The sequence below is a fragment of the Xyrauchen texanus genome, chromosome 1 (assembly GCF_025860055.1).
Source record: "Xyrauchen texanus isolate HMW12.3.18 chromosome 1, RBS_HiC_50CHRs, whole genome shotgun sequence".
NCBI lineage: Eukaryota > Metazoa > Chordata > Actinopteri > Cypriniformes > Catostomidae > Xyrauchen > Xyrauchen texanus.
Genome location: NC_068276.1, coordinates 45,258,043 through 45,315,291, shown reverse-complemented (window position 1 = coordinate 45,315,291; position 57,249 = coordinate 45,258,043). Strand labels below are relative to the sequence as shown.

The following is a 57,249-nucleotide window of genomic DNA, read 5'->3' as shown; positions in this document are numbered from 1 at the left end:
TGAATATTTATATATGAATATTTATGTATCACAAAACGGAAACACCGGTAAAAGGTAAGCACCTTGAGTGTGCTTTTGATTACTCTGTCTGTTGTGTCACTTAGCTATGATAAGCCATATTGCTTAAGCTGTTAGTTTAACTGTATTTCCTAGCTGTAATGTAGTAGCAGTAATTCGAGCATTCATGGAGTGAGAGACAATGCTGATGACTTCAAAGAAACTGCTCGCTAACTGATGTGGGCTGGCTCAATGCACATCAAACGGAACTGGCTCATTACACATAAGGTCTTTTGTCGCCACCTGCTGGCTCAAATCTTTAAAGGGGTATGACATGAGGAATCACATTTTCTTTGATTTTTTGACATATAAGAGGTCATTGTACTATAAAAATATTCTATTAAATGTTTCAGAACTGAAAACTTCCAACTTAATAGAAAAATAGCATTTATTTAAACCAGTCAACTTGTGACGTCACAAGGGCCAAATTCATCTGCTTATGTCTGCCTCCAGCAATAAAGCAATGCAAAGACAAGTCTTTTGTCATTGCACCTTTGGCCCACTAGAGCTAAAAGTCAGTCACCCAGGTGGACACGAGAGAAGGCCTGTCATGGGATATTCATCCAAAGGAGACAGGACACCTTCATGTACCTATCTGGATTTAAGTGTTTTTCTAAATAAACCTGCACTAGATGAACAGCTTTGACCATTATTCAATATCTCACACCTCTTTTAAAAGATGCAATATCAAGTTTGAATTCTATATAGGAGACCTCCATTCTGTTTCATTCAGTTGTGCTGTGTCTTGCTGTTGTGCTGTTTTAAAGAGGTCCTGTACTGTTTTTGCACCATCTGTGCTATTTTTAATTGTTAGTATTTTGTAAACATGCACTATATGGACATCTTTGATTGTTTTGATGCATTCAAGGCGATGTGTGGTGCGTTTTAAGAGTGTTACATGTGTAACTTTTCTCATCATTTACTCACCCTCACGCCATCCCAGATGTGTATGACTTACTTCTGCTGAACACAATCAAAGATTTTTAGAAATATTTCTCAGCTGTTTAGGTCCACATAAGGGCAAAATAAAAGTACTCCAGATGACTCGATTTTGCCAAAAAATAAAAAACAAAAAACTTCTGCCAAAATTTCTATACACACAGAGTCCTTAAAAAGAATTTCACCCCTGTGCTGTTGGCTGCGATGTTGCTGTTCTACAAACATTTATACCAGTCTCCTGTCCTGCCCAACTATCAATGCTAGCGATTAATAAAATGCTGTTAAATCATTTATTTACCTAGTTTGGCATAACTGTTTCATTATGTTCTTTCCATGATGTTGATGCATTCTGAGGAGTTTAATCTGTGTTTTTATGCAACATTTATTTTGCTATTAGTATATTCCAAACGGACTCCCAAAGCCGACTACTCTTTTTTATAATGTCTGGATTAATGCCTGGATATTTGTGGACAGAATTTGGCCCTTGGTGAAATCTAATTAGGGAACCATGTTATAAGTGAACCTCAGGGAAGATATTAAAATTATATATAAATATATAATATAAGAGTATGTCATGACTCCTTTAATGTCACTGGGAAAAATTAAAAGACACACATCTAGCTGCACTTATCTGTGCTGCTCTCTTACACTTTAATTTAGACTGCCACAAAAACAAGCGGAATGATACAAAAAGTATCCAAGTGCTGATGTTCTGATACATCGGAACTCATGGAACATCTCTTGTCCAATCTGATTCAAGGACCGGGACTAGCTTTTGTTTAAATATATACATACATTATATCCATAAACTAAAAAATTAGGAAAAACTAAGGACTGTCACACAAAAAAATGCACTTGTGCATCATGTAAGTACTTTCTTATGCCACGGATCAGGATCTATCATGCTAGTACAAAAGATGAACTAGCAACGGAACAACTGGAATTTACAACAGTTAATTCCAGTTGTTCTGTGGCATAATAAAGTAGTTACATGCACAAGTATATATATATATATATATATATATATATATATATATATATATATATATATATATATATATATATGATAGATAGTGCTGTGGAAATGTATTTGCCCCTTCCTGATTTCTTCTGTTTTTGGGTATCTCATACTAAATTGTTTCAAAAATTCTTAACAAAACCTAACATGAAACAAAGGCAATCCGAGTAAACAAAAAATATTTTATTTTATTTTAAGCAAAAAAGTTAAATCCTATACCAACTGGGCCTGTGTGAAAAAATATTTGCCCACATAGGTACTAAATCCCCAAATCTTTGAAACTGCATTCATAATGGGGTTCATCTGGACTAGACACACCCAGGCCTGATTACTGCCAGCCCTGTTCAGTCAAATCAGCAGCAGCATGAATTTGACTTAAAGGTCTCACCCAGTAGCACACTATGCCAAGGTCGAAAGAAATATCAGAAATTATGAGGATAAAGGTGATTGATACACATCAGTCTGGGAAGGGTTACAAAGCTATTTAAAATGCTCTGGGACTCCAAAGAACCACAATGAGAGCCATTATCTCCAAATGGAGAAAACTTGGCACAGTAGTGAACCTTCCCAGAAGTGTCCGACCTTACAAAATTCCCCCAAGAGCTCAGCACCGATTCATCAGGAAGTCACAAAAAAGCCATGGTCAACATCCAAGTAACTGCAGGCCTCTCTCACAACAATAAAGGTCACTGTCCATGACTCCACTATCAGAAAGTCACTGCCAAAAAATGCCATCTATGGAAGAGTGGCAAGTCGAAAACCACTGCTAACCCAGAAGAACATTAAGGCTTGTCTGAATTTTTCCAAAACACACCTTGATGATCCTCAAACTTTTTGGGAGAATGTTCTGTGGACTGATGAGTCGAAAGTGGAACTGTTTGGAAGACAGGGTTCCCGTGACTTCTGGCGTAAATCAAACACAGAATTCCACAAAAAGAACATCATACCTAAGGTCAAGCATAATGGTGTTTGTGGGATGCTGTGGGGATGCTTTGCTGCTTCAGGATCAGGGTGACTTGCAATAATTAAGGGAAACATGAATTCTGCTCTCTACCAGAAAATCATAAAGGAAAAATGTCTGGTCATCAGTCCGTGAGTTGAAGCTCAAGCGTAACTGGATTATGCAGCAAGTAGGGTTGTGCCGATGGACGATATCTGAAAATTGAAGAAAATTCACATTGGATCATAATTTCTTATGATATATAGTACATGATGTACATTGTCTATCTGTCTCTAAAGCAAATCTTAAAACTTAACAAATGCATGTAAACTCAACAATCAGAGCTAGTAATAATGAATCCAAAAATTATGATGACATTCATTATGGTTTAGCAAGAAAAAACATAATCACATTTAAAAAACATTTAATCTAAAAAATTTGCTTCATGTGGTAACATCTAAATTATTTGATGTTTTACAAGTCAAATATATTATTTAACATCAGCGAATCAACCTGAATGCATTAGGTTACAACAAACCACATTTATGGGTTAGATCAAGTAGAAACAACTGATTAAGGAATCAATTGCAGGTTACCACTTTTTAAATGTATGACATTATTTTAAATATTTGTGTTACTCTGTAATGCTAAGTTGTAACTGCACCATCATTGTGAGATTGTGTGTCATTGTAAAGCTTGTGTACAGCGTATCATAGTCCAATGTTTTATCAGAATTTGATCAAATTTGCATAAACTGATCTCCAACCATTGGAATAAGATACAAATTTGTGATTTCTGAATGAGTGGATGGCTTCTGCATTTGAAGTCGCAAAAAATGTGCCAATTATCAATTAATGAGGTATTTATTATTCACATTATTATGACACTGGATCAATTAGTTGCAGCGCAAATCACAACCTCTTGAATAATTTATATCTGTAAATTTTTTAAATGATTAGCATGGGAACCAGCACCACCATGAAAAGGAATATTTTTTGCTACTTCTGAAAGGGGGTAAAAAGACAGGCTTTATCCTGTTTCCACTATAAGAGCTGAGCCATGAATTTGATGTCTAGATAACTTGCCACCAAGGTGATCTTGTGATAAGGGCAAGATGTGACATTTAGCACATGACAGAGTTTGCTTGTTGCCCTTCTAGAGACCTCATCTAAATGTCTCTCTGAAAGCAAGTAGACACATTTAGACTGATAGCATGCCTTTATTCTTTGCCCACCCCAGCCAGATAAGTTTTTAACATGTATAGCTTATCAGAGAGAAGATTTAAGTCTGCAACATATCTGGTGACCAATGTGTACATAAATGCATATAACATAAAATTATTTTAGCATTTAAATGCTATATCAGTAACAGCAGTGATATCCTTCTCCCTTGGCGGTATTCAAGCCTGCATCCATTTTTAGATTATAATAAAAACCAGAGTGGCCCTCTAATGATAATGAGTGAATAGACACAGTGTGCTCTGTGATGCCCTTTTGCATTCTACACCAGGAAGCCAAAGTGTGCGACTCCTGATGAATAGCAAATGAGCTTTGGAATCTTTGAGCATGCAGGCTGCTTGAATTAATACATAAAATGATCTCTAGTGGTACATGCAAATTATTTTTGGCAGATAATACCTGTAGCATCATAAACTCAAAAAACATATACTGTTTTTCCTATTGTTCTGAAGAGAGCATCAATAAAACCCTAAATGGAGGAAATGGCAGATCAATGGGGAAAGGAAACCCCAGAGTAAACACAACAAAGGCTGTACTGTTTGTTGGAACTATTATATGCGCTGTTGAACAGATTCTAGTGAGGAGACATTTGTGAAGTTCAACCTTAAAGATTAATTGTGAGATATGCCAAAGAGGATTAAATGAACCTGTCAACAGGCTGCAGAAAGCTAAAATAGGTTGTGTAATTTCAGTGGACAATTGCTGAATTCTATCTGCCTGCACCTACTTCCCACTGAAAAAGCTATGTCATGTCATAGATAATGAATTCATGGCTTTCAGCCTGGGATCGCAATCATTTCTTAGAAGGCTTAACAGTTGAGAGGCATGAAATGATATAGGGTTTGCATATTGAAGGATTGACATTAACTAAAATAACATGATTAGAGAGTCTGGGGGAGACAAAGACTAACTAAAGACAATTCTCTTTGCTTAGAGGCAAAAGAGAATCTTAATGTGGCTTGAAATTTAAATTCTACTTTCACCTGTAAGCTTGTGAAATTAGACCAAAAGATTGCTCTACGCTGGAAAGAATGGAATTGGGGAAAGCTATGCACTGATTAAAATAAAATAACATGCCTATATCATTTAAGAAATAAGGTACAAGAGCACAAGTTATATTGTGAAAATAATCATGGCTAAAGGCAAGCACAATATGTACTAGAAACTAGTTTTAATTTTTTTCCAGACTATTTTAAATTCATTATGCACCATGAATCTGTAGGAAGATTTAATTCCTTACATAGCAGAACATTGTGTGTTGCCTAAATTTTGGGAACTTTTAGCACTGTAGAGTTCTAGAAAGTAAAGTCTTGTTATCACACTCTCAATACGTTTTTTTATTTGCCTAATAACCAGGCTGGCCATTGGGAGAACCGAGACTTTTCCCGATGGGCCAGCTGTGAAACAGGGCAGAATGGGCCACGAAAATCTGAAATGGGCTACCGCGTTATGCAGAACGCATTATGGGCTAGTTTCTATGTAAAATCCCTGGCCGATTTCTCTTCCCAGTCCACCCCAACAGTTTATGTACATACATCACAAGAGATCTATGTCATTTTTGTCATTTTTACTGAAAGTCATGAAAATTCCCACCACGGTGTAATTTTTACCACATCCCACATTCTGTATAGTGTTTAAACATAACCAACGCATAATTGAAACGAATTATAACTAAATACGGTTCACGAGACTCTAAACTGTAATTTAAGGGTTAAACTTCTTGCACACAGCATCACGTGACTAAACAGCATAACGTTGATTTTCAAGTTATTGATTGAAATCTCTTTGGTTTTAAAGAGTATAAAATCTAGTTTCGTTCTATATGCGGCTTTAAAAATGTGTTAATTTTTCATACGCCAGCATGCTGATAAACATGATGTCAACATATGTGAAAATTAAGATTGCTTTCCCTCAAAAGTTGAAAAAAATTATAGAAAAACTTTCTATAATGTCTTAAAAACATGAGTAACCAACATTCCTGGACACATAAACTATTTGATGAAAACTTTCTATTGCTTGGTATTTGTTTATTATGTTTATTTACTAGTTACAAATTAAAAATAGAAATAGGAAATGCACACATCAGTCACGCAGGGGTCTCAGGAGGTTTATGGTTAATGCTAAAATGCTAAAATATATACATAAAAAGCATTTCAGATATACCAAAAATAAATGATGAAGGCCTGTTAAAAAGATTTGACTCCAAACCCCCCTCCCTGCATGAATTTGAAAATGCAGTTTTCGCATTGTAGTGTGGACCGAGTGTCGATTTTTATGGGTGTCACGTCTATTCTCCGTGACATCCACGCACAACTCACCATGTGCCCCACCGAGAGCGTGAATCACATATTATGGCGAACGTGAGGAGGTGTCCTCATGTAACTCTACCCTTTCTAGCAACCGATCCAATTGTGCCGGTTTTAGCTTGTATGGCGCCCTGGGCGAACGTTGTAGTATATAGATCAAAATAAAAAAGAGAATCGAATTGTTAGACTAATACCCTATTGCTAACAAAAAACACACAAATAAAACTAAAATGCACAAATACCATATCACACAAAGACACAAATAGAATAACACAGTTATAAAGAAGAGAACCCGATTATTACACTATTGCATTTCAAACAAGAAACACACAAACTAAATTCCACATCTGCCATCTAAATCCTGACCTTTCTTGCCTTCCTTTACGCAAAGGCATCAATTACATCATCATAAGAAATCTGCCCAGCAATTGCATGGTTAATACTAATGACAGGAACCAAATGAACCATACAACCTCCTTGGCTAATTCTAGGCATAAGACACCCCAAAAGACACAATATATCACAAAAGATACAAAATATCAGCATAATATAGACATCTTTCAAGTCAGCATTGGAAATTCCCCTTACTGAGCTCAGGACCTAGTCAGTATAATCACAGAAAATCTTTATGATGCCACCTCAATAAAAGTTAACCAAATCAATGTGCTAGTTAGGTTGTAATACTTTTGCTGCAGGCTACACACATTATCATGATGAAACTGTGTGAAATTATATCCAATGGTAAGCTAGTTGAACAGAAAACATTGTCACCCTATGTGTAATAGCATAGCAAGCAACATAGGCTTAAACATAGGTTTTATACTAGCCTATTTCATTACATGCATAAATAAATATTATACTCATAAAGAGATGACATACCTTTATCTTTTGTGCGTTTTTCCTCTACTTCTTTCCTCTTTTTCCTAAACTGGGCACATGATGGCTTAGACCTTTTCTTATCCATTAGTGTTGATTTGGCTCTCGAGCATCAATAATAACCACTGTCAACCAATCAAGACTAAACCAATTCACCTTGGGGGTGTGCAGACTGTCTGGTTTTATATTATTCTTAACAATTTCACACAAACCAGACAAAAAAGCATCAATATGTCTGTGAAACTATATATTCACAGTATTATGAATTAATTGTTTTATTTTGTAACGTTTTGTTGTGTCTGATTTGCATTAGTACTGTACAAAGTTAGAGGTGCGCTATTTGATAGATTCCCCCACTCCCCGCTCCCCCTACCTCAGGCTTCCAGTGGTTAGACCTGAGGTCAAACTAACCCCACCCCCCTCCCCATCTCGTACTTCTGAGTGGTAGAACTTCCCAGGTAGTAGCCTGCCCAGCTCACACAAAAAAAAACTAGAATCAGGGCCCCCACTCCGACAAGGTTAATTGACCCACAGTCCCACACGGTGACATGATATCATTGACGTGACGTGCAAATGAGCGATAGAAAACGAATTGCACAAATGTCACCAATTCCGCAAGATGCCACCCTGGGTGCTTGCACATGTCGCTTATACCTAAATCCGCTAGTGGTTGCTTAGGAGACCTGGCTGGAGTCAATCGGCACACCCTGGATCAAACTCGCGACTACAGGGGTGGTAGTCAGCGTCAATACTCGCTGAACTACCCAGGCCCTAAAAATTCAAAATGAGTTCCTCATATAACAAAAAGAAAACATTTCTGTTTGCTTTTATTAAAAATAAACCCTTGGGACATGAAATGGCCAGAACTTGAAGAAACACCCTGCTATGCAACAAAAATAACAAACAGCTTTTGGTGCTGTGCAGTGATATGGTGAAGAGGCTGTTACAATATTATGTATGTTTGCATGGCTAAAATATTATATTGACCAGCATCCTGAACTGAAATCTATTTGATGTATGTGCATTCTAAAACACTGTTATGAATTGTACAATATATAGTGCAAATTCAACCCCCCCTTTTAAAATGGTTTTAGATAATGCATATAAAATAATAGTTTTCAGTCCTGGATTTCAAATATTGACAAACCACGAATTTACCTAGTGACTTCAGTGTAAGGACTGTGATCCATTTCTCATCGTCGTCCACAGAGCAGCATGAGGGATGAACATGTCTCTCTCAGACTCTCTGGCAATGCAAGGTAAAATCACTGTTTTTTTCAGCCTCTTCAGAATAGCCTGTAACTTTTCACATGCCTGCTAACAACACTCATGTAATTATCCCATAACTAAGCACTGCTCGAAATGTCCTCTTCTTGAAACATCTGTATCACAGCAGCACAGGATAAGGAGGCTGGCTCATGTCTCTTTCCTGCTCAGCTGTCCCCGTGGTGACATCTGCTGTGGTGAAAAATGGAGAGTGCTGGTACGTGCTCTGCTGAAGCATTCTCATTACTGACACCATACTGCCGCTATGCCTGGAGGCTGCGATGGCTATGGAGGCCCCTGCTCTCCCTTTCTCGTCCTTCACTTCTCTCCCTCCTCTCCCCCTCAGTAAGCACTCAGAGGGAGTCGCACCATCTATGATGCACTGCTCAGCTCCGTTGCTTAAGGACAAAGCCAGGAAACAATGGTAAGGCCTGACAGTCATGTCAAGGACCTTGCAATCGCTGTTGGTTTGTGAACATAAACAAGGGACCCTGAAAACTTAGCAGTGGTAATTACGTCTGTCATCTTTCTATGCACTGTTTAAAACCTCAACCAGGGTAAGCTACTGCCCCAGGCTGACCTCTGAAAAACATAGTTTGGTATGAGCTGAGAGTAATACACCTAGACAGCTGTTTCCCCCATGCCAGAGTTTATGGTTTTCCCACAGAGTGATTCTTGGTGACAGGGCACATGCATTACGTGGAGCGAATTTGCAAAGTGAATTTGCAAAGTCTATGAGACTGTCTATTTATTTCTGTCACAGATGCAGAACCCAGATAAACAAGCATTTTTATCAAATAGAAGGGTGAATAATAGATAATCCATTTAATATTTTAAACCTTAAACTGGGCTAGAAACTATTTTGCTACTGTACAGTATTGGCAGTGCCCCTGGAGTGATGCCACAATTCTTTCACTCATAACTCAGTCATAAGCTTTTGAGCTATTTGGATTTTCATGCAATCCAGAAGAAAATATTACATCAACGGAATTCTTTATTAAATGTGTGGTTTATTTTGTTTCGCACTGTATAATACAATGTTTGTGAGTATACTCTGTTGGCATAGTAAATCAAATGGGTGCAACATAACTCTCAAATTCACAAAATATTTTTTTGTTTGGTGATCAAAAGCCTATTCCGTGTTTAGCAAAGCTTTCCATTAGGCATTGGATAAAAAACACATTTCATAAAATGCATTCATTGCTACAGTAATGCCCTTACCTAACTGACCTCACTTTACTGTTTAGTCATGTAACAACTATCAAGTGCACTAATTGTTGTGCACAAGGGTACTGCACTTAAGCCATTATCATGCTTGCCATAAACTTTATTATCTGACACTGTTTGACAACTCTTTTAACCCTCTGATTAGAGGGAAGTCTCATTTCTCCCTCTTTCCCCTGCTTCTGAAAGCACAGAGGGAGAGTTTTTACTGGCCCACCAATAGCTACTTGTATTCTTACCACCCACCAAACACTAGATGTTTTACCTTGTCAAATCTGAGCTTGCCCTCTTGCCAAGTCATCTCTAATGGAAGTTATCACCTTTGAAATGGAACATTTTGCCTTAGCAGCCACTTTTTCAATGGAACTTGTGCTAGATTAATTGCATGGACAGTCTCTAGAGAGTAGTTTAGATATAAGTGCTTTTCTCAAGGACATATTGACGGTGGAGATTGATTGTGATGGCAGTAACCCTCCAGTTGCTGGCTTACTCCCATTACCCAGCAGGGGGGATCTGTTTACAACAAGCAGCCCAGATCTGTAATTTCTAGGCTATGGCTATCCCTATCATTCCCTTTATTAATGATACCTCAGGGTGCTGCGTTCTATACATCCATTTCCCTGAGAATGTGTGTATATGAGTGATGAGACTCACATAGTCCTGTCAAGCCCCAAGTGAAAACATGAGAAGAAACTGCAGACCAATCAAAATCTATTACATGACTTATGAAAAACATCTAGGACACTGCTACACATTTGGACTTCAGCCCTTCAAGTAAAATACATTCTCCCATGTCTAAGTATTTAAAACATTCATTAAAATGTTTTTGGTGAGAGCTGCACTTCTATGATAAAGCAATAAGCCATGTGAGAGGCCATGTGTTACAATGATTTATCACATGTAAGTGACCTCACTTACCTACGATAAAATCACTGTAACAGACGGACTCAAATAGCTTATTCCTTTATATACAGCGGTAAAGGCAATTTGATGAACAACACCAGTGTTCGATGAACATAAAAGGAGTCTTTGGGCTTGCCAAGCATTCAACAACTTGGAGCATTAAGATTTAATGTGTTATCACAGGTGTGCATTTAAAGTTATTTTACAATGGGTTACAATGTTGCTCATCCAATCAGAATATATAGTCGGTGCCATCTGTGTTGTTACATAATCACACTGGCATTTGAAACACTCAAGAACTGAGTCACGTGAGTCACAGCAGGAAGAGCAGCGCTGTGTACAAGTGAGTAGGAGGAATGCTGTACATTAGCTTGCTTGGTTGGTTTTGGTTTAGATTTGTATTGATCTGTTTCTTTACTCACAATGGTGTGTTTGTGTGCTTAGCCTGGATGTCTCAACCAAGTGGAGAATGTGAGTATGTTGGTATCATATCAATGAAATACGTCACATGAGAGACCGTGTGATCTCCACCCTCTCATGAAGCTTATCGGAAGAGTTTGATTGTAGTTCAAAAGTAGTTAAATATTTATCTTATAAATCGCTTTAGAAGACATTTATTTAACTGCTGGAGTCGTATTGATGACATTTATGCTGACTGTCAGTGATTTTTGGAGCTTCAAATGAGAAATCTCCATTCACTTGCATTCTATGGAGCTACTGATCTAAGATATTTTTCTATTTTTCTTTTAATGTGTTCTGGTGAAGAATGAAACTCATACACACCTAGGATATCATGAGAGTGAGTAGATAATGAGAGAACTTTCATTTTTGGGTGAACTAACCCTTTAAAGTTATCTTATTTCAGAATTTTCCCAGAGTTACAATAAAACTTTAATATTCGTTTTTTATTTAGTGTTGTGTTCTATACAAAACAATGCAACAGACAGAATTAAAACATCAATTATTTGACATGGGATGATTCTGCCTAACCAATGCAACTTTGATGTCCTCTTTGCAGGTTTTGACAGTGAAACTCTTATGTAAAACAGCTGTGGTTTGGCACTAAATCATTTTGTTTAATATGGGCATTAAAACATCAACAACTTATCTTATGCCTTGGTATCCAAGTAAAAAATCTGTATACAATGATATTGTGGTTGATGTTTAGAAAGAACCATCATATGAATCCTCTAAGATATTGAGAAGCCTCATTCCCTAGAATAAGGAATAGTAAAACTTAATAACAAGAACACAACTTCAAATCAATGACCTGATTACAGGGAAACTGAGGCATGAGTTAAATTTGATTCCATTTACTATGCAGCAGTGGCAGCAGCTGCAGCAGCAGCAGTGAATAAATCAAATTGAAAGCATATCTAAGTAATATAGAGAAATTGTCCATAAAGACAGTCATTGAGTGGGTTATGAGAGTTAGGCCCAATCAGAATAAAGTTACATTTTTAGAATCTACCAATTTATTCAACAACAAAGAAGAACAAAACATGAGGATGATATAACCCATAGAAGAAACTTCAGTTAAATATGATGCTTCACGACATTCCATACAAAATGATATAAGCTCATTGCAACCATTGCAACATTAAGTGCCTTGCTTAAGGGCACAATAATATTCTTAAGGTAACCTGCCATTTCACATGTTGCTGCTACAAACCCACGTGTGACTGTACCTGCATTGTAGTGACAGTAAGTTCAGTTTTTGCCCCATGGTTCATTTTAATTGGATATTTTATCCGACATGCACAGATGAGCTATTTCATTTATCAAATGACACACACAGATGTAATGGCATAATCCCTGGAAGACACCACTTACCAAGCCATTCCCCTCTCAGAAGCATGTAATTTCTGCTGAAGAAGAGAGGCTGCCTCCTTGCCAACATATTATTAGCAGAAAGCTTAATTTGAAGAAAGCAGAAAGGAGCTACAGTATGCATTCACCTTGACGTACTTGTCATTGCTTCATGATGCGTACAATCTCAGCATCTGGGAGCTTTCAGTAAAATGTGCATGTGTTATTTGAAACGGGAGCGACAGGTCTAATGAAAATGGGACAACATGCATGGAAACAATCCAGTTCTCACAGTGTGTGAAAATTGCTAGGGGGATGAGGGAGGCTGAATTGAAATCTAAATTAGTGGAGATGGACATCCCAGAAGGATGTGTTGATAGAGATGCTCTTGAACATGTAAGAAATAAAGCCTAGGAGGACATGTTTTTAAGGGGACATAGGGCTGTTTCACTTAAATCCCACACATTGGTTTTTACAAAGTCTGGGTGAGGCCTAAACATGTCAATGCCGGAGCAACCCACAGTGGGAAGAGAGAAGAATCTAATACATTTTTGCTCTCGTCAACCATGTTTCTAGATCAAAAATTGGCTTGCTTCAAAAGGTCTTTTAGAGTCTTCCATTATCACTGAGATCTTTGTAATAAAGTCTCTGAATGAGTTAACCTAAAAAAGGTTGCATGTTTCTACCGAAATTTCCAGTACCCTGAAATCGACCCCAATCAGCCAAATTGCAGATACGCGCCATCTCCTATTAGACATTTTGCATCAATCAAATGTTCTCACCTTTTATTGTGGTGCTACTGATAGTGTGTTGCACAAGCTCTCTCTAAGACTTGAGTTCTGGACTTGTGGAAACCAGGTAAAAATCACATTCACATAAACGGTTGAAGGTTGCGTTTTTCCTCTAAAACTATTATTAATTTTACTCCGATGACGGTTAGAGTTAGGGTTGGGGTTTGGGTTAGGGAGTAGGGTTCATAAAATCTAAATTTCTGTTGACTGTATTGCATAATTTGCTTTTGATTTACTCATTGTTGGCGCCACTCTGTGGACATTTCACATGGAAACTGGAGCTCACAAGTGCCCAAATGTACAACAACAATTCCTGCTTGAGCTCCTGGGGGCAGTGGTTTGAATTTCAGTAAGCACAGGCTGATTTCAGTCGAAGAACTTTTGACCTACTGTAATCCAAATAACAGTGAGATCAGTTTGTAGTGGAAGAGCAATGTGTGAGAGGACCAAATTTCTAAGAAGATTACTGAAAAGGAGCTCCCAGCTAATTTTAAGGTCATGTGACTTGGTATAAAATATCTGGCATGAATGTCTAAGTAACATGACAACATTCTGTGAGAAGGCAGTCGACCTCGAGGCATACGTTTATGTTGTTTTCATGAGATAAAGCTGTTAAACATTAAAAGCAATATTTTGTAGAAAGACATGAAAATGTATTATTTTGGGCCATGTGTTGTGTTGGAAAATACATTTATGTTCTTGCCATTTTAAGGTTTAGGAATATTCCAGTAATCCTCACTGAGTGATTTAAAGTGGAAATATTGCTATTTTAAAAACTAATGGCATGTCTCAGGAATCAGTGGGCTATGCACAACAAAGATTTTATGCAAGAATGTGAGTACAGATTGTCTCTACCATTTGCCATATTCCATACTCAGTACTGGCAAATTGATTCTGGGAATGCTGTCACTTGTATTACATTTGCAATTTTTGTGAGTATGTGAGTGTTGTTTTTACACTGCTTTATTGAGGATATATTGTAAATGAGAGCTGGAGCCCCAGTTTTTCTGCATGTTATGATATCTAGCTGTTCCAAGAGCTTATCGTGTGACAGCCAGAATGCTTTGGATGCTAAATGTTTCAAAATTAGAGATAGAGACTAAAGACAGGAGCTGTCACAAGTGTAGCTGCTCAAAAAGAGAGGGAAGAAGCCCAAAACACTCTTTTCTCTGCAGAAGTCACTTCAATCAGTGCATTGTGTGATTTTGTGAGGCTATCTGAAAAGGCTGATGGATCTTTGGGTTGTCTCCAATCTCTAGAAAGCACTGGTGACCTTAAATTCACACAGCATGATGACTGCAAAAAGCTCTTTTTATTTGGCGAGATGTACTTTTACTGGCAAAACCCCAATTTTACCAATCCAGTCCCTTTGTTACAGTATTTTTTTATTTGTTTATTTATTTTTTGCTCAGAGGTTGATTGCAGACAGGTATTCAGACTTCAGCTTGCATTGGTGCCAGGGCTGCTAGTGTAGACCACTGAATACTGTTGCTTCATTTTAAAGTACCAAGCTGTATAATAAAAACAAAGGCAGGAAAGGTTAATGTATTCAATTTTCTTTCACTGTCTATTTTAAAGGGTGTGTGGGGGAAGTAAACTCATTTTCTAAACTCATCTCTATTTCCCATTTGCATTAAAACACAATACACTGTTAAACAGTTTAATTATTATACAAATGAAATCGGGTCCACATAATAATTAAATAAATATCGGTATACAGATGCAAACAGCTCAACAATCACTTTGTTTTTAACCCAACTCAGTGAACTGTCAGTGGGTTTCATTTTTTTAGGCTTGTCTCAGTTACTGCATTTTTCCTTTGTATGAGTATGAAATGTAGTATTCATAATACAGATATCCAAAGATGTAAAAGAATGTAAATAAACAAAATAAAAATTCCCAGCTTCAGCAATTTAAATTAATAACTTAATAATATCATTATTTGTTTTAAATGATCCCACTAGTCGACCATGGCAGTTTCAAAATAATTTGGAGGGAATGCTCCTTTGCTTTTTTGTCAGCAGAAATCCTAATGCTTCAGCAGTAAATCTTCAGAGCAACTGCAACAATTCTGGCTGACTCAATCATCCAGTCCAGCATCTAAAAAAAAACAAAAAAAACACACAAGGTGTTATTTGATGATCACAGCCTTTGTTTCGCCATGCGTAAAAAGACACAATAACCTCAAATGTTAGGAGTTACAATTGTATTAGCAATAAAGCCTAAACTATATATACAACATGCCCAATATAAAGAGCAAGTCCATGATAACAACCAACCATGTACACAGGTGTAATAGCATGATGTGATGAATTCTGCAACAGTAGGTTGACAGTTCTTGAGTTAAACCAAAGTCTTTTCAGTAATTCAATCCATTTGGTTTGCCATCTTTGGAACACTCCCTGGCAACTATTTTTCTATATAAACAAGCCACATACAAGTGCAGCTCCTATCTACTTGAATGGGGAAAGACAGAAATCTCCAAAACAGTTGGCCAAGATTATGATCAAAGAACATATTTTAAATCAGCAGTAAAATCTGACAACACTGGTATCATAAATTGTGCATTTTTACCTCGGATTATGCTAAAAAAATAATATTTTCCTGGCTTGTAAAGCGAATGCACATGCGTGTTCTCAAATCGATTGAAAGTCATGTCTTTATTTAAAAGCTTATTGGATCTTTTACCTATAAATCGGGACTTGCTTTCTACATCCGTTGAACATTGGGTGTTCCAAATTCTCCCATTCCAATTAATAGAAGTGACCTGTCTCTGCTAAATAGTCTCTGGTTAAACTTGGTCTGTGCTTACTGAAATTCAAACCATTGCTCCCAGTGGCCGATGCAGAAAGTGTTTTTTAACGAATGGGCATGTGTGAGCTCCAGATTTCAAGTCAAATGTCCACAGAGGGGCACCAGAAGCGAGTTGTTTTTAGTGTTCAATGGTGTAATAAAGTGAAGAGGAATGCACATTTTATTAACTCTACCCCCCAACCAAATAAACCATAATCCTAAACGTCAGTAGAGTAAAAATTTTATGTTAGGGGGAAATGGAACCTCTGATTCATGCTGGTTTCTGATTAAGTGAATGCAATTACTTCCTGGTTACAATGCAGGCACCCGGGTTGTTGATGCTGCTAACACAATGCGCTATTGGTCAGTTATTGGGGTGGTCAGAATGGGGTCAATGTGAAGTTCTGAAGCATTCGGTAGCAACATGTTGAATTTTGATAATGTTGTGCAGTGAACATGACTGTATGAGAATAAGATAATCAATGTGTAACATTTAAACCTTGACAAACTGAAGTCAGTCAGATGATATGTGACCTTTAGCCAAGACTGTAACCACTTATTCAAACTGAATAGTTTATGAATTTCCCATTGAAAAACCAATATTGGTTGACCACTAAACTGAAAATTGGGAAGGACACAACCCTCTCAATATCTATGGTGTGAATAGATTAGTAGAGTAGTTCTGTGGCCTACAGGAGGTCTAAAATGTACCTCTGAGCTTGCAGAGTTTTGACAAAATATACACCTTGGAAATCACAGTGCGTGGCTTGACTGGAATAGCGTGTTTCAGTTAATTGTGCTCTCCAGCTGAAAGGATCTCCAGCACCCTCACTGCTTTAATTCCTGTACAGTAGAATTTATAGCAAAAACAAAAAATACAATGAAAACACATTTATCCCCACCTTTATTTTTCTTTACCTTCCATTCTATCTGCAATGAATCTCAGCCACCCTGACTCTTGCTTGTTGGCATGTTCATGTTCAATCAGTCCCAACAATTGAGTTTGTGATTGCTCTTGTAGAAATTCATAGCAGCTGGCATTTTGCTATTGTAGTCCTCTTAATCATACCCAAGCTGGCATCAGAGGCCTGTCATCTCAGTTAGCAGCACATGGCACAGCTGGTAGCACCTATCAGAAAAAGCATATGAATTACTTGATTACTTACTGCTGAAAGCCACATGGGAGTGGTTCCATTAATTAATATTTTGCCTCCTCGCTTAGTACTCTGCAATGGTTAAATACCACTTCAGCATATTGATGGCTGGAAGTGTTTCACCCTGTAATCTAGTATAAGAGCTAATGTGCTACATGTCTTTACTGGTCAATCATGGTGTAAACTGCCAATGCAAGAATATAAGCATGGTGAAAATTTGCATTTGATAGAAATTCTGCCAAATCCATTGCATTTGAATGAGGCTTGTTTTTGAAATGATACAGACATTAAAGCTGTTTTTCTGTAAAGCTGCTTTGAAAACAATATGCATTGGGAAAAGCACAAATAAAATATTATTTGACTTGATTTGTTTCAATGTTTTTTTATACTTTGGCAACACTATCTCAATGTTCTTTCTTTGCACTGTTAAACAAACATGTGATAGCCAGTGTTTTACCAATCATAAATTAGCATAATTAATTCTGATTAATAACTGATTCAAGTAATTTCCAGGATCGTCACTGCCAACCATATTAAAATAAAATTATTTGTTATAATCCATGTACCAATTACCATTGCCCCTTGCCTGCCAACCATGTTGAGTTGTCCAAATATCATCTGCATCCTGAAACTGAACTTTTGGTCAGATGTTAGGAGTGAATACACTTCGCTGCATGGGAAAGCTAAAGGATGATCCCTTGCTCCCTATTTAGAGAATGACTTAACCTCAGTGTGCTGTCTGATTGCAATGGTCTTAGAACAGTTCGAACTGCACCGTATCTTTTATCCTAACTCTATCTAAATCCCCTGAAGCAATTATTTTTTTCTCAATTAAATAATTTACTGTAAATATAGGATTTCAAATGAAAAACTAACACTGTTTTTCACTAATGGTCACCGTGTTTAACAGTGTGCTGTTTGGCGATACATCACTAAAATTAAAAAAAAATGCCATAATGGATGAAACTAGATACTCTAATCCATTGACTCAAACAGGTTTCTACATAAAACTGTAATTAGGTTTCTTACCAGATGTAGTATTGTTTGCATTTCTCCTAAAGATAAACTCACTGTGATCACTGGCATATTTTTTGTCAAATGACTCCGTGCACTGAAAATGTAACCTTTTACTAACATCCCAGAGTGTTCTGAACTGAGATCAGTTGGTTTAAATTAAATTAAAATATTAATAGTGTATAGTAAAATCAATACACAATGTCCGTGCAGAAGGACGCTGAGTAGAACGAGGTTAAAGGAGGAATTTGAAAGAATATTTATTTTGCTTAGTTCAATATAGTGGCAGTTGGTTGTGACTTTTAAGGAAAAAATTAAAAATTTTCATAAATGCAGTCTATGCGACTTATGTGTTATATTCCAAGTCTCCTGTAGACCTATGATAGGTTTTGGTGAGAATCAACCTGTAATTTAAGTTATGGAACAACATGAGGATAAGTAATTGATGACAGAATGTTCACTTTTGTGTGAACTATTCCATTAATCTGAATCATCTGTCATTATGTCAGTATTCTTCCATTGCTATAAATAAGCATTAAGTTCTAAACTTGTATGGGATGACATTGACAATGTAGACATTTCGAATATGTTTTAAAAACTACGTCAATTACAAATGAACTGAAAGTGTAACACTATACCTGAGACCCTGATGATTGCTGTCCTCCTTTCATACACCTCATCACACAGATGCTTTGTGTCACTGACTCTCAGCAGTGGCCAATCTGAATGTAATTACTTCCCTCTGCTGCAAGGCCTTCTTCTTGCCTCACCTTGGCTAAACTGATTAGGAATCTGAGAGCTAAGTTTAATCGGTGGAGTTAACAGAAAATAAATGATCAGACATCATTGTAGAAAACAACATCTGTATAGAAAGATTACACTGGGGGCTTGGCTCTAAAAGATGCCAAACAGAGACATATCCATTATAAGCCTCAAGAAGACACCGTTGCACCTTTAACTTATTCAAGATATGCCTGGCTGTTTGCAAACATTACAAATGACTCCACTTGATCCTGTCAGAGTGGCTGTATTGCAATAAAACTATTCTGTAAGTAAGCTATTCTCCTCACTGTTCTATGCATATAGACCAGAGCATTACCACAATGCTGAAATAATTCACACCTCATACATCTACTCCTACAAGGTTAATTTATTTTGTTAGCCGCTCATGGAAGTGCACAGTGACAGCAAATCACATTGTGGCTCTTTAATCTATATCTTCCGGCCTAGCTTTATCTGATAATATGTCTTTGCAGTAGTTCACTGTATTGCTGTACCTCAAACAGCATATCCCCTCTGCATTTTAGTCTAATTTCTTGAGATACAGTATTGCACTTAATGGAAGCCTGCAATGATTTATGGTGCTGTATGCTGTTAGTGGGTTCTTGCACGCTGACAGTCAGACTTCAACTGAGTGGAAAGTAAGAAATGCCTTCAAATAATTCAAAATGACCTTGACCAACACCTCTGTCTTTGATAAAGGCATATTGTTGTAACCTGGAATGAGGCAACGCAGTTCTGAGAGGATCCATCATGTTTTTGTGAATGCCATGAGCTTTTGAGAAAATGACCAAGCATTTAGTTTTCAGGAGTTCCATATTTTTTTGCATTTTCTACATTTGCAGTGACTGCTTTATTGTACTGCTTTATTTTGTCTTTGTGTCTTATTTTTCGAACAGCACCAAACAGTCAGTATGAATCTCTTAGTATCAGTATCACAAAACTGTATGTAACACAAATGTTGTTCCTGGGTAGGAAGTTTTATTTCCTAATTGCTTCTGCCTCAAAAGTATAGAAAATGGCCATTATTCCCCACAAACTTTGCTTCTGTGACCAGGAGAGTGATATTTTGAAATGTACCCATTTCCAATAAGAAAACGGGCAAATTTGTGTCTTTTCGTTCACATAAAGTCAGAAAAAAACAACATATGAATCCAAATTAACAGTATTTATACTAAAGTAATACGAAAATGACTACAAAAGATTTAGAAGTGAGTTCTTTTTTTAGATTTACGATTATACTGTAAATCACTTTCACGAATCAGCCCCCAAATGTAGTCGGCCATCATGTTCTCGTTATACTGGCCTTGGTTGTGGTGTTCAAAGTCAAGTATATCTTGATGGAAGTGCTCACCTTGCTCTACATAGTATGCTCCCATGTTCTCCTTGAATTTATCGATATGAGCATCAAGGATACTTTTGAGGCATAAGCAATTAGGAAATAACACGTACTACCCAGGAAGAAAAAAAACAAAAAAAAACAATTGGTACACAGTGTAATTAAATTGAAGTTTTCCTGTATGCACACTCAGTAACTTCAGGAGTGCTTCAAATTTATATAACCGAGTAAATTATTTTATATCATCACTCTGTGAGCCTTGAAATGAATCATACATTATAACTGAAAAATAAATATTAATAACAATGACTTTCTCTTTCAAAATGTTTTTTGCTCAACAACCATTTAACCTTGTTAAAATGGTTTGTGGTTGAATGCTGTGGAGTTAAATGTGAGTGCAAAAATGACTAATAATTTCTTACACTAAATGTCATTCCACAACACCACATTATTCACAGATTTAATCGTCACCAATTTCTGAGAATTGGCCACATGGTGTTCCAAGCTATTAACAGAACAGAACAATTTCCCTCTATTTCTTGAATGTCGCTAAATGCATTTTTAGTTCTATTTTTGCATTTGTGTCATGTAGAATGCGCCCAGGTTCAATTCTAGGTCTCAAATCCCCCTCTTTGGTTAAAGGGATACTTCACCATAAATAAAAATGAATAATAACATTCTGTCATTATCAACTCACCCTCATGTTGTTCTAAACCTGTATTACTTTCTTTCCTCTGTGAAACACAAAAGATGTTTGAGAGAATGTTAGCTTTAGTTACCATTCACTTTCATTGCATCTTTATTTCACATGCAATGAAAGAGAATAGTGACTGAAACTGTTAGTCCCTAACATCTCTGTTTGTGTTTCACAGAAGAAAGAGTGTTTAGAACAGCATGAGAGTGAATAAATGATGAAAGAATTTTCATTTTTGGGTGATCAAATCCTTTTGCAAATAATGTCACTGTGATGCTTCAAACATCACAGTTTTTAGTTTGATCCCAAATTCATTTATAAACCATCCTCTCACTTTGAGCCTACAGATAAACAAATTCTTAGTAAGACGCAGGGTAAATACACTCCACAAGATGCATGCAATGGCATAATCTGACATTAAAAAAAGGCAAAGACCTTCCTTCCCTCTAAATCACAGAACAACATGTGCTACTTTACAGATGTCACAGCTAATCAATGTTAGATTATATCCTTTATAGCCCTTAGGATTAACAAGCTGCACTGCTTTTTTTGTGTTTGGGTGCTGAAGAGCCCTTGCAAAGATGTTTAATAGTAATCTACAAATTACAGTGGCAGAGTGCTTCATTAACATGTGTTACAGTCAAAATGCAAATTTGTTGAATATATGTTTGTGCCTAAGACTGTTAATTCAGTAATCACTAGCGTGACAGCACTTCCTAAAACAAAGTTCAGAGAGCTTGAAACACAGAAGCCAAGAAGGCAGAACAAATGAAAAAAACTATTATGTGGAACAAAAATGGGTCTGAAAGGAATCCAATAGACAGGAAACATGCCTCCCCACCTTTTAAATGTAATTTAATATTGTAGTCACTGATAGTTACTAAATATTTTAGTCAACTTTGTATTAACCTGAATAAATATTTTTTGAAGAACTCCTCTATTACCAGCTATTGGCTTTGTTCTTAATGGTCTTCCTTCACTAACTATTAATCACATCTCAGTTCTTTCTCTTGTGCCATTTCTTTCTTGCATTTGGATGCTCAGCTTCCTCTCTCATTACTGTTCACCCCTCCCCCTGCCCCTCACTGTTGTGTTTGCTCAGTATTAAAGTATGGCCAACTTGTATGTCATCTGAGGAAAAAGGGCAGGTAACAATCTTACATAATCATCACTTCCCATTTAGGCATGAGACCTCTGTGCCTAGACTGCAGCTGACGTGCTCCCCTTTAAACCCGTGGGAGATGATGGTTTGTTAGGTCAGTCATATGCTGACGTTTGCAGTGGCTTTGTGCCTCGAAGCTGTGTCTAAATGAGAGCATTCGAAAATCACAACATCCCTGAATATTTGGGGATTTGTAACTAATTATTATGAATTATTTTAGAGTGCAAATCTATGTGTGAGATGCAGGCAGCACAAACCCATTAACCAGAGTGAATAAAGACATCACCTGGAAGTGGTTTATCATTGTAGACTAGTCCAAGTATGTCATACAGTTATGCAATGTCATTTTCAAACATTGTTAAATGAGAGGCTCCTTAATAGTGGTAACCTGCAACTGTTAGCTTAAGGGGTTATTTCAACCTGATCTAACCCTTAAAAAGTAGTTTTGTTGGTGTTAAATACTGTAATAATTGTTTAATTAAATCAAACCAGTTAATGCTGTAGATGTTATCACATCAAGCACATTTTTTAGGTAAACATGATTTCAGTGTGCCTTTTAGTAGCATTTACAAAAATTCAATATATAATAATGAGACTTTATTATTGCTTATAGACCCAATTTAATGGTTCATATTAGTGTCTAGAGCACACAATATTCCCCGAAGCCAATTTTAGCCAGTGGCCAAGACAATTTATTTAAGACATTGTCTTAAAGGATTAGTTCACCCAAAAATGAAAATTGAAGGAGAGCTGTTTAAATCGGTTTGACTGCAAGTGAATGGAGGAGAAGCCTTAGCCCGAGCTTCTTGCTCACACTGCTGCATAAACTACTTTTGTGTGGAAACAGCATCACGGTCCATAGGAACATCCACTTATAAGGTATTTACGTATGAATATCTATGCAAAGAAGGCTTATGCACTTACGTCACGAGAGGTAGTTAGAACTCCACCCTCATCAAGCTGGCTGGAAGCTAACATTTTAAGTAAAAAAAATAAAAAATACAAAATATTTAACTTTTTCTCACACACACCTAGCGTTTCGCTTCAAAAGACATTAATTAATCCACTGGAGTTGTATGGATTACTTATATGATGGCTATACGTGCTTTTTGAATCTTCAAAAATTTGGCACCCATTCACTTGCATTTTATGAACCTACAGAGCTGAAATATTTTTCAAAAAATATTAATTTGTGTTCTGCAGAAGAAAGACAGTCATGCACATCTGGGATGGCATGAGTGTGAATAAATGATGAGAGAATTGTCACTTTTTTACAAAGAATTACAAAACCACTTGCAAATGAATAGCCCACAGTCTCAATGAAACTTAGTAAAGGAACTGATTGAAGTTGTCAAAGCATTGATAACTGCACTGAGATGTTTCTATTGTTGTGTTAAAACCTGTCACTTGTACTTAGCCAACAACAGTTAACAGAAGAACAGAGAGCATGATACAACTTTGAATAAAATAATTTCTCATTATTATTTGTCTCTGCATGTTCATGGAGAGAGGGGGTAAACCAAAGGAGTAACATCAATGACATGATATTAAATTAATATAATTATGCCCTACAATGAAGACTTTACAATATTTGCTCAGTTTTGTTTTTCAATTGCTTTTTTTTTTTTGTTAAAAAAATAATGAATTTTGAATGAATCCAATTAACTATCAGGCATATGGGATCCGAACTGCAACCTATAATCCTACGTTGATTTAACACTTCAAAATCTATTCTCATTAGCACTATGATGCGTTCCACCCACTAAAACTTTTTAAGACATTTTAGAGCAGCTTCTCAATAATCTACCTGCTTCACTCTCCAGCTTTCGAGATTTAATTCACAGTGCAGAGCAAAATAAATGAACCAAGACATTGAAGTATAAAAGCTTGTCATTTTAATATTTTTTTTCAGTCATCCGTAGTCCCAAAATCAGCACTGTAAGTGTTTCAAGGGATGAAGAACACATTTACCTACCTGCCTTTTTGAGTGGTAGAAAATGCATAACAGCATGGCAAATGAACACCATTATGATGATTAAATCAATCAAATTGTAAACTTTTTATCGGTAGGTGAAAACAAATGATGAGGTCTGTCAGACTAGATAGTAGTTTAGTGTGAATACAACCACAGGTCCAATAGTTTTGTCACGTTCAGTCAAAGAAAATGGCTTTAAATTCAAAGCTACATCTGGCTTAGGATACTATGCAAGATTTCAAAATTGAAATTGCACCATCAAACCATATTTAATTATTAACACTTGACCTTAGATATATTAATGATTGTCAAGTCTAATCAATAAATCATTTTAAACAAATTGATCTCTTATAAAGAGTTGATAATGGACATTTACAGTGATTTTATTAGACCTATACACTTTGCATGTGTCTAGACATAGCACATGCACTCCAGTAGGCTCAATAATCCGTGACCTCTGATCTGATGCATTCAACCACTGTATTGCCCAATGTACATCAAAATAAATATGTACAGTAAAAGAGACAAGAGGACAGGTATATTTGTACCGGTCCTCTGGATTCTGGCTTTGAACAAATTTCAACAGGACTATATTTTGCAACACATACTCAAAAAATACACAGATTATTGAAACCCTCAAATTACCTGTCCGCACACAATCCCTGCGATATTGATCTGTACATTCTGTAAAAAAAAAATGTAAAAGGCTTTTGTTTGAATATTGTTCTTTTCAAAATTCCTTCCAAGGTTGCAAAGATATCTACTCCCTTAATCCTCAAGGTAAGTCTTTTGTCAAGAACACCTAATGGTGATTTGTCATTTAAATCATCTTCATACTGATCTTATGAGACCCCTCCGTTGGGCTGTTATCCCCATCTACTTTCCGTGGTACATACTCAATCTCAATGTTTGGCTTGACATTGCCTTTCCCCCGACTCCAAAGGAACAGGAGCACCAGACAAAACAGCACCACTCCCAGAAAAGAGATAAACCCCATAGTAGTAGCAATAATGAGAGTCTTCATATCAAAGGGAAAGGGATCTGTTCCAACAGTCCCATTGGCACCACTATCATTGGGCTGGTTTGAGATGAAGGCAAAGGTCTTATTGGGCTGATGGGGCCAATTGGGAGAATAGCTATGAACATGTAGATGAGCCAAACGGGTGTCATTACCCCCTGCATTGACAGCAACGCACGTGTATGAGCCATTGTCTTGTATTTGGGCATATCTAACCTCCAGGGTGCCATCCGGAGACACCGACAGTCGGCCAATGCTTTTAGTAGTGATAAATTGCTTTTTTGGAGAAACCCACATAATCACCGGTGCCGGGTCTCCATCGGCTTGGCAAGGGAACTGAACAGTGGTCCCCTCATCCACAAATCTATGAACGGCTTTGTGATCCCGGATCTTGGATTTTTGACAGGTGAAATAATTGGCCGGGAGAACATCTGGGAAGTCTTTAAACTCTTTACCCTGCAAAAATTCAGGTGTTTCACAAGATGGCTGCTGGCGGTTGAAATTAAGTCTCCATCGGCGGCGAAAGACCCAGAGAAGACGACAGTCACATGCCAAGGGATTGTCATGAAGAGCCAACATCTCCAGGTTGCCAACCGAGTGAAAGGCAGACTCCTCTAAAGTGCTTAGACTATTGCTGGATACATTGAGAACTCGAAGGTAGTTGAGTCCTCTGAAGGAATAAGGCTCAATGCTGACAAGCCGGCCCCCTACCAAGTGAAATGCCTGGAGCCTCAGCAAATTGTGCATTTTGTTGCCCTCCACAACTTCAATGGGATTGAAGGACAGGTTGAAAAAGCGAAGGTACACCAGGTGCTGAATGGCCATATATGGAACGGCAGTGAGATTACAGTTTGTGATACTCAAGGTTGTTATGTTGAGTCCATGGAGGGACTTGGGGGTCAAGTTTTCCAAAAGAGGCCAGTTTGCTATCTCCAAGACTTTGAGTCGATAGAGCCTCCTGAATGAATAGTCTCGAATGACGTTGATGTTGAGATGCCGCAGCCTGATAGTCATCAGGTTGTGAAGATGACTGAAGGCCTCTGTTGGCACAGAGGTCAGGTTGCATATTTCCATTGTGAGCTGCTCAAGGCTGCTAAGGCCATGAAAAGCTCTGTGAGAGATGAACACCAGGTCATTATCTCCCACCTCCAGCTCCTTCAGATTGTAGAGGTCTTGAAACATATGGTCCAACAAAATGACAATCTTATTCTCACTAATATCTAATCTAGTGAGGTTACTGAGGCCAGTGAAAACCCCCAGCTGGATCAACTTAAGATTGTTGTTGCGTAGTCCCAGAGTCCGTAAACCCAGGAGGTTGCTGAAGGCCCCTGGTTCAATGACGGAAATAACATTCTCGTTAAGCTGCAGCTCCTCCAGGTGTGGGTAGTTGAGAAATTCCTCAGGGTTGATGGATTTCAAGCGGTTCTTGCTGAGATCTAACAGCCGCGTATCAATGGGAATTCCCTCGGGCAGGGCAATCAGCTTCCGCCGATGGCATACAACTGAGCGCTCTTGGGCACTGCAGTCACAGCGAGAGGGGCAGCCAGTAGCAGAGCCCGACAGCACGGTGCCCAGCATCAGGATGAGAATGGGCTGCCAGCATGCCACCAGGTAGCTGTGCCCACTTGCCTCTCCAGCCACCATTTTGATGCTAACCTGCTAAGAGAGAGAATAGAGTAGGTCACAAAACATATCATCCTATGTGTATGACAAAACTGGAAAAACAACTGGGAGATAATCTTCAAGTTTCTGTTCTGAAAATAGAAAAGAGCTGGTGTTGAGAGAAAATGCTGACACAGAAATTTTTTTTTACAGACCACTGCACTGGAACATGCTGCGTAAAGGCAACTCTGCTTTGATTAATGATATAACAGACATAAAAAATTGAAAAGGGAAAAATTGTATGAAAAAAATAAAACAAAACTAAACAACACTGGCCATAAACAAGAATGTAACATTGTTTAAAAAACATCTTGGTGTTTAATTTTAAGACATCCTTTTGATTTCAAAATTGACATGGTATACTGTAGTGTAAGAACTTGCCTTTTTACTCTTTGACATTCAGAGCAGACAATACATCTTAACTATTGGGAAAAAAAAAAAACACTCAATGAGAAAAAAATGCAAATTTTGTTGTTATTTACTCATTCTCGTGTTGTTTCAAACCCATATTAATTTTTTTCTTCTTTGGAACACAAAAAGAGATGTTAGGTAATAGGCTGAATTTTAGACTAATGTACTTCTAAAGAACTGAAAAAAAAAGATGCAATAAAAGTGAATGGTGACTCTTTTTTGGGCTCTACACAAGAAAGTCAACTGGGTTTGTAAAAAAAATTTGAGTAAGTTAATCATGACAGAATAAAAAAATGTGGGTGAACTTCCCCTTTAAGCAGTAAAATGTTTGGAACTGAAAATAAAATAAAAGAATATATCCCACCTTAAAGTAGTATTGGAAAGTCAATGCGACCTTGCAATTACACAAAGTATGGGACTTCAGAACTGAAATAGGGAGAGACTGAGGAATATTAAAGCCAATTCAATGTTGACTCACCAGTATTTTAACCTGCAAAAGCCCTAAGCCTTCAACCTCTACTTCCATCAACAGTATGTGCTTTAGAAAGATGGAGGTTATGGTTTAGACATGAAGGAACATAACACACACACACATGGCCGTATAAGGCCCATGAGACCATTTTACCTGGCCCACGAGGCCACTCGAGAAATAATTTGAAAAGTAAAAAAATGGCCTTGATTCTACTAACTGTAATATACAGTGTGTGTGTGTGATATATATATATATATATATATATATATATATATATATATATATATATATATATATATATATATATATATACAAACACAAATATTATTATTATTACAAATAAATAAAAATAATTATAACAGAATATTGTATAATCGAAAGACATTTTTTTACTTTTTTCTTGGTGCGTGAGTGTGTAATGGAATGCATACGTTAATTTCAACCCAAGATCAAAAATTGCAAGCAATTGTATAGCCCACAAATAGTTTTGTAAATATTAAAATACCCCTTCATAGTAAAAAGTTTCCCCATCCTGCCCTAGAATAACAATTTCTTGCCTCCATTTAAAGGCATTATGACATGATCTAAGTTCCACACCAGAGACGGTGTCTATTTTAACACACATGAAAAGCAAATCTTACATATAGCTAACTTGTATTGACATATCTGCAATATCATATTCCAAGGGCAGTTATAACTCATGGCTTTTGATGATATTTAAATTCATTCTATCATATACCCTCACTAAAACTGATGCAGACGCAGAATGATCCATGTAAGAAAAGCACAACACTGTGAAGCAGTTGAGGACATATTATTTTGATAAACCGAAACTGCCTGTAAAAAAGGGGGTGAAAGAAAAGGCCTACATGCAGCCATCTGCTTAGAGCAGCAAAACTACAGATATTTGCTGATTCCATCTCCGAGTGTCTTCAGGTGTGTCAGATATGAGTGAGATCCTTTAGAGTTCCGGCGTGAAATTAGGCGAGTAGCTCCAACGATAAAAATTTCATATTCCTCAGCTAGATCAAAACGGCCGTTGTTGTCAAGGGTGCTTATCCCTCATTCATTTATCGAGTGTGATCTGCATATAGCTGGGCAGGAGAGTGATCAGGCTACTGCGAGAGAATTACTACATCGATTAAATGACTAGTGTGGCATGAGGAGGTGTGAGGGTGAAGGTCATGACGTAAACAGAGCTGCCAAGAATGGGATGTTTTAGTCATGCTGAATCTATCACTGATCCTTCCCGGCTGAGCAGGCAGTCATGGTTTAAGCCTGCAGAGACATAACAGTTTTTGTAATCTTTTATTATGTGTGACATCTGCAGCCATGCAAAATTTCTGTCCAATTTGCATATCCCCACCAAACAACCACCTTTAACCTTTCTTAAATGAATATACACTACTAGTTTTGAGACACTTGACTGAAATGTTTCTCATTATCTTAAAAATATTTTGATCTGAAGGTATGCTTAAATGTTTGAAATTAGTTTTGTAGACAAAATAATTGTGCCACCATATTCATTTATTTAATTATAAATTTCATTTGAAAAAAGTTTTTTTAAATTGATGAATTGGACCAAATAATAATGAAAAGCAGCCAATAAGTGCCCAACATAGATGGGAACTCCTTCAATACTGTTTAAAAAGCATCCCAGGGTGATACCCATGAATTTGGTTGAGAAAATGTCAAGAGTTCATGTCTGCAAATTCTAGGAAAAGGGTGACTACTTTGAAGATGCTAAAATATAACACAGTTTTGATTTTTTTTGGATTTTGTTTAGTCACAACATAATTCTCATAGTTCCATTTATGTTATTCCATAGTTTTAATTACTTTACTATTATTCTAAAATATGAAGAAAAAAATATATAATAAAGAATGAGTGTATTTCAAAACTTTTGACCAGTAGTGTGTTTGTGTGTGTGTGTGTGTGTATATATGTATGTGGCAGGGCGGAGGGCGGGGCCGGGTCATGATCCTACGCACCCGGTCCCGCCCTCCCAATATATATATATATATTTTTCAAAAATGAATGTTCTGTCACCCAAATTAGACCCAGGCTCATCTAAAATATTAGAGATTGTATTTTGACTTAAAATATATATTTAGAAAATAATAAAAAAAATGCCTAAATTCCGATTTCTGAATGTGTGAAAGTACTGTTTTAATGCACTGCCTTTCTGGAGGAATCTCGTGGCACCATGCAAGTTTCGGACATGTGAACGACGAGCTCTGCGCACTTTGCTAGTTTTTAATAGTTTTTGTGTCGTAAACCAGTGAGATTCGATATACCCAGTTCCGTAACTGTTCTAGGAAGACAATATGTCAAATAATTCAAAATCCTCTGGCTCTGGAGACATTGAAAGACACTTACGTGCTCAAGCTGAAGCCCCTGAGCAACAAGCCGCAAGCACAGACTCAATTTGGCCAGTGAGGTAAAAGATATTCAGCGTCAACTGTTGAAAATGACGGCGATGCTGATGAAGGTCGTTGCTGACTTGGAGGATCTTACTGTAATACGTCGATCAATCACTGCCATGGAGATGAAATTCAGTTGGTTACAAGAGTGATGGATGTTGATAAACGGATCAATTATCTGGAGTCATTGGAGAGGGATTAAGCAGCAAACCCGCTAGCAACCAATGTAGACTTGGAGTGACACTAGGAAAAGTCGGTAGATGTGTTATTTTTTTGTGCTGGTTCCGCTAGTCAATGGAGTTTGTTTTGTGGAGGAACACACCTTCAGGACAGGTATGTGGATGAATCTAAATGTTATTTGTGTTTATTCTGCCTATTGGCTGGAGTTTGTTGTATAGATTATTCTCTGTTGTGTAATTCTGTCTCACAAAATTTGTATAGAAGCGGACTTAAGCAATCCAATGGCAAAGTTGTTGCGTTTTTCTTTTTTCTGTTTTCTTTTTGTTCTGGGGGAATTTTGGGGGTTGATTTTTGCACCAATGTTGGAATGGGGTCTTTATAATTTTATTTTTGACACAATATAGTTTTTTTAATATGTCAAATGTTAATGAGTGGATTGTCTCTCTCCATGTGGAATGTGAATGGGTTGGGGCACCCCATAAAAAGAAAGAAGGTTATTTATTTTCTTAAACATAAGAAATATGATACAGTGTTTCTTCATGAAATGCATATTTCCCTGCAGGAAGCTGAAAAATTTGGAAAGATATGGGGTGGACATGTTTTCTTTAGTGCTGGCTCAAGTAAGAGCAGGATAATCATTACATTGATAAATAAGCATCTACAATTAAAATGTCTCAAGAAGAGGGATTATTCAGGGGCAAAGGTTGATTTTGACTCATATTTACGCACCTAACGTGGATGATCAGGGCTTTTTTACAGATTTTGAAGGGATGCTGCATGTAGCTGGCACCCCTCATGATATAATATTGGGAGGAGACTTTAAACTATTGATGGACTGGGAGGAGTCTTTGATCATAGTGGATTGGAAGGGAATATTACCGAGGCAGAGCTGAAGTGCCGAATGTCGTCTGATGGCCTCGATTTTAATTGATCCGATTAAAATACAGATATAACACTATTTGTCACGGAAGGTGGAGTTTAGGCAATTAAGGGCAAGACATTCATCCTTTGAGTCGGGGGAAAAAGCAGGAACATTTATGGCTAGATATATAAAGCATCTACAATTCAAATGTCTCAAACAGATTAAAGATAAATTATGAAGAGGAATTATTGTTTTAGCGGAAATTCAGGGGCAAAGGTTGATTTTGGCTAATATTTATGCACCTAACGTGGATGATCAGGGCTTTTTTATAGATCTTGAAGGGATGCTGCATGCCGCTGGCACTCCTCATGATATAATATTGGGAGGAGACTTTAATCTATTGATGGACTGGGAGGAGTCTTTGATCATAGTGAACCACAAGTGTGTAAGCCCCCTAGAGCAACAGTGTTGCTTCACAGTATGTGTAAAAATCTTTGTCTTACAGATGTTTGGTTCCGTTAGAGACCATATATTTTTTTCATCACTCCATAAGATTTATTCTAGAATAAATTTTTTCAGAAGTCCCTCATTTCATCTGCTATTGATTGCTTAATTGAAAACATATTAGTCTCAGATCACGCCCTGGTGAGTTTAGAGGTGTTGCCACATACAGAGAAAAAATCATATATAGTTGGCACTTTAATGTATCCATTTTGCAAAATCCTGAATTTCAACAATCAATGTATTTATGGAGACCAACTGGTCCTTAGTATCCTCTGTGGGCGTGACTGTGGAGGCACTTAAGGTGTTTCTTAGGGGTCAGATCATATAGTATGCCTCATTCATCAAAAAATCCAAAGCACAAGAACTCGTGGAGTTGGAAGGGAATATTGCAGAGGCAGAGCTGAAGCGCCAAATGTCGCCTGATGCCCTCTATTTGAAGTGACCTGATTGAAATACAGATATAAATCTATTTTGTCACGGAACGTGGAGTTTTGGCTATTCAGGGCAAGACAGTCATACTTTGAGTCGGGGGGAAAAGCAGGAACATTTCTGGCTAGATATATAAAGCAGAGAGAGTCTTTTTCTACCATTCCCTCAGTGAAATCTGCTGGTTGTGACATTTTGACCTCAGCCATTGATATTAATAATGCTTTTAAATAATTATATCTTTATCTCTATAGTTCCAAGTCTTCGTCTACTGTTGAAGATATTAGAAACTTTGTGGAACCATTAGAACAACTTAAACTGAAGACTGAGCAAAATTAATTATTGATTCTGAGAAAACATTGCAGGAGCTTGGCGAGGTAATTGCCTTGCCTACAGGCAAGGCTCCGGGGCCAGATGGCTTTGCTGCTGAATTGTTTAGATCTTATGCTAAGAATTGGCTCCACTATTGCTGGAAGATTATACGGAAACAGTAAAGAATGGAAAGCTTCCGTCAACCATGACACAAGCCCGGATCAGTCTGATTCTTAAAAAGGACAAAGATCCAAGTGAGTGTAAGAGTTACTGTCCAATTTCCCTGATACAGCTAGATGTAAAAATATTGCCAAAAATTCTGGCTAACTGATTAAGTAAAGTTATGACATCTCTTATACATATAGATTAGGTAGGGTTTATTCAGGGCTGCAGCCCATCTGATAACATTAGACGTTTCATCAGTATCATGTGGTCGGTGGCGAATGATCAAACTCCAGTCGCTGCCATCTCACTTGATTCCAAAAAAAGCATTTGATATAGTAGAATGGGATTATCATTTTAAGATTTTGGAAATATACGGGTTCGGGAATGCTTTTATTGGATGGATTAAGTAACTTTATAGACACCCAGTAGCGGCAGTACAAACAAATGAATTAATTTCAAATTATTTTACTCTGGATAGGGGCACCCGGCAGGGTTGCCTTCTTTCCCCTTTATTGTTCTGTCTTACCCTGGCACCATTAGCAGCCACAATAAAAAGGGAAGAGGATTTTCCAGGCGTGGTGGCGAGAGGTATGGAGTGTAAGCTTTTGCTTTACGCAGATTATATTTTATTATTTGTCTCCGACCCCATTGGATCTATGCCTTGCCTTCACAGAATTATTCATTCCTTTTCTAAATTCAAATGATACAGGATACAGAGTCGTTTGGTCTAAATCTGAAGCTTTATGTCTGACAGCATTCTTCCCAGTAATGGCTTTCTAGCCGGGGACTTCCAATGTCCCAAATAGGGCATTAAGGATTTGGGCATTTTATTCCCAGCAAATTTGTCTGATTTAGTTAGTTCATTTTGATCCCTTAATAAGGTTATTATTAAGGGATTAAGCAAAAGGTTTGAGCAATGTTGGCAGGTGGGCTTCAATACATTTTTATATGATTGGGAAGGTTAATGTTATTGTGAATAACTTGCGAGTTATTCAAATTAATTGTTTTCCAAAATGTAACTACCTGCTACAGTCTCTTCCTGTAGATGTCCCCCTCTCTTATTTCAAGTATTTTTATAGCATAGCAAAGTCCATTTGGAATGGTAAGCATCCTAGATTACATTTTAATAAGTTAAATAGGCCGACAGGCAAAGGTGGGCTAGGCCTACCCAAGATTTTGTTTTATAATAATGCATTCAATCACAGACATTTGGCTCATTGGTCACTTCCACCTGAGAGAGCCCCTCCCTGGTTTTGTACTGTACAGGAAGTTCTTGCCCCTATTTCACCATTGCAAAGCCTTTCTATCAAACTAATTGGATAAATTAAGTTACACCCCATCATATCATATTTGCACTTGGTATGGACAAAGATGTCCAGTGTGTTTAATTCGGACATTTATTTAAATGTTGCCTCAAGCATATGGCTGAACCCTAAATTATGTATTAATAAGTGCCCTTTCTGCTGGTCAGAGTGGATTGTGAGGGGGGTTACTACACCTGGTGACATATTTGAGAGTGGAATGTTGAGATCTTTTGAAAATTTTGTTCAATATTTTGGGATTCCCAGATCTCAGTTCTATAGGTATTTACAGCTGCGCCGCCTGCTCTGCTTTGTTTTTTGGAGTAGCATACACACCCTTAAAGTGGCAGATACCCTGGGAGAGGTGATTACTGCTTTTGGAAAAGGTCATGAGGCATCAGTGTATTACTCCCTGCTAATTCAGAGTCTGGGGGACGGAGCTTTAATGTCTATAAAGAGATCATGGGAGTTAGATTTAAACTTGGTATTGGAGGAAGGAGTGTGGGCTAAACTTCTAAAAATGTCAAGTCTTTATCTAGAGATGCAAGTGTTCACCTTATGCAATTCAAGATTTTACATAGATTCTATTGGACCACCTCTAGATAGTATAGGCTTGATCTTAAATACACACCCACCTGTTGGCCATGCCAATCAGAAGATGGAGACACAACCCATGTTTTTTTGGGGGTGTTTTAAGATCTAATAATTTTTTTGAAGGTTCAGAGTTCTATATGTGACGTTTTGAGCACTAAAATTTCATTTTGCTCCAGACTCTGTATTTCAGGTGATGGGACAGTCATCAATATAGGGAATAAACATACAAAAATGTTGTCCTAACCAGTTTTATGATCACCAGACAAGTGATTTTAAGGAGTTGGAAGTCAGCTGGAGTGCCCCCATTTCAGGAGTGGTGCTCCGAGATGGGGATGGTGCCGGCTATCGAAGAAAGGTCATATAGAAGACTTGGGAATTTGGATTTGTTGTTGGGAAATGGGGTAGATATTTGGTGTTCTTGGAGGGTTCTCAGAGGTGGAACAGTGTAGAGTGAGGGGCAGTTGTTAATGTGTGTGATTATTATATTTTTTATTTCTCATGATTTTTCTTTTGTACTCATGTGTGACCACAGGAGTATTTGTTGAGTTTGGGTTTGGGGATGGTGAGGGGTGGTAGTGGGAGATAAATGTTGATTCTGTGTATTTATGTTTTGCTTTTTTTGTGTTAGGAATCAATAAAAATGTTAATCATAAAAAAATTACAAAATTAAAAAAATATATAAAATAAAATGCACCACAATTCTGTTAAGGAAATTTTGTTTTTAATTTTTGCCCATTCATTTTTATTGAGGTCCACCCAAATGTAATTTCCTGGCTACACCCTTGGCCACATGATGTTCAAAACCTGTACTTCCTTTATACCATGGAACACAAAATAATATCTTTATTGGCAGAAAAAGCCTCAGTCACCGTTCACTTTCAATTAATCTTTTTTTCATTTAACGAAAATGAATGGAGACTGAGGTTATCATTCTGCCTAATATGTTCTTTTGGGTTCAACAGAAGAAGGGAAGTCATAATGATTTAGAACAACATAGTAGGGGTAAATGACAGAATCCCAAATTGTGCTGCCCCATTAAAAGTTACTGACATTTGTTATTTTAAATAAACAAACAAAAAAAGCAGATGGAAAATCACTATCAATTACACTATGTCTCTATGGTGTGATCAAATTTTTCCTAATTAAACATGGCTATTGCCTCCAAAAACAAAACTATTTTGTTCACTGTTATGGTGTCACATAGTACTCCCCCACAGGCAATAATAGCTTCATATACGAGCAGAAATGTGTACCTGTTTTACCACTGGGAAAAAAGCTAACTCTGACCATTTGTGCTGTGATTTCTTGGCCTGTAATTTGTAAATGCTTGCCAATGGGCAAACTGGAAATTATGATAGTTTAAAAAAAATAATAAAAAAAAGCCTTTAAAACATCTAGCACAAATGTTTTATCGGTTTTCTAATATACAGTAAATTATGGATCCAAAAACACACACTTACCTTTTCCTTCTTTATTCAGTAAGCTTCATTCACCTTTTGTATTTTAGCCCAAATGCTAAGGTATGCAAATTCAATTCGGCCTTGTGGGTCAACTGAAGGCAATTGAAAAACCACTACACAAAATGTTGGATTTATTATCCAATTAAAAGATTAAATCATCGCTCAGGAAGCCCCCATTCTGTAAACATACAAATCAAAGTCTGTCAGGCGACCATGAATAATTTATGATTAGGCAAAAAAAATGTCTTCTCTCTGTTGCATTGCAGAATATTGCATTGATGGAGTAATTCTCAATGTAGTGAACTACCTCACATGGTCAATAGCTCATCTTATTAGTCAACACCCCCGCACATGAATTTCCATGTAGAGAATTGTGTCTTTAAATGCATATCTACCTGAGGGCACTCAAGTCTAACCAGCCATTCCTGGCATGGAATTCATTGAGACAGAAATGTGTTCTTTTAGCCTGACTGATTTTAAGAAATTTACAATTGTCAAAGAAAAGGCAGAAGCACATGCACAGTATATTAAATCCATAGCATCTAGACAGTTGAACCTTGAGTTGAGCTACTGTAACATGTACATACAAGCAGTTAATCACCTCACTATTAAAAGGCAATCTCTGTTGATACAAATGTACAGTTCCTATAAGAACCTAATTTAATGGGTAATTGTTCACATTACAAGCATGATAGGTTAAGCATACATCAACATCCATAGAGTAGACATTCCCTTTTTATAACAGCACTCAGCAATGTCTTTGTTTAATAATTTATGACGAGGAGGAGGGTGGGTTCGGACCGTGACTGCACACACCCGGCCCCCAATCGGATTAATCTGCCGAGGAGAGGGATAAAGACGAGCCAGATATGGCAGTTAGCATGAGCGAGAGCCACACGCAGCTGCTGTGTGTTTATGTTTGTGTCTTTTTTTTGTTTAAGTTTTATTAAAATATTTATTTGATGGTTCGTCCGGTTCCCGCCGCCTCCTTTCCCATTTTAACCCCCTGTTTCATTGGTGCTGAAACCAGAGGAGGAGGGACATGCTGTCGTGGAGTCCTTGCCACTGCCGTCCACCCAAAGAAGCAGTCGCTCCGGGACTGAGGAGTCGCTGCCTGCCGCCTTGACGTGGAGGAACGGCCACTGTCCGTGAGGGGAGTAGGGGCTTGCTGCCGGCCACCTGGAGCTGTGGAGCCACTGCCAGGGGCATAGGGGCTCATTACTTTATGCCAGAATGTGGAGGGGTGATCCATCTGCCAGGGTTCGGAGGACTAGCTCCTGTCCACCTGGGGAGCAGTGGCTGTCGTCTGCCAGAAGTGGAGTGATCGAGATTCATGTGACGGCATGTTTGGGAACTTGCGAGCAATTGTTTTCTCTCTGTCCTCTCTTTCTCTGTCACTCTGCCTCGTTCTTTCCCTCTCCTCGTTTCCCTCCCATGTCTTGAGGAAGGTGGGGAAAGCCTACCGGCAGGTGTGGCCAGATGGGCAACATCCCCCCTCATACAGGAGGGGGGCGGGGTGTACATTATGCCTGAGTCAAAGGAGGTAGGAGTGTGATGAGGAGTGTGAGGCTGGGCTGTGACTGCTCATGCCCAGCCCCCAATCGGGCTAATCAGCCGAGGAGAGGGATAAAGATGAGTCGAATGTGGCAGTTCGAGAGAGAGAGCCACACCAGCTGTCGAGTGTGTGTTTATGTTTGTGTCTTTTTGTTTACATTTTTATAAAAATATTACTTTGATGGTTCATCTGGTTCATACATCCTCCTTTCCCATTTGAACCCCCCCCACCCCCTCACCCCACGCCACATTACATAATTACAACCCAAAATTCACTGCAAGCATTGCCTGTCACATGACAGGCTGTGTGCCGTTTAAAGCAGCTTTCTCTTTTAAGATCTTTACAGTGGAAATTACATTTCCCCTCTATTCTGTATTCTGTCATACCCACTCAGGTCTGCCCATTGGCTTGAAGGAAAGAAATAAAGTGTCAACCTCAAGTTTCTTTTAACATAGTGCTCCTCTGAGGGAGGGACCTTCAGTGTTCTCCATTCTGATACATAATGTGCTATTTTGCCCTATTACAACGTTCGACGTACAGTACCTCATTATACTGCAGTATGACTTCTTAAGCTTTCACATTCAATTGCACAGGTTGGAACATTCCATGCATGCCAAAGCAATTCAAAGGACTGTTGATCAGTCAATTTCAATGGAATACAATCCAGTTAATTGACAAGTCCATATCCAGCCTAAATTCATACATGAAGTGTATGCAGCCTTGCTTTTCAATTAGAGTATCTGTTGTCTGCAGGTGGGAGGAATTAGCGAGGCTTCTTTCTCCACAAGGCACCTGATTCCTTCTTTCCTCTTCTAATGGAGAACTAGATCTCTTTTAGATTACTGCACCTTCCCAACACTCATGAAGTTAATAAGTGTTGCGCTTCAAAGATTTGTCCTCTTCTTCCTATTTGTTTCTTTCAGGGCCATCTGTCAAGCTAGAGGGCAAAATCAATTCTGCCTCCAACGTTGGAAAACCGAGCCATTTATCTGTTTAGCCCTCAATAACTAATGGATAAAATAATTGCTTAAGGTTGAAGAACTTAACAAGTATAAGGATTTAACCTTGACAACAAAACATTGTTTTTCACTGATGCTTTGTTCTAAGACAAATTACACGTAGACATAACCAAACACGCCAGCCACAGCAATATCAAAATTCATTGTCATCCGAGCCCGCAGAGGACGACTATCCATTGAATTGATTTTATATTTTCCTGTTACGCTGCTCATGTGTTTGAGTGCCCACTGGATGATATTCTGACTCTCCCACTCATGTACAATTGCAATTTAACCCAAAGGTCCATCTTTCTGCTTTCTCTCCCACTCTCTCCCCTCTGTTTTACCCTAGTGATAACCTTGAGAAAAAGATCACATTGGCCCATCTACACAGTCTACTTATTTTTTCTCCCTGTTTACCATCTTACTCCTGACCTTACCGTTGAGTCTCAGCTGGACCAAGCAAGACAAATAAGCAAAGAAGGGGAGTGACCCACTTGCACACTCATTCATCCCTGTTTATTTTGGGTTTTATGGTTCATCCTAGAGACAAGAGATTTACAGTATTAAATAATAGTATTTGTATTTAAAAAGAAATACACTTGAAAGCAAATTATTGACAGAATTGTAATTTTTGGGTAATATATTCCTTTAATGTCATTCCTAACCCGCATGACTTTTTTCTTATCCGGAACACAAAAGGAGATGTTTTAATCAATATTTCACGTTCACATGATAACGCATTGTTTAGCATTAAAAACAATAACATTTTCACTGAAAAATTACATTAATTTCTGATGTTTCTAACCAAAACATATTGTATGCCTTCAGAAGACTCGGCATGAGCATAAAACATTTCATATGAAACTGAATCTGTGAGAGAAACGAAACACATACACACATGAGGCCTGTTGAATTGCAGTAAAATTGTTGGCCTTTACTGATGAATGTACCACACATGCAAGAGCTTTCGATATTTTGTACTTTCAGTTATGCTACAGGCTGAAGCGAATTCTCAGGGCCAGGAAAGCCTTCTCTGCTGGCCTAGCATGCCAAATAAATAAAAAAATGTAAACCGTTAATTCTCAATCACCTTTCTGCCTATGTATTTTGAATCGCTTTCCACTCTTAATTAATCTACAAACAAATAGAGAAAAACGAAAAGTTTATCCAGTCAGAATTTATTCCTTGATGCGTACAAGTAAAGTGTGACAACTGTTTCACAAATCGCATGCCGAAGCAGCACGTGAGTTTGAGCTCCATCCCCTCAGGCCTTCAGAATTTCCACAGAATCCCTCAACAGTGCAAATGAATGAGTAACTAATGTCAGATTGTCAAATTCCACAGCCAATCAGACTGATTTATTTGTTCTTGGTGGGTGTGATCTTTAGGATATGTCCCGGTCGAGGCCTTCTAGCTGGCCTTGAGTGACGCAATCACGCTTTAAGTGATGTACGTAATACAAGAGCGAAAAGTGTAAGATCAAGCTGTCTGACAGTCAGCTGTCATCACTGCTGCTATTGCCATTGAGAAAGAGATCCTTATGGATTTAAAAACACGAGATGTTCTGCATGACTGTGTGATTGCTTAATTTATTAAACAGGAAAGGAGGACTGATTTACACTTCAAGTAAATTGGTAAGTGCTTTTTGCATTGTTATAGTAACATTAGGAGTTTTCTAAGTATAAATTATGCTGGTGGAGCATTTAGTGTTGCATCAAGTTTTGAAAATTAGTGCTGCATTCCATTCAACTCAGAAGTCGGATTTTACAAATTCCTACTAGGATAAAGGCAATGGAATGCATCTTGAAGTCAGAATTACAACTTGTAGGCTTGTGCAGAAACTCGCTGAGATGCAGGGGCATGATGTTACACAAACATGTTGACACTCAGGGAGACATATAAAGTGATAAACATTCACTTTATTAACTAATATCGATAAATGTTGATATTAGTTATGTAGTTAGTTTCCACATTACATGATATTAAAGCTTGTTTAACAAATGCCTGCAGAAACAGGTGTATAAAACATTATAATCTCTTTTGATAATCGTACATCTGAAGCACAAATGCTAGCACAGCAGCATTGTTTATCAGTTGGGTTGCTAGGACACATCTCTAATGAGAGTCAAACCTGCTAAGCTAACGGGAGCGTTGCAGTTTTGTTTTCTTAAATGTCATCTTCTGAATATCGGGGAATGGGATGCATTTTTGGTCGGAGATATCAAGTATGAATTTCCCTCATCCAACTTGAATGGAACGCAGCATAACCGTTTATCCTGATGAAACGAAATTTATTGCAAGTAACGTTAAAATCGCAAATATTATTAGATAGATTTTATCAGGTATTATAGACCTCCTTGGTAGATTCATATGAAAAATTATGATTTTTGAATGTCTGTTCAGGATACGTTCATTTCACAAAAAAATCATGCTGCAGTTAAAATTAGGCTTGCTTGAGCATTAAGTGTCGTTTCAAGTTCTGCTTCACACATAGCATCAAAACGTAACTTTTCAGGTAACGTCGCAAATTATAATTCAGGGAAATTGCCAAAGCTGATATATTGATATTTTCTAACATGTCATGTTAACACATGATTTCTAAATAAAAACATTTAAAACAGTAAAAACAGTAACATTTCTGGAAAAGGCTGTATGTGTGAAAGTAAACTACGGTCACTGAGAAACCATGTATATTTTTCCCCACTCAAGGCAATAATGACTTGAATGATGACCCAAATGAATGATGGACAGATATGAGTAAAAAATATTAGAATAGGAAAATATGCATTTGCCTTTTGTTGTGTATTCTTAGTAGAGTAATGATTAGCAAAAGTCAGTTTGTGCAATATTTTTTTTAAATATTATCCAATAGCCGAGTGGCTAAATGTTAGGGTATTAATGTGTCTTTTCTGATTCTAAATGTATTTTTTTAGCCCAGTGTGTCCAGAATTTACATTTCTGTGCATTACGAGAATTTTTATTTTTGGGTTAACTGTTCCTTCAGCAAAGCCATATGCAGTTGCAAATTGTATATTATGTGTAGTCTACTGTACTGTATATTGTAAACATTGTACATTGAGTATTTTGTGCATAATGTGTATGTTGTACTTATTGTATATTGTGTATGTGGTTTGATATTTGTCACTACACCTCTGTGTTGTTGTGTAACATGCAGAGACTTTCACCTGCTATTACCCTGGTGTATATGGTAATGTTAGATTAAAGTTATTTAATGTGGATTAATTAATTAGTGTAAAGCATAAAACACACTCCTCTCAGGCACATAAGTGCTATAATCAGTGATTTAACTTCCAATGTTCTGTAGGTAAGACCAATCATGTAACAACATTTTATACATACAGTTGTAATTAATAACCCATTGATCTCGAGACTGTTACACTTGGGGGAAACATATAGTAAAAAGCAAAAATATATACATTTTAAAACAACACCACAGAAAGCAAGCTTGTTTATAATTCATCATGATTCATCATTTTTATATTTTTAAAAGGAAGAACTTATGTAAATTGTATCATAGCTTGTGAAATTAGATGAATTATTGTGAATCAGGGTGCTGTCCTAGACCATAAAAAACTTCTATTGGCTTTATAAATTTTAATTCAAGTTTAAGATAAAAAGGATCACATCTTAATTACATTTCAACTCACTACACATGCATATGCACAAAGGTAGGAGGGAGAAACAATGAAAAATGTGCTTAGTTTCAAGGCTGGTCTAATCATTAGACTCTAATTTGAGTCACAAGCAAAAGCAATTTGGAATCACAAACACAAAATGCTTAATTTTACTTCGATTTTTTTCTTTTGATGGAATAAAGATTAATTTGCACTGGTAAATGATACTTAAGCATAATGTTTCTTAATTTTGCAACAATTTAATAGAAAGCTAATATGAGTTGAAAGTATTGAGAATATAGTGAAATATGTGGTGCAACTAATTGCTTATACTGGCCTGAGGGAGTTCATCTTCCTGCTTCCAATCTATTTATTCATCACCCCTTTCTCTGTCTGTTTTAATCTCCTTTTTTCCCCTTCTTTCTTTTTGCTGATCACACTGTAGACATTTCAGAGTATGAAGCATATTCAGTGGTCAACAGCTATATTATATAAATATTCCTAATGCATAAATAGTACTTATCTACTAAATTGGTTGTCTAGTCTCATGCGGCATTCTAGTTGTGAAATAGCATTGCTGATCCCATTCACCCTCTCATCACTATGTTTCTAATTTCAAAATAAATTTTATGTAAAGATATATTTTATTAATACATTTATGAAAACATGGTCACGACTGGAGTCTCAATTTTAATTCCACAGAATGATTATGCATTCTTTAAGAGAGGGATTGAGGATCCTTTTGGTCTTCATTCTTATGTATTTGAATGTTTACATGCATTTGTATCACTCCTATAACAAAACTGACTGCATATAATTAAAAGATGAGTTAAAGAGACCAATGTTTTGTTTACATATATTCCTGCAATCTACATGATAAATCATTCAAAAAAGGGTTGCCAGAGTTGAGAGTAGCAAATTAAGTTGCTACCATTCATCACAGCATAAGCAGGTGTCTTTATCGGTATTTACAACAGCAGTTAATCAGAGAGGACCTGAGCCAAATCAATAATCAGCCCTGCTTGCCCCATACATTTGTCTTCTTCCTACATCACACAAACAACTTTGTATACCAAATCAGCTTGGGTTTTAAGCCTACGGATGCAGCATTCAAAGCAGAGACGTATCTTCCAACTGTTTGCTTCCATTTGACTTCCCACTTTTGATCTTGTTTTTTGATGACAGTGAGATTTAGATCAAAGCCCAAGGTTTGGAAGGCTACATTCCACTAAAAGAAAAACTAACATGAACCCTGATGTCGAAACACTGGGAACTCAAGGCATATTGAAATGAAAATGTCAAGCACTGCAATCTAATTTTCACCATTCAAACAAAAGGTATGACTAAACTGCCAAAACTAGGTTTTTGTGTGGAACGGAATTATATAAATGCTGAATGGAATTATGTGCAGCATACTGAAACATGACTATATTGTGTAGCTTGTTTGATCCTAGTATACATAGTATATGTTTTCGTCCTTACAGTTTGCAATGTCTGTACTTTGACAGCATATTAATCTGAAGGGAAACCGAAAAACTGCCATCAAAAATAAGATTAAGACCCAGAGCAACACCCAAGTTTTTGCAGATTGGTGGCCTGGAAGTTTCATACTATCGTAAATTGAGTACATGATGTGAATGTTTTAACTCAAAGCATGGTTGAGATTAAAATTAGTTACGACCTGTCACACGAATATTGGTCTTCTGACTAACTGCCAGTGGAGCAATATGTGATGGTTGCAGTTTAAATTAGCATCCATCAAGGGGTGGAAATGTAACAGATGCACTTCTGTAATGTATCACAGTACTCTCTTATTCTTCACAATGAAACGCATCCATCCCTTGTGAGCACCATCGAGTACGTGCCCACCTATCAACCTGCTGAAACATTATATGTTATTTCAGCCCCTAGTCTGTCTAAATTTGCGATGCTGCAGCCGCTGTCAGGTTCCTTGTCATAGTGCAAAGTCTAATTGGACCCAGTTTTACGTCAATCCTCCACTCAGCTTTCCGGGAACGGTTAATAATAATTCCATAAATTGTTTTCTTTCCTCATTAAAACTCTAGAGATTCAAGCTCTTTTTTGGGGTTTATTTGAAAAAAAGGAGAGAGAAAATGTGGAGAGAATATGGGACGACCGTAATCCCAAAAGCAATCTAGCTCAAACCGAGCAGTCTTTGGAGTTCCTTATCAATGCTTCTATTAGAAGGGGCTTATCTCACGAAATTAGCCACAGGATAATCACTCTCAAGCTTCCTAAAATATGCAAGCATTGTTCTTCTGACCAGAACTCAATCCAAGGTTAATAATTTGATTACTCTGACAGATAAAATCAATGATACCTTCCTCTCTGCTTTCAAAAGGCACAAATTCACCCATCAACAGCAGTACAGACGATATGATTGGATCAGATATGACGGTAACTTCTCAAAGATGATTGATGGCATTGCTTTAAACATGTAAACATAATTTACATTAACATCAAGGACATAACCTCTCAAAAACGGATGGCAAAAAGTCAGAATGGGTCCCTGTCCCTGATTAAATTTTAATGGGGGAGTCTGCTGCAGTGTGACCTTCTGAATACATTTGTGGGAGGCTGGAGTGACTGTGCACTGCCACTCGGTCGCTCCTCACAGCAGTCACTTGCTGGCTTCCCTGCTTTGTGCACCCTGTTTTAATAGTCCCTCATTTTGTGTGACAGAAATGAGCCGCTATGCTGATGGCGTCTGATTCTAGCATTTCACTACAACGATGACAAATGCATGCCCAATCTGTCTATCTATGCCATGGCTGCTGAAAGCAGGCCCTCACTGAGTGCTTCAAAAAGTGTATCAGAGAGATGCCGGGGCAAATGAATAGGGCAGTGAGCAGCGAAGGTGGAGTGGGGGGGATTCAGGGTCATAATCAGAAAAGAATCAGAATTTTAATGATTTCTGGGATTTGGCCTCTTTTCAGCCTGGGCTATATAATTCACAAAAGCTGTGAAAAATAAGTGCTGAAAGGCACAGGCTCTAATCTACAGCACAAGAGCGAGGCGATGCAGTTCTCTTGAAGCACTGCCTTATCTTGTTTCATCTGGTGTTTGTTATCAGACTGCAGCATTATCATAATGGCTATTACCACCAACATAGAACATGCTCAATGGGGAGACAGTCTGTTAACACAATCGGTGGTTTATTGAAAACGTATCTCTTTGTAGAGACTCAGTCTCATTTGTATCACTATTCACTCCTGGATTGTCAGTCACAGCACTGCATTATGGCCTGTATTTCTATTCTGGCAAGTTACAGCATCTCCAGAATGTGACCAGGATGCTGTTGGCGTGCAGTTGTTTTATGATCCATTGTTCCTACCCAATACATAACTATATGTATATTGCAGATGCATTTAATTTTGATGGATAGTCCTGTGTTCAGGATGAAAAAAAAAAAAAAAAAACAGCAGGAGGTTTTGCAGAGCGCATGTTTTTGATTCAATAATATATGATTCAATGATCTGATCATCTACTCAGACATCAGATATGTGCATTGATCATTTATAGGGGCCCAAAAACATGAATCTCGTATTTTATTTATGTGCACTAAGAATGCACATCTACATGAGGATCTATGGATAGAGATCTGACAGTTGTAAAGGATGTACCAATGAGGACATTGAGAAAGCATGAATCTTTGATGCATCCAGTAAAGCTGTCTTAATGTATTTTGGGCAGCCTGCCAAGATTGAGAAATAAAGTGTAATGTTGTTATTCCTTTAAACGCTACTTTACCAGCAGAGGAAGTTGCTTGTTCCAATCAGTAAAACAGTGAGAAAGAAAGAGAGAGAGAAGATCAGTGAGAGAGAGAGAGAGAGAGAGAGAGAGAGAGAGAGAGAGAGAACAGAAAGAGAAAAATGCTCTATAATGAAGACTGTGAATAAAAAAGAAATATGATTCACAGGCATTAAAAAAGCAATACATTATTCTCTTCCATACTTCATCTGGTAAAATAAAGATCCCTCATCTTTGAGAAATAAACCATGACAACAATACCACGACTAGCCAGAAAAACATTCAGAAGACTTGCTTGTATAAGATGTGCATGCATACCTTCATGCCTTAGACAAAGACAACATGCATTACAACCTTGTCATAGAAATACAAAGTGCATTTTTTTTAGGATCATAGAGTGCAAGTGAAAATATGCATGAATGCTCACACTGGCAGATATTAATTTATAGTAAATGACCTCTCCCTATGCAATTACAAGCTACATCCATTTAAAATTCTATATTCTGTTTTCAGCTCAGAACCATTATTCAGCATCTTTCCCCCTGAGTGTGTGCCCTTTCCCTCTTAAGACATATTTCTCTGTGAATATTCCAGTCTCATCTCCCTTCAGCCCTTTGCAGCATCTTAAGAGTTCTCAAAATGCTTATCTAGCACTGAATGCACACTGCTCTTACCAGAAACGTCATGCAGTGGAGTCTAAATTTGGCAATTCCATCCTGCCAGGGAGCAGTTTAGATCCAGATCGGTCCAGAGTGGCAGGGTGGCACAGAGGAGGCCTTTGAAGAATTTCATGAGTGAGAGGTAAAACAAAAAAGCACACAATTCCAGAAAAAGAGATCTGGAAAATTCTCAGAGTGTGAAGGAGAAGCTGCTACAGTCCACGGAATACATGAGAGTGTGTCCTAAATGCAGGCATGCATGTAAACAGGAGTACACCCGCTCACATACATCCCATACCCAGCAGAGCGAAAGCGCGATTGAGGGAAGAAAGATGGAGAGGGAGGAGTCGACGCTGTGCAAGGTGGAGGGAGGAGCTGTGGCGCATTGAGATGGAGAGATGGAGGAGACGGAGGAAGCGAGGGAGGGAGGGGGAGAGAGAGCTTAAGACCGGCAGGCAGAGAGGGATAAGGAGTGAAAGGGAGAGAGTAGGGGAGATGAAGAGAGGAACAGCACAAAGCTCAAAACAGGAACTGTGTTACTAATGAAATTCAATTCTGCCGTTCATCAGACCGACTGCAGTGGGAAACACGAGAATGAACACAGGGAAGCTGGCATGTCATACCCATGGGGGGAAGGGGAGGGGGGCGGTAAAAGAAATTTGAGGATACTTTTGTGGAACCTGTCTCCCCCTTTCTGTCAGAACACAGTGATTAATGCCAAGCAAAATGCAAAATGCAGCATTCATCAAACGCAACCAGGCGCTGCAATGTGACAAATGGATGACTCATGGAGGTAAACAGCCAGGGTGGATAAACAACAGCCAATGGAGAAAGAGACAGAGAGAGAGACAGAATGTGTGTGTGTGTGTGTGTGAGACAGAGAGAGAGAGAGAGAAGAAAAGGAATTTGGCCGGATGAGCTGAGTGTGCTTAGCCAATAGTAATAGTGAACTGCAAGGTCAGTCTATGTGGGAATCGACCAGCAGGATATAATCAGGTGTAAATCCTTGTAAGTCCCCACACCATTATACTAAACAATAAGCGAGAAGCAGTGGCGCGGCAGGTAGAGAGAGACGAGTGAGATTACCAGAGGGGGGGGGGGGGGGGTAATCAAATGCAGATTTGATGGGAGTTGGAGGGGAAGGATGATGTGGAACACAAGGCACAAGGGTTGTTAAGCATCACAAACACACTGAAGAGGTGTCTCAATATTCCTCCGAGCAGAGATAGAGGATGAGTGAGAGAGGGCGAGGAAGAGAATGGAAGGGGCAGAAAGGCATAGAAGTGTAGAGGCGACCCTACGTGTGCAAGGGATTTCTCTCACAGTAAAGCCAGATCAAGGCATGGTGTGGGAGAGGGAGTGTGTGATCCATTGTGGATCTGTCCTAGACATTTTTGTTAACACTCTAATCTTCCCATGGAACACCCGATGGTGTGACTTATTAGATGAGCTGTTGTGTGGTACATGGCAACCGTCAAGGTTCTTGTGATAGAATTACAACTACATATTACAGAGCTTTATGTTAAGGTATTTGCTGTTCCACAGTAGCAGTTTAAGACATATCCTCTGAACAAACTGGTTTTCTTCAAAGACAGACTTTTGGGTTAGCTGCAGATCTTCCATCATTACCATTATATTATTAATATAATCAATAGTTCACCCAAACATTAACATTCTGGCATCATTATTCACCCTTATGTTGTTTCAAACTCATATAAGTCTCTTCCACGGAACATAAAATGATTTGTTAGACATATTATGTTAGTCCCGGTCACCTTTTTATTTTCATTGCATCTTTTATCCATACAATGAAAGTGAAAGGTGACTGAGGCTGTCAATCTGTCTAACAACTCCTTTTGTGTTCTGCAGAAATAAGGAATACATACAGGTTTAATAAAACATTAGGGTGAGTATTTTTAGGTGAACTATTCCTTTACTAATATTATAGATATGTATTTTCCATCTTTACTGTACACTTATTGATTTTGTTCACAATTACCTCACAGACACATTTCTACAAACTTAAAAGGAATATTCCGGGTTTAATACCAGGTAAGCTCAATCAACAGCATTTGTGGCATAATACTGATTACCACAAAAAAAATGTTTGACTCGTCCCTCCTTTTCTTTATCTCTATTGAGGCACTTACAATGGAAGTGAATGGGGGCCAATTGAATGTTTGAACGTTAAAATACTCACTGTTCCATAAGTTTAGCCACAAGACATAAAGGATATACATGTAAACATGATTTTAGTGTGATAAAATCACTTACTAACATTTTCTGTGTAAAGTTATAACCAAATTTACAACTTTGTTACCATGATGATGTAATGTCAACAAACCCTGAAATGACTGTAAAAATTTCAGTTTGAACAACTGTACAACTCAAATAATACACATGTTTTAACAGAAGAATTAATGAAAGTGCTTTTATAAACTTTTACATGCTGAATACAAACAAAGATTTTTAAAGAATATTTCAGCTCTGTAGGTCCATACAATGCGAGTGAATGGGTGCCAAAACTTTGAAGCTCCAAAATCCAAATAAGGGCAACAGAAAATACTCCAGACTCTGGTGGTTAAATCCATGTGTTCAGAAGTGATATAATAGGTGTGGATGAGAAACAGATCAATATTTAAGTCACACATATCACATCATGTCTGAATACATGGATTTAACCTCTGGAGTGTTATTGATAAATGTAATGCTCCTTTTAAGTGGATTTTGGAGCTTCAAAATGTTGGCACCCATTCACTTGCATTGTATGAACTTACAGAACTTAGAAATTCTTCTAAAAACCATCATTTGTGTTCTGCAGAAGTCATATATTTGAAGAATATCTGAGAATTTTAATTTTTGGGTAAACTATTCCTTCAAGGTTTCATTTAAAGGCCCCCCCAAAAATGGCTTGACAAGTGCAGTTTTCTTTCTTGTGTTGAAGTATTACTGAACAAAGAGGTGGGGGTGAAGGGCTTGTACCCCTTTTTAAACAAACAAACAAACAAACAAACAAACAAACAAACCTTTAGTTTACTTCACAGCCGAAAACCATGATTTGCTACTTACTATTGCTTGTCAGTGGCATGGGTGAGGGACACTCTCATTCTACAGAGCACTTCACTGGACCAAAATTTGGATGCGCATGAACAGTAAGTGTAAGATGAATTGTGTACAATCACAATAATTTATAAAAAAAAATATGACAAAACAATGCACTATAAAAGTATACCAAGCGACTTCAGAATCCTCTGAAGTCACAGGGTAGCTTCAAATGTAAAACAGAGTGAAACTTGAAGTTTTAATCTCTGAAAATCTGCCTCTCTGTTGAGGCGGTTATATTTAGTTCAAAACATACCTCCAAACATTCACTTATCACAATCAGTAGCCAATAGCATTTGACATCATGAGTGTGGGTCAGGATTTGTAGACAGGGACTATGCTCATTGAATAAAGACTCAACTTTGGATTTATTCCTCAAAAACATCACTCTGCATTAGCACACACAAAATAGAGGATTACTTTTGCAATAATTTTTATGGTGTGTAGTGCCCCCTACCCTTAACCTTTAAATGGGCGGAGCACCGACTTCCTATGGTGTGTCTCTCGATATTAAAAAATATAAATCCCCTCCAGTATCCTATTAACTACTGTGACAAATTAAATGAATAACCCTTTTAAATTCCCTTTTAGGTGTACTATGATTACCCTAAAATATGAAGAGTTCAATCATCAAAAAAGGTATGTATCAAGAAATAAAAATTATATTTATTAATCACAAGTAAAAATAAATACAATAAAATAAATGACATGTCTTTCTTTTCAGAAATATATACAAAAAAATAATAAATATGCCCCTTTAACAATACAAATGACCTTTACATTATATCAGTGCACTTGGACTTAAATAAAATTAGAATTCCAAATAAACACTAATTTCAGTAGGATTTTTCAAACTTATTACGGTTTAACTCTTCCAAAATGAAAATTATGTTAACAATCAATAGTTATTAGTGGGCCCACAAACACTCACACTCTCACACACCCACCCATTGTAGGCCTATTAGTGGCTTGAGAGCATTGTGGCCTTTAAAGACCACAACAAATAAAATAAATATTACATTAACTCCTCTTTGGAATCCAAACGAACCCAAATGATCATCCATGAACTCCACATAGATCATCAATTTGTCCTTAACCACTCCCAGCAGTCAGCTGAATTAACGTCAAATCTTCTTCCTCTCGATGTCTGTAGTCTACTCAACTCCAATGATGTTTAAAGATCACTAAATAGCGCTATGACTCACAGTTACTCAAACAAAATAAACGTAAAACTCCAGATTAACTCACATTACATCCGATACTCTTCGATGCACAGTTCACTCTCACGTGGATCTCTAACAAACTTGCATGTCTTCCTGTTGCGCGGTGCAGCGAACATGGTTCAAACTAAGAAATGTAAAGTTTCATAAACAAAATAAAAGCAATCACTCACATAAACAGTGTCATAAATGCTTATCACCTTACAATATTACGAAAATTAACACACTGGTTTAGTGGTTAAAAATAAACTTTCTTTCCCGTAAATGCACAAGCAAATCTTATGACTTATCTCTCCAATCAGCCACCTTCTATCTCCTCCTATAGCCAATCACAATCCATATCCCCTTATAGAGGTGGGATTAAACTAAATAAATGACCAATCATAGTTACTGGCATGCCAACAAAGGTGAGAGAGGAGTAGATATTTTTATTTATATGAAATTCCACACCTGTATTCCAATCTACTTCTTAATGTAATCCTTCTTCATGATCACGCAGCTTGTTTTATGGGAGTAAACATGCCCAATTTGTTTGGTCAGGCTGTGCAGATGACAGCCAACATTCTGTGTTTCATATGTTTAGGTGGTGTCCGCACAACCATTGACCAGGTAAATAAAAAATGGCACTCCATGTCAAAAAGGTTGCCGACCCCTGTTCTAGATAATAACTCTTAACAAGGAACGGAATGCCCAAGGAGACTTTTCTCCTGTTGTATTTGCATTCACAAAAGGAACCACCATAGTGATGCCATCAATTATCGACCATCTATTTGCACGTGTGTTTCAATAGCAGCAACAACAACAACGATGGAGGATGCCGGGATCAGAGATAAACTTTAGTTTTTTGTTTAGTGCTGTGTTAAACCAACTGTGGCTGCATCCAAAAATGTAGGCAGATGCCTTATCAGTTAATGGTTTAAACAACAGTGGTTTTGGATTAATGGAACAATTTAAAAAGCACCTTATTTCATCCTACCTTCATACATTCTTATTCTGCCTCCGAAGCACTTACCAGCATTTTCCAGTTTTCGGGCACAGTCTCCAGGTTACAGATAAGACGAGGTGGCGAAAGTGCGCTATAACCACGCAGCACACACTGAACTCAGTGGACAACATGTTGAAAATGCCCTATAAACCTATTTATCAACACAATCTTTTATGACGCATCATAAATTAATGTACTGAAGTACTATAAATAAGTCTTGATGCAAGTTAACCACGCAGTAGCAGGCACACAATACTTCCCTCATGTAAACTAGATTTAATGATGGTTTAGTGTATAATACATTTCAATTACCCACTCTCGATAAACATCTCATTATTTATTTCCATCATCCCAGGAAAAAGTTGATGTAGTAATACAGAAATCACTTTATTTTCTCTATATAGTCACACAGTACAGATGCCATGAAAACTCAAATAGTGTCTCCCGATAAAGCCACACTCAATCGTTGTTCATGTCCAAAAGTTGTTGAGGGTGGGTAGGGTTTTTTTTTCTCGTTTTCAGCTATATTTCTCAGTGTCCCTCTCTTTTAAAGAATGTAATGAACAGAAATCAGATGAATTACATAATGAATGTCTGTAGTGTATTAGAGCACATTTTGGCATTAAAAGAATAAGCTCATGCACCTGATAGTCTCTGGAATGAAAATGTCCTAAGTTATTCTTCACACCTAACAGTGACTGACTGTGATGGAAGAAAATAGGCTTACTTTTGGGATGTGGTCGATACAGATGCGCTTCAAAGGGAAATGCCATCTTCTTTGCCACGCTCTCAATGAACCTCTCGCATAGGGACACACAACCACAGGAGGCAAATGACTAACTCAAAGTGTGGCTTTAATCAGACTTGTCTTTTTGATCCTGCCATTTATTTTAATGATTCTTGGCTGAAGAAAAGGAAATCAATTCCTCTCATTCTTGATGTGCCTTAGAAATAGTCTTCATGATGTTTTGTGGGTTCATTTTAGATGTATTTGTTCTATTTTGTGTGCACTCCAAAGAATTCTTTTTTTCAATGCAGCTGTTTCATGGTTTGGGGCAATCTAATTTTGAAATATAACTCTTGCAGTCAATGTAATACTCAGCAGCATCACAAAACAAATCTACTCTGTCTACAGGGGCATCAGGTGATGTCAAGCATATGAAAACATTACGTTCCTTATTTTTGGCTTTTCACAGCTGAGAAAAATTTGCATTGAAATGTAAACCCATTTTAGGCCATGATTTATCAACAAGCTTCCAGAAGCTCCATAACTTACAAAAAACAATCAGTACTAGATACATAACACAATTCCACTTACAGTAGGCCTACCTGAGGCTGATAAGCTCAAACACATAATTTACTCACCCACAAGTTGTTCCAAACCCATATGACCCAAATGGGTTTGGAACCATTATTGCATTGGGAAACACTTTAAAATAAGGTTACATTTGTTTATATTAGTTTAAAACAAAATGGGCCAACATGCACTAACAACGAACAATACTTTTACAGAACATATTTTAACCCCTTCAGAACCAGTGTCCATCATATTTTTTGGGGTTTTTAAACCAAAAAAAAAATAATGCTTTTATAATATGAATAATGCCTAGTCACTGATTAGACTTTGATCAACCAATCACAATGAAAACATAACCCCTAATTTAATCTGTGAGATCATAGGCATCACATTAGACAGGCATGGCTCACCGACTAGACAGGAGGAGGAGTGAGCACCTTTTTTACCTTTTAAAATCAAATTTATGTTCATGGTAGCCTCATCAACTTGCACCTGTTATAATCTTAATAGTATTAAGTGATACTATTCAAAGTTAATTTTAAGATGTATTTTAGAGTTGTAGAACACAGTTTAATGTCCATCAGATCTTGAAAGATATCAACAGGAACCTCATGACTTAGTCTCAGTGTGTCAGGTGGTGAAATTTGTGCAAGCATTTTAGAGCTAAAAATATGCCCCAATTTGACAAATAATTGTTTTTATAATGTCTAAAAATATATCCAATGCATAGTGATACCATCTAGAAATTAGGTTTGTTACAACATTGGCTTATAGAGATCATAAAATGCAAGGAGCACTGAAGCATCTATTGGACATAGCTGTCATTTTGCAGTATTGTTATTTTTATTCCAGCAGATTTTACCAGAGACCTCCAATTCCATTTGACATATTTTAATGCTTTAACGCTCTTTCAATTTACTGAAATTAAGGTTTTTATTGAAGTGAATGCTTATTTTATATGAAAATGAATGGTGTATTTTCGTAATTTAGAGCCAAAAAAGGTCTAAATACCATAAAATCCTCCCAAAAGTCTTTTTTACTTTATTGAAGTTAGTTTTATTAAATTTATTTCATAAAAATAAAATAAAACTAAATACTTATTTAAATTAGTTTTTGGGTCAAATTTAGCCAAAGAGTACAATTGTGATTGTAAAGCAAAGAGTGCACAGTGCCAGGCAAGGTGCTGCACTGGGTTTCAAAACAGCTAGTAGGAGAAATCAGAACCCAAGTTGGTCTCCACCTGGCTATGGGAGTGAATAAATTGCCAAGAGTCTCCACGTACTGGGAAGCATAAAATAATCAAGACTCCAGTGGTTAAATCCATGTCTTCAAAAGCAATACAATAGGTTTGGATGAGAAACGGATCAATATTTAAGTACTTTTTTACAATAAATCTCCACTTTAACTTTTTCTTCCACATTCTTCTCTTTTTCTTTTTTTTTTTTTGGTGATTTGCATTCTTCAAGCATATCGCCACCAATTGGTCAGGGCATGTCAAAGGTGGATATGTACTGGGTATAGCTGTTTTCTCCTACAGTGTGCCTTCAGAAGAATATGATGCAAAAGTCATATTTTATGATAATTTTGGGTCCTTTTTAAAGGAATACTCCAGGTTCACTACAAGGTAAATGGGGCCAATCGTAAGGGCAGAAATGTGAAACTTATGATTTTATAAGAGCACATTAATTCTTCTGTTAAAACTCATGTGTTCTTTGAGCTGTAAAGTTGTTTAAATTGTAATTTTTACAGTCATTTTAGGGCTTTAGGATTGCTGACTACATTGTCATGGCAACAATGTATCTGTTTCACACATATTGTTTATGTATTGTGCTATACTTTTGAAAAAGTGAGTATTTTAACATTAAAAAATTGGCCCCCATTCACTTCCATTGTATGTGCCTCACCATAATATTGATTTTTTGCTTAAGTCAAAATAAATTTTTGTGGTAATCAATATTTTGCCACAAATGATGTTGATTGAGTTAACTTGTATTTAACACTGAATATTCCTTTAAGCCTTGAAATTATCCACTTACATTTTAATGCAAAGACTTCATTACAATCTTCATTAAACATCTCCTTTTGTGTTCTGCATAAGAAATGATTAAAGTCATACAGGTTTTGAACGCATGAGGGAGAAAAATTACAGAATTTTCATTTTTGGGAGAACTATTCCTTTAATCCTAAAATCTAAGAGCTCTCCAAAAATATCCTTATAATTAGACATTCACAGTTTACCTATGCTCCATGTGTTTAGTGTTTTAACACCCCAGTGAGGCGAGTGGTTTAAAAAACAGATGGATTTTACCACACAGCAAAATCTCTCCCAACATGTAGCGAGTTTCACAAGTTCATGAATTATTAAACACCACCTGCAGCAAAAATTATTTTATTTTTTTGTCCAACTGTCCGATAGTAACAGGAACTGTTCTTCAGGCTTCATTTATGGTCATAATGAAGCTGTATGCAGAGCATGGCTGTTCTGTGAAGGCATCATATCATGCTGGACAAACACGACAACAGTTGTTAAACCCAATTGAGTCCTCGGCCAGTGAAGCATATGCCTGACAGTTTGTGGAGAGTTGTGAGCATGATCTTTTGGGCAGCTGGAGAATAGATTATGTATGCTTAATATGGGATGGGATCTTTAAACATTTTTACTGCAATGTTTCTTTCCATTAACAGAGACATTAATCATTCAATCAGAGTACCTTGTAAAACATTGACTTTTTCTATTGCTATACTGCACTGCTCTGTATTAATAATTCAATTACTATTGATTTTTGAAAGAATTTCACCCAGTAATTACATTCTATCATAATTTATTCACTTCCACATCGTTCCAAACACGCTTGACTTTCTTTTGAGTGTAAGTGTATTCCAGTCGATAGTGACTATAAAACTGACCCAAAAGTAACATTACAGTAGTACATTCAAATTGTGTGCCATATTCAAGTCTTCTGAAGGCATCCAATAGATTTTCTGACTTTGTTTTTATAACACACGAGCCAATGTGAACAAGCTTCTCTCATAGAGTTTACGAACACTCAACGGACTGCAAGATATTCACTGAAAGATTACTTAAATGTTGGGTTCTTTCTTACCAAAACCAAATCACATGCTTTCAGAAAACTTGGAATATGACACACAAGTTGCATAGACTTTTATATTCCTTTGGGTCCTATTTTAGGCTTTCAGTGAATCACTCTCAACTGCCATTTTTATTGAAAATGCGGACCGGATACTCATTAAAACATCTTTTGTGTTCCTCAGATGAAGGAAAAAAGTCATACAGATATGGAACAGCTTCAGGGTGTGTAAGTTATGACATCATTTTAAATATTTCTTTAAAAAAACAGCATATTTTGAAGTTGAAAATGAATAAAAATTATCTAGTAACTTGTAAAAAGAAGGCACTCACGTGGTATGAATTAAAAGCCATTATTTAATTGGGCTACAACATCTAAAATATGGAAGCCCAGGAGTGCCATTTACAAAAAAAACATTGAAAAATTATCAATCTATTAATTTTAAAATAAACATGTGAATAAATAAACCAATTTATAAATGGAAAATATTTCATATTTAAATATTTAATCATATTTAAATATGCACCTTTTAAATAGAGTTTTAAAAAGCATTTTAAAGATGCCCTTGCTCACCTTTGGCGCGTGTTTCAGTTCGGGCCACGGGTCGGGAGCAGAGTTTCCGCTAGAAAAAAATGGTGCCGGTCAAAGTGACCGGCAGAGGTTTCGTTTTACGGACATTTTGATGATATGCCGGTCAAATATATCGCCTCTTAATTAGTCAAGTTGAGGAAAACTGGAGGCAGTCTATGTAACTTAAAAAATGACATAATCAGGCCGTATAGAATGCAACATATTATTATTAGCTTAACTTTCAAATAGACGAAAAAAAACATGAACGTCCGATTAGCGCCAATCAACGCCAATTGT

The 57,249-nt window shown here is 37.3% G+C and overlaps 1 protein-coding gene across 2 annotated transcripts; it reads right to left on the bottom strand.

Moving 5' to 3' along the window:
* Positions 1 to 24,198: 24,198 nt before the first annotated feature.
* LOC127661103 (leucine-rich repeat and immunoglobulin-like domain-containing nogo receptor-interacting protein 1-B) lies at positions 24,199 to 46,991 on the bottom strand. Of its 2 annotated transcripts, none has more exons than XM_052151713.1 (2): positions 46,705 to 46,991; positions 24,199 to 26,955 (listed from the first exon to the last, which is right to left on the bottom strand). In XM_052151713.1, the coding sequence occupies exons 1-2, from the start codon at positions 46,714 to 46,716 to the stop codon at positions 25,099 to 25,101; spliced, it is 1,869 nt and encodes a 622-aa protein (XP_052007673.1). In that variant the 5' UTR covers positions 46,717 to 46,991; the 3' UTR covers positions 24,199 to 25,098. The 2 variants fall into 2 exon arrangements, with proteins under 2 accessions (XP_052007673.1, XP_052007747.1); XM_052151787.1 differs by having other exon boundaries at positions 24,199 to 26,952.
* Positions 46,992 to 57,249: the final 10,258 nt, after the last annotated feature.